The sequence below is a fragment of the Amblyraja radiata genome, chromosome 12 (genome assembly GCF_010909765.2).
Source record: "Amblyraja radiata isolate CabotCenter1 chromosome 12, sAmbRad1.1.pri, whole genome shotgun sequence".
NCBI lineage: Eukaryota > Metazoa > Chordata > Chondrichthyes > Rajiformes > Rajidae > Amblyraja > Amblyraja radiata.
The window spans coordinates 62,111,846-62,183,934 of record NC_045967.1 but is presented as its reverse complement, the minus strand read 5'-3'; the positions used below and the strand labels follow the sequence as shown (position 1 = coordinate 62,183,934).

Genomic DNA, 72,089 nt, shown 5'->3' with positions numbered 1-72,089 from the left:
GCCATGATCACATTGAATGGCGGTGCTGGCTCGAAGGGCCGAATGGCCTACTCCTGCACCTATTGTCTATTGCTGTGAGGGTTCGGTCGGGCTGTTGGGAGGCCGGTTATTTCTACAAGGTATCGGTCAGGCTGTCAGGAGGCCTGTGAGTTCTGCGAAAGGTCGGTCGGGCAGTTGGTAGGCCGTTGTTGCAGCGAGTGAGCGGGTGGACTGACGGAGCCAGTGCTATGGGGGTGCTGAAGGCGTCCCGTCAGCGTGCAGGGCAGTGCTGCTTCCCACCATCATCACCACGATGATCCACATGCTGGCCGAGGTGAACTCGCCGAGCGGCCACGCGTACGGTGCCCGCAGCTGGTTCCAAAGCGGCTTCAGCTCCAACGTGGGCAGCAATGGAAGGGGGCGAGTTAGGGCTAGGGTTAGGCATTTTCCTGTCAGTGGAAGATGCCTTTAACCCCTGTCCCGCTTAGGAAACCTGAACGGAAACCTCTGGAGACTTTGCGCCCCACCCATGCTTTCCGTGCGGTTCCCGGTGGTTGCAGGTTCTTGTCGGAGGTTGCAGGTAGTGGAAGCAGGTAGGGAGACTGACAAATTTATATAGTATAATAATATATGGTTTAAATCAGTGGTTCTTAAACATTTTGGCCCCACAACCACATCAGACATTCTTGCTCAATACCGTGACCGCCAAAACTAAAATTGACAAAAACCCAGCCGGATTTATTAAAACATGTCTGCCAATACTCAGTGAATGGGGTGGCTGCAATTGCTTCGTAGCCATCGGGCGGTCAAAACGAGGACAAATGCTTGACAGGCAGCACCTCATCTCAACATCAATCACAAGCCTATTGCGACCCTTTGTTTTCATAGTTACTCTGGTTGAGAATCCAGCCTCACAGCGATAGGTTGAGGGGGACTGGACCAATTGTGTCAGGGCCCTTCGAAAGAACAGGACTGTCCTTCACTTTCACCCAATACGTGGCGAGCTCTTGTTCCATGAAGTAACTCTTGAGCTGTGCAACTTCACAAATTCGGTAAAATTCAACCTTTGCAGCCACGTCAGTATCGCTGATGGCACCGGCTTCAATGGAAAAGGATGATCCACTCCTCATGAGAGTGGTCGTCCAGTCCGGGGAAGTAACGTTCGATGGCTTCACTAATTGCCAGTAGGTGGGTTGAGATCTCATCGTGGAAGTGGCATTCGGCATCTGGTGTAGCATCCAGGAGAGTCGTCATTTTAGGGAAGATAAATCGCACAGATTAAGTCGCACAGATGAAGAAACTTCACACCATCGGTGAACAGCTTATGAAGCCATGCCTTCTCGAAGCAGGGAAGTTGGTGCTGGGGGAACAGCAGTCAAACAAGTTCAGGGAAGATAGTCGTGTCACCGACCTGGACTCTTCTCTGGTAAAGGTGAATCTTCCTCCTGAACACGGCCACTTTGTCACGAGCCGTGTGTAGCATTGGGACGTTTCCTTGAAGTGACAGGTTCAAGGCATTCACCTCGGCGAGGAAGCCAGCCAAGTAAGCAACCTTCATCACGAACAGATAATCCTGCATCTTTTCATGAAGCTGATTCTCCTTCTCTCCAAGAACAGTGCTATTTCCTCTCGAAGTCGAATCACACAATTGAGAACTTTACCACGCAAAAGCCAACGCACGTCTGTGTGGAATATCAGAACAGTGAAATCGGCGCCCATTTCTTCACACTTCGCTTTGAAGATTTTTGTGTTTGTTGCGCTTCCTCAGATGTGGTTCCCAATCTTCACCACATCTGAAACCACTTCTCGAAGACCAGGAGGGAGAGTCTTCGTCACTAAAGCATGGCGATGTATCTTGCAGTGGGTGAAGGAGACATGGGGAGTGGCATTCTTCAGGAAAGCTTTGAAGCCAGATCTGCATCTGAGCATGGAAGGTGCCCCATCTGTACACACCCCAACTAGGCGTTCCCAGCCAAGCTCATGTTTGATGAGGAAGGCTTCCAGCATTCTGAACACATCTTTTCCCCGAGTGGCCAATGGCTCCGAGAACAGGTACTCCTCCTTCTTGCTTTCTCCATCGAGGTAACAAACATAGACTAGCCGTTGGGAACATGAGTCAACTTCTGTTGACTCATCCAGTTGCAGTCAATACATTGGTCTACTCTTCACAGAGCTCACCACGTGCCTCAGAATATCATTACCCATATGCGAGATTCAACTTTTGGCTGTGTCATTTGAAAGGGAAATCTGCTTGAACTTGTTTGACTGCTGTTCCCCCAGCGCCAACTTCCCTACTTCGAGACGGCATGGCTTCATAAGCTGTTCACCGATGGTGTGAGGTTTCTTAGTCCGTGCGACTCGATAAGGAATCGGTATGAAGCCTCCAGGGCCGCATCATTATGATTAGCGCTGTGACCCGTCGAATTGATGCGGGAGTATTTTATTCACGTATGCCCGTACGTATACACACACGCACTCTGTGTGTTGTGAACCATGTCTGCCAAGAAGCCCACGTATAGTGAAGCATTTCTCAAGTTCGGCTTCACTAGCATTGTTGAATCATCCGTGGTCAAGCCACAAAGTGTTATCTGTGCCAAGGTTTTGAGCCACGAGAGCTTGAAGTCCGGCAAACTGAAGATCCATTTGGAGTCTTGTCACAGCGACCTGGCGGGGAAGGGCGGGGACTATTTCAAAAGAAAAGAAGCCGCACTCAAGGGTTCCCGCATCAACTCGATGGATCACTGCGCTCATCATAATGATTCGGCCCTGGAGGCCTCATACCGATTCCTTATCGAGTCGCACAGATTAAGAAACTTCACACCATCGGTGAACAGCTTATGAAGCCATGCCTTCTCGAAGCAGGGAAGTTGGTGCTGGGGGAACAGCAGTCAAACAAGTTCAGACAGATATCCCTTTCGAATGACGCAGCCAAAAGTTGAATCTCGGTTACGAGTAATGATATGAGCAACAGATGGGATGCGAGGATGGTGTGCTGCCTTCCTGGTGCCAGGATCCAGGATGTCACGGACAGAGTGCAGAACATCCTCAAGGGCGAAGGTGAACTGCCGGAAGTGGTAGTGCATGTCGGCACAAACGATGTCGGAAAGAAGGGGATGAATATTCCACAGCGTGACTTTAGAGAGCTTGGAAAAATGCTAACAAGCAGGACCTCCAGGGTTGTTATCTCCAGTTTGCTTCCAGTTCCTCGTGCTGGCGAGAGCAGGAACAGGGAGATACGGGACCTGAACGTGTGGCTGAGGAACTGGTGCACAGGGCAGGTATTTATATTCTTAGATCACTGGGATCTGTTTTGGCTTAAGGGGGAACTCTACAAGAGGGACGGATTGCATATTAACAGGTGGGGGACCATCATTCTGGCAGGCAGGTTTGCCACTGCTACACGGGTGGTTTTAAACTGAATAAGGGGGGTGCGGTGTCAAATGGGATAGTTGAGGATGGTGTTAAAGGGAAAGGGTTTCGTAATTGTGTGAGCGGAGAGACAGAGGGGTGTAAAATGAGGGTAGAAGCAATAGGTAGCAAGGTGAAAAGTAAAAGTGGCAGGCAGACACATCCAGGGCAAAAATCAAAAAGGACCACTTTTCAACATAATAGTATAAGGGGTAAGAGTGTTGTAAAAACAAGCCCGAAGGCTTTGTGTCACAATACAAGGAGCATTTGTAATAAGGTGGATGAGTTGAATGTGCAGATAGCTATTAATGACTATGATATAGTTGGGATCACAGAGACATGGCTTCAGGGTGACCAAGGCTGGGAGCTGAACATCCAGGGATATTCAATATTCAGGAGGGATAGACAGAAAGGGAAAGGAGGTGGGCTAGCGTTGCTGGTTAGAGAGGAGATTAACGCAATAGAAAGGAAGGACATTAGCTTGGAGGATGTGGAATCGATATGGGTAGAGCTGCGACACACTAAGGGGCAGAAAACGCTAGTGGGAGTTGTGTACAGGCCACCTAACAGTAGTAGTGGAGTTGGGGATGGCATCAAACAGGAAATTAGAAATGCGTGCAACAACGGTAAAACAGTTGTAATGGGTGACTTCTACCTACATATAGATTGGGTGAATCAAATTGGCAACGGTGCTGAGGAAGAGGATTTCCTGGAATGTATGCAGGATAGATTTCTAAACCAACATGTAGAGGAACCAACGAGAGAGCAGGCTATTCTAGACTGGGTATTGAGTAATGAGGAAGGGTTAGTTAGCTGTCTTGTTGTGCGTGGCCCCTTGGGCAAGAGTGACCATAATTTGGTTGAATTCTTCATTAGGTTGGAGAGTGACATTGTTGATTCAGAAACAAGGGTCCTGAACTTAAAGAAAGGTAACTTTGAGGGTATGAGACGTGAATTGGCCAAGATAGACTGGCAATTGATTCTTAATGGGTTGACGGTGGATATGCAATGGAAGGCATTTAAAGACTGCATGGATGAACTACAACAATTGTTCATCCCAGTTTGGCAAAAAAAAAAAATCAGGGAAGGTAGTGCATCTGTGGATAACATGGGAAATCAGGGATAGTTTCAAAACAAAAGATGAAGCATACAAATTAGCCAGACAAAGCAGCCTACCAGAGAACTGGGAGAAATTCAGCGTCCAGCAGAGGAGGACAAAGGGCTTAATTAGGAAAGGGAAAATAGATTATGAAAGAAACCAGGCAGGGAACATAAAAACAGACTGCAAAAGCTTTTATAGATATGTGAAGAGAAAAAGATTAGTTAACACAAATGTAGGTCCCTTGCAGTCAGAAACAGGTGAATTGATCATGGGGAACAAGGACATGGCAGACCAATTGAATAACTACTTTGGTTCTGTCTTCACTAAGGAAGACATAAATAATCTGCCGGAAATAGCAGGGGACCGGGGGTCAAATGAGGGAGGAACTGAGTGAAATCTAGGTTAGCCGGGAAGTGGTGTTAAGTAAATTGAATGGATTAAACATAGAAACATAGAAAATAGGTGCAGGAGTAGGCCATTCGGCCCTTCGAGCCTGCACCACCATTCAATATGATCATGGCTGATCATCCAACTCAGTATCCTGTACCTGCCTTCTCTCCAAACCCCCTGATCCCCTTAGCCACAAGGGCCATATCTAATTCCCTCTTAAATATAGCCAATGAACTGGCCTCAACTACCTTCTGTGGCAGAGAATTCCAAAGATTCACCACTCTCTGTGTGAAAATATTTTTCCTCATCTCAGTCCTAAAATATTTCTCCCTTATCCTTAAACTGTGACCCCTTGTTCTAGACTTCCCCAACATCGGGAACAATCTTCCTGCATCTGGACCAACCCCTTAAGAATTTTGTAAGTTTCTATAAGATCCCCCCTCAATCTTCTAAATTCTAGCGAGTACAAACCGAGTTTATCTAGTCTTTCTTCATATGAAAGTCCTGACATCCCAGGAATCAGTCTGGTGAACCTTCTCTGTACTCCCTCTGTGGCAATAATGTCCTTTCTCAGATTAGGAGACCAAAACTGCACGCAATACTCCAGGTGTGGTCTCACCAAGACCCTGTACAACTGCAGTAGAACCTCCCTGCTCCTATACTCAAATCCTTTTGCTATGAATGCTAACATACCATTCGCCTTCTTCACTGCCTGCTGCACCTGCATGCCTACTTTTAATGACTGGTGTACCATGACACCCATGTCTCGTTGCATCTCCCCCTTTCCTAATCGGCCACCATTCAGATAATAGTCTACTTTTCTGTTTTTGCCACCAAAGTGGATAACCTCACGTTTATCCACATTATACTGCATCTGCCATGCATTTGCCCATTCACCCAGCCTGTCCAAGTCACCTTGCAGCCTCCTAGCATCCTCCTCACAGCTAAAACTGTCCCCCAGCTTCGTGTCACCCGCAAACTTGGAGATGTTGCATTCAATTCCCTCGTCCAAATCGTTAATATATATTGTAAATAGCTGGGGTCCCAGAACTGAGCTTTGCGGTACCCCACTAGTCACTGCTTGCCATTGTGAAAACGACCCGTTTATTCCTACTCTTTGCTTCCTGTCTGCCAGCCAGTTCTCTATCCACATCAATACTGAACCCCCAATACCGTGTGCTTTAAGTTTGTATACTAATCTCTTATGTGGGACCTTGTCGAAAGCCTTCTGAAAGTCCAGATATAACACATCCACAGGTTCACCCTTATCCACTCTACTAGTTACATCCTCAAAAAATTCTATAAGATTCGTCAGACATGATTTCCCTTTCATTAATCCATGCTGACTTTGCCCAATGATTTCACCACTTTCCAAATGTGCTGCTATCCCATCTTTTATAACTAATTCTAGCAGTTTCCCCACTACCGACGTTAGACTAACTGGTCTGTAATTCCCCGTTTTCTCTCTCCCTCCCTTTTTAAAAAGTGGTGTTACATTAACTACCCTCCAATCCTCAGGAACTACTCCAGAATCTAAAAAGTTTTGAAAAATTATCACTAATTCATCCACTATTTCTGGGGCTACTTCCTTAAGTACTCTGGGATGCAGCCTATGGGGATTTATCGGCCTTTAATCCATTCAATTTACCTAACACCACTTCCCGGCTAACCTAGATTTCACTCAGTTCCTCCATCTCATTTGACACCCGGTCCCCTGCTATTTCCGGCAGATTATTTATGTCTTCCTTAGTGAAGACAGAACCAAAGTAGTTATTCAATTGGTCTGCCGTGTCTTTGTTCCCCATGATCAATTCACCTGTTTCTGACTGCAAGGGACCTACATTTGTTTTAACTAATCTTTTTCTCTTCACATATCTATAAAAGCTTTTGCAGTCAGTTTTAATGTTCTCTGCCAGTTTTCTTTCATAATCTATTTTCCCTTTCCTAATTAAGTCCTCCTCTGCTGGTCTCTGAATTTCTCCCAATCCTCTATTAGGCTGCTTTTTCTGGCCGATAAATTCCCAGGGCCAGATAGGCTGCATTCCAGAGTACTTAAGGAAGTAGCCCCAGAAATAGTGGATGCATTAGGGATAATCTTTCAAAACTCTTTTGATTCTGGAGTAGTCCCTGAGGATTGGAGGGTAGCTAATGTAACCCCACTTTTTAAAAAGCGAGGGTGAGAGAAAACGGGGAATTACAGACCAGTTAGTCTAACGTCGGTCGTGGGGAAACTGCTAGAATCAGTTATTAAAGATGGGATAGCAGCACATTTGGAAAGTAGTGAAATCATTGGACAAAGTCAGCATGGATTTATGAAAGTTAAATCATGTCTTACGAATCTTATAGAATATTTCGAGGATGTAACTAGTAATAAGGGATAACCAGAACCAGAGTGGATAAGGGAGAACCAGTGGATGTGTTATATCTGGACTTTCAGAAGGCTTTCGACAAGGTTCCACATAAGAGATTAGTATACAAACTTAAAGCACACGGTATTGGGGGTTCAGTATTGATGTGGATTGAGAACTGGCTGGCAGACAGGAAGCAAAGAGCAGGAGTAAACGGGTCCTTTACACAATGGCAGGCAGTGACTAGTGGTGTACCACAAGGCTCAGTTCTGGGACCCCAGCTGTTTACGATATATTTTAATGATTTGGACGAGGGAATTGAATGCAACATCTCCAAGTTTGTGGATGACACGAAGCTGGGGGGCAGTGTTAGCTGTGAGGAGGATGCTAGGAGGCTGCAAGGTGACTTGGATAGGCTGGGTGAGTGGGCAAATGCATGGCAGATGCAGTATAATGTGGATAAATGTGAGGTTATCCACTTTGGTGGCAAAAACAGGAAAGTAGATTATTATCTGAATGGTGGCCGATTAGGAAAGGGGGAGATGCAGCGAGACCTGGGTGTCATGGTACACCAGTCATTGAAAGTAAGCATGCAGGTTCAGCAGGCAGTGAAGAAGGCGAATGGTATGTTAGCATTCATAGCAAAAGGATTTGAGTATAGGAGCAGGGAAGTTCTACTGCGGTTGTACAGGGTCTTGGTGAGACCACACCTGGAGTATTGTGTACAGTTTTGTCTCCTAATCTGAGGAAGGACATTCTTGCCATAGAGGGAGTACAGAGAAGGTTCACCAGACTGATTCTTGGGATGTCAGGACTTTCATATGAAGAAAGACTGGATAGACTCGGTTTGTACTCGTTAGAATTTGGAACATTGAGGAGGGATCTTATAGAAACTTACCAAATTCTTAAGGGGTTGGACAGGCTAGATGCAGGAAGATTGTTCCCAATGTGGGGGAAGTCCAGAACAAGGGGTCACAGTTTATGGATAAGGGGGAAATCTTTTAGGACCGAGATGAGGAAAACATTTTTCACACAGAGAGTGGTGAATCTCTGGAATTCTCTGCCACAGAACGTAGTTGAGGCCAGTTCATTGGCTATATTTAAGAGGGGGTTAGATGTGGCCCTTGTGGTTAAAGGGATCAGGGGGTATGGAGAGAAGGCAGGTACATGATACTGAGTTGGATGATCAGCCGTGATCATATTGAATGGCGGTGCAGGCTCGAAGGGCCGAATGGCCTACTCCTGCACCTATTTTCTATGTTTCTATGTTTCTATGATATTCTGCTGCATGTGAAGGACTGTCCTGTTCTTTCGAAGAGGGCCCTCACCCTATTGGTCCAGTCCCCCTCAACCTATCGCTGTGAGGTTGGATTCTCAACCATAGTAACTCTGAAGACGAAGGTACGCAATAGGCTTGTGATTGACGCTGACATGAGATGCTGCCTGTTGAGCATTTGTCCTCGTTTTGATCGCCTGGTGGCTACGAAGCGATTTCAGCCACCCCATTGACTGAGTATTGGCAGACATGTTTTAATAAATCCGGCTGGGTTTTTACAATTTTTGTTTCGAGGATCATGGTACTGAGCAAGAATGTCTGATGGGGTCGTGGGGCCAAAAAGGTTACGAACTACTGTATCAAACGGTTTCAACGACAGAAACAGCAAAGAGAGCCGCTCCCAAACCCATCCCTACTACTTGTGCAGTTATTTCTCACGGCAGCGGTTGATTTTAGACAATAGACAATAGACAATAGGTACAGGAGTAGGCCATTCAGCCCTTCGAGCCAGCACGGCCATTCAATGTGATCATGGCTGATCATCCACAATCAGTACCCCGTTCCTGCCTTCTCCTCATATCCCCTGACTATACTATTTTAAGAGCCCTATCTAGCTCTCTCTTGAAAGTATCCAGAGAACCGGCCTCCACCGCCCTCTGAGGCAGAGAATTTCACAGATTCACAACTCTCTGTAATAACTGTGGCCCCTGGTTCTGGACTCCCCCAACATCGGGAACATGTTTCCTGCCTCTAGCGTGTCCAAACACTTAATAATCTTATATGTTTCAATAAGATACCCTCTCATCCTTCTAAATTCCGGAGTATACAAGCCCAACCGCTCCATTCTCTCAGCATATGACAGTCCCGCCATCCCGGGAATTAACCTTGCAAGACTACGATGCACTCCCTTAATAGCAAGAATGTCCTTCCTCAAATTAGGGGACCAAAACTGCACACAATTCTCCAGGTGTAGTCTCACTAGGGCCTTGTACACCTGGAGAAGGACCTGTTTGCTCCTATACTCAACTCCTCTTGTTATAAAGGCCAACATGCCATTCGCTTTCTTCACTGCCTGCTGTACCTGCATGCTTACTTTCATTGACTGATGAACAAGGACCCCCAGATCCCATTGTACTTCCCCCCTTTCCCAACTTGACACCATTCAGATAGTAATCTGTGCCTTTCAGCTTTCCCACGGATGTGTCTGTTCTCTCGGCCAATCTGCGGAGATCAGCATCATTCAGACACTGACATTCACGGAAATCGATTATCGCTCCAATCAATATCGCCATGTCACAGGCGGCAGAGAGACCCGGGACCGGGATCGCTCCCACTCCTCCCGACATGATCGCCAACATCCAGATACGTTTCTTCAATATCTCACCTTTCTTCCGAATGACCTCCACATTGAATTTGTGAAGGGCCAGGACAGAGTTCTTTATATTCCAGTGCTTCCATTAACCGAGGGAAATCATACATATTCTTCTTGAAACTGGATATCAGGAACACAATGGGATCGGGGATCCCGGCCTTTCCCAATTTACTGACGCGGTCACTCCGGTTCTTTCCCATTTCTGCATCTTCATCAAATGTCTTCCGTTGCCGCCGCATTAAATCAAGGTTAGCGTCAATCTGAGAGCGGACAAAATAGAACTTCTTCCCCAGCCGCTTAATCTCCTTGGCAAGATTTGCATCATTCTCTGTGAATCGATGAGCTGCCACTATGATGAAGAAATCGTATTTTTTAAATTGCATTTTCTTCAGGTAGGAACCCGCGGTGAATTGTGGAGTTCCGATCCCCGGCAGGTCCCAGTAGCGGACATTGGGCAGAGTGGGATGTGGGTATCCGGTTGTCTCCATTGTAATTGCAGTCATCCCAGCCGCAGCCGCTCCCTTATCTTCGCTACAAAGCCCTCTCATGGCGTTGATGAGGGTGGATTTTCCTGCACCCGTGTCTCCCGTCACGGCGATGTTCAGCTCGGTGTTGTCCAGTTCTTTCACCTTCTTCTCCAGCAGAGGTTGAACATTTTCCACACCACCAGTTGCGGACTTCAGTTTGTTGAGCTCTTCCTGTGTGAAGAATGTGGGGGTCTCAGACTGAGCCACCTGTTGGCTGAAAGGAAACATGTTCGGTGAAAGTTTCCAGTTGAAATGAAACCAACTGAAATAAAGGACAAGCACCTTCTCTCCCTTTCCCTCTTCTCTTCCCATTGTTCCACCTGGATACACACCATTTATCCCACAATCCCGCCCTTTCCCCCTTCCCCCATCACCTTCACCTATATCCATTACTCCAGCTTCACATCTCACACCTCTTCTCTTGGCCTAGGAGAGGAATTATTACATTCGGCCCAATCCCACGAGTTCTCCTTATCTCAGTTTTTCATCACCGGCCTTCCTTCAATCATCACCCCCCTCCCCCCACCCCCCAACATCTATCAACCTATCACTTGCCTGACTTAGTCCTGCCGCCAATCCTCATCCTACCGCCTCCCTCCAATCACAATCAGAGTGAAGAAGGGTCCCGACCCGAAATGCCACCTGTACCCCAGAGATGCTGCCTGACCCGCTGAGTTACTCCAGCGCTGTGCTTGAGGTGAGGGAGGAGAGGTGGAGAAGTAACATTGTGTCATGTATCCGGACATACCTGGAGCTGGCATTTCCCATTCTCCTTCTCTGTCTGTCCTTGTCTCGCCTGTGTGATGATCCAGTGGTCCGAGCACTGCCCAGGGGAAGGGGGGGGAGAGAGGTCTGGGCACCGGGGCTTCTCCTTGTCTTCAGTTGTGTGTGTTCTCCTAGAGGAAAGCAGAGAGGTTGCTGGTGGTTCTTTCTGTAGCAGAGGTGTATGTAAGGCAACAAAGTATATCCCTCTTAATCAATATACATCATTTGGCCCAACTGGTCCGTGCCAACACAATGCCCCATCTATGCTAGTCCCACTTGTTCACAATTGGCCCATACCTTTATAAACCTTTTCCATCCATGCCACTGTCCAAATGTACTTTAGATGTTGATATAGTACCTGCTTCAATTAGTTCCTCTGGTAGCACGTTGCACAGACCCGCCACCCTCTGAGTAATAAAGTGGCTCCTCATGTTCCAATGGAATCTCTCCTCCTCACTTTAACCCTAAGTCTCTACCACGGGTAAGAGACCGTGGATTCTCCCTCAATTTCCCTCATGATGTTATACGCATCTTTCAGATCACCCCTCATCCTCCTGCGCTCCAAGGAATAAAGTCTTAGCTTGCCCAACCTCTCCCTAGAGCTCAAGTCTTCGAGTCCTGGAAACATTCCCCTAAATCGTCTCTGCGCTCTTTCCAGCTTAATTCAGTTCAGTTCAATTTAGTTTATTATCACGTGTAGCGAGGTACAGTGAAAAGCTTTTGTTGTGTGGCTATCCAGTCAACGGGAAGACAATCCATTATTGTAATTGAACAATTTACAATGTACAGATACACGATAAGGGAATAACGTCTAGTGCAAGGTAAAGCCAGTAAAGTCTGATCAAAGATAGTCAGAGGGCCCCGGGACAGGTAGATAGTAGTTCATTTTCACAATGGCAGGCAGTGACTAGTGGGGTACCGCAAGTCTCAGTGCTGGGACCCCAGCTATTTACAATATATATTAATGATCTGGATGAGGGAATTGAAGGCAATATCTCCAAGTTTGCGGATGACACTAAGCTGGGGGGCAGTGTTAGCTGTGAGGAGGATGCTAGGAGACTGCAAGGTGACTTGGATAGGCTGGGTGAGTGGGCAAATGTTTGGCAGATGCAGTATAATGTGGATAAATGTGAGGTTATCCATTTTGGTGGCAAAAACAGGAAAGCAGACTATTATCTAAATGGTGGCCGACTAGGAAAAGGGGAGATGCAGCGAGACCTGGGTGTCATGGTACACCAGTCATTGAAAGTGGGCATGCAGGTGCAGCAAGCAGTGAAGAAAGCGAATGGTGTGTTAGCTTTCATAGCAAAAGGATTTGAGTATAGGAGCAGGGAGGTTCTACTGCAGTTGTACAGGGTCTTGGTGAGACCACACCTGGAGTATTGCGTACAGTTTTGGTCTCCAAATCTGAGGAAGGACATTATTGCCATAGAGGGAGTGCAGAGAAGGTTCACCAGACTGATTTCTGGGATGTCAGGACTGTCTTATGAAGAAAGACTGGATAGACTTGGTTTATACTCTCTAGAATTTAGGAGATTGAGAGGGGATCTTATAGAAACTTACAAAATTCTTAAGGGGTTGGACAGGCTAGATGCAGGAAGATTGCTCCAGATGTTGGGGAAGTCCAGGACAAGGGGTCACAGCTTAAGGATAAGGGGGAAATCCGTTAAAACCGAGATGAGAAGAACTTTTTTCACACAGAGAGTGGTGAATCTCTGGAACTCCCTGCCACAGAGGGTAGTCGAGGCCAGTTCATTGGCTATATTTAAGAGGGAGTTAGATGTGGCCCTTGTGGCTAAGGGGATCAGAGGGTTTGGAGAGAAGGCAGGTACGGGATACTGAGTTGGATGATCAGCCATGATCATATTGAATGGCGGTGCAGGCTCGAAGGGCCGAATGGCCTGCTCCTGCACCTAATTTCTATGTTTCTATGTTTCAGGACTGCTCTCTAGTTGTGTTGGGATAAAACCCCGTGACAGTAACTTGCTTTGAATCTCCCAGTGATTCTCAGGTACAAGTTGCGTCTGCAGAATAAAGGAATTAGACTTTAAAATTAACCTACGAACATTCCTCTCACCTTCGCTCCCCCCATCCCCCACCCTGGTTGTTTCATCAGCTCCATGGTTCACATTGTTTCCCTTCAGATCACACCTTTCCCGGCACACAATGGGCACTGCCCTGCCTGAGCTCATTTGTTACCAGCCCTGATATGTCCTGGAGAAACTCAGTGGGTGCAGCAGCATCTATGGAGCGAAGGAAATAGGCAACGTTTCGGGCCGAAACCCTTCTTCAGCCTGATGTGAGGGGGGGGGGGGGGGGGGGAGGGGGGAGAAGAAAGACGAAGAGGTGGAGCATGGCCAGAGTGAGGACCACCGTATATTGGAGGAGCAACACCTCATATTTCGCTTGGGCAGTTTGCACCCCAGCGGTATGAACATTGACTTCTCTAATTTCAGGTAGTCCTTACGTTCCCGTAAGAGACCACTATGGGGCAGTTATACCTACAGTGAGAAAACCCATGCAGGTCACAGGGAGAACTCCGTACAGACAGCACCCGTAGTCGGGATCGAACCAGGGCCGGATTTAGATGAGCAGCGAGCGTAGCCCGGCGGCCCGGACACGGATAGCGGGGGGTGATGGAGAGGGAGAGATAGAGAGATAGAGTTGAACGGTAGGTGTCCTGCCTTGAGCCCCCCCCCCCCCCCCCCCCCCCAAGACCTCGAGGCGCTAAGGTTAAGCTTGTCTAGTTTATAGGTAAATCCGATCATCGAACCCAGGTCTCTGGCGCTGCGAGCGGTGTAAGTCAGTAAATCTACCGCTGCCTGCGCCACCGTGCCGCCCAGTCTGGGGTCACCGGCAATGGACTGAATACATCACGGGGGAAAACAAGATAGACACAAAATGCTGGAGTAACTCAGCGGGACAGCGAATATCTCTGGAGAGAAGGAATGAATGGGTAACGTTTCGGGTCGAGTCCCTTCTTCAGACTGAAGTCAGGAGAGACGGAGATGCATAGATATGGGAGTGTGAAAACGGGCCAAAGGCAACAAAGCAAACAGAGGTAAAATGTAGTCGGAGATAGAGACTGGTTGAAGAACTGGGAAAGGGAAAAGATGGAGAGAGAGGAAAAGCAAGGGCTACTTGTAGTTATAAACATAGAAACATAGAAAATAGTTGCAGGAGTAGGCCATTCGGCCCTTCGAGCCTGTACCGCCATTCAATATGATCATGGCTGATCATCCAACTCAGTATCCCGTACCTGCCTTATCTCCATACCCCCTGATCCCTTTAGCCACAAGGGCCACATCTAACTCCCTCTTAAATATAGCCAATGAACTGTGGCCTCAACTACCTTCTGTGGCAGAAAATTCCAGACATTCAACACTCTCTGTGTGAAAAATGTTTTTCTCATCTCGGTCCTAAAGGATTTCCCCTCTATCCTTAAGCTGTGACCCCTTGTCCTGGACTTCCCTAACATCGGGAGCAATCTTCCTGCATCTAGCATGTCCAACCGCTTAAGAATTTTGTAGTTTTCTATAAGATCCCCACTCAATCTCCTAAATTCTAGCGAGTACAAGCCGAGTCTATCCAGTCTTTCTTCATATGAAAGTCCTGACATCCCAGGACTCAGTCTGGTGAACGTTCTCTGCACTCCCTCTACGGCAATAATGTCCTTCCTCAGATTTGGAGACCAAAACTGTACGCAATACTCCAGGTGAGGTCTCACCAAGACCCTGTACAACTGCAGTAGAACCGCCCTGCTCCTACACTCAAATCCTTTTGCAACGAATGCTAACATACCATCCGCTTTCTTCACTGCCTGCTGCATCTACATGCCTACTTTCAATGACTGGTGTACCATGACACCCAGGTCTCGTTGCATCTCCCCTTTTCCTAATCAGTCACCATTTAGATAATAGTCTGCTTTCCTGTTTTTGCCACCAAAGTGGCTAACCTCACATGTATCCACAATATACTGCATCTGCCATGCCCAAGCGAAATATGAGGTGTTATTCCTCCAATTTGCACTGGGTCTCACTCTGACAATGGAGGATGCTCAGGCAGAAAGGTCACTGTGGAATGTGAGGGGGAGTTAAAGTGTTTCGCAACCGGGAGATCAGGTAGGTTAAGGTGGACTGAGCAGTGGTATTCAACAAAATGATCGCCAAGCCTGCGCTTGGTCTCACTGATGTACAGGAGTCCACACCTGGAACAGCAGATACAGTAGATGAGGTTGGAAGGGGTGTGAGTGAACCTCTGCCTCACCTGATAAACCTGTCACGGACCTTGGACGGAGTTGAGGGGGAGGTATATGGACAGGTGTTGCATCTCCTGCGGTTGCAGGGGAAAGTACCTGGGGAGAGGGTGGTTTGGGTGGGAAAGGTGATCAGGGTGTTGCGAAGGGTTGATCAGGGTGTTGCGAAGGGAACGGTCTCTGCTGAACGTCTAAATGGGTGGAGATGGGAAGATGTGGCTAGTAGTGGGATCGCGTTAGTGGTGGTCAAAATGTCAGAGGATTATGTGCTGTATGCAATGGTTGATGGGGTGAAAGTTGAGGACAAGAGGAACTCTGTCCCTGCTGCAACTGGGGGTGGGGAGGGAGGTGGAGCAAGGGCAGAGCTGTAGGGTACCGAGGAGACGCTAGTGAGGGCCTCATCTATGATGGGAGAGGGGAACCCCATTACCTGAAGAATTAGGACATCTCTGATGACCTGGTATGGAGCACTTCATCTTGGGTGCAGATGTGGCGGAGACAGAGGAATCGGGAGTAGGGGATAGAGCAGGGATGGGGAACCTGCAGCTCTTAAGGCCGAATGTGACCTTCTAGGCCATTGAGTGAGGCCTTTTGAATGAATCCAAAATTTGTAGAATTAATATTTTTGGTCATCTTTTATTATATTTATTTTAATCTTAAAATGAATGTATTTAAAATACCAAAGCATAAAAGAAAATTCACCAAAATAATCCTCCCCGACTAGTGAGTGTATGTACAGACGGAGCACCTTCCATGACAGGATAACGTGAAGGGTTTATTGCACAGATAAAAAAGGTATTATCAGATCCTGCTGATCTCATTTCATTGTATCCTACATCAGCAAAATCTCTGTGTTGAATCTACTATTTCAAGTGGCACTTTGCAACAAGTTATGTATTGTTAACTCTATTCATGCAAATGCAACACGGCATGGTCAGTTTCATAATATGCTAAAGTTGGACGATGAGGCATTCAGTGTGGATTTGCCGTATCATTGTAAAGTGCGTTGGATATCGCAGGGACAAGTGTTAGCAAAATGGTTATCTTAGCGAGAACACATAGTTAAATTTTATGGTACAGAAGCAGCAATGTGAATTATTGAATGAAGGTTTCCATAGGAAAACTGCATTTCTGTGTGATATCATGTCACAGCAAAATGACGAATGTTTCTTTGCAAGGTAAAACTAAGTATATATATGATAAGTGGCAAAAAATCCAAGCATTTCCAAATAAACCTATCTTTTTTCAAAACTCTTCTTCAAGATGAAATTTCGGATGAACTTTTATCGCAGTTAGCGAAGGTCATTGATGAGCAGGGGGATTCATGTGAATCATTTGAAGAATATTCAGCTGTTATAGACTTATTAATTAAAGAATACAATGAAAGATTCACTGACTTTGAGAATCATGACATCACACTCAAATTAGCATTTCAACCTCACCTAGTTGATGTCTCCAAGGCTCCTAAAGAACTACAGATGGAATTGATTGAGCTCACTGAAGATGACATTTTCAAGTCCTTATTTGACGCTAAGAAAGATTTAGGAGAAAATTCAATAGAATACCCACGTCTTCGGCAACATGCATGAAAAATGCTTTCTTGCTTTTCAACCATTTATTGCTGCGAATCTACATTCTCCTACCTAACCCAAACCAAGATGCTCTTAAGCTCACAAATGACGGATACCCATCTAGAAGATCAGCTGAAACTGCGTATCTCCATGTTGCAACCAAATATTCAAATCCTTTCCCACAACAAAGTCATTAAAAGGTTAGTTAACTTTAGAATTCACAAAATAGCTTCATTTTCTTCAGTTAGTACATAGTAGTTAGATTTTTACAAAATAATGTACATTTTTTAAGTATATCTAATTTAAGTTTTTTTGATGGGGCCTTATTTGATTACAGCTAACTTAATGCGACATTCCAACATGAAAAGGATCCCCACCGCTGGGATAGAGGCTTTACAGGAAGCAGGGTGGGGAGAAGTGTAGTCTAGATAGTTGTGGGGGTAATATATGTCAGTCATATAACCATATAACAATTACAGCACGGAAACAGGCCATCTCGACCCTACTAGTCCGTGCCGAACACGTATTCTCCCCTAGTCCCATCTACCTGCGCTCAGACCATAACCCTCCATTCCTTTCCCGTCCATATAACTATCCAATTTATTTTTCAATTATAAAATCGAACCTGCCTCCACCACCTTCATTCCACACAGCTACCACTCTCTGAGTAAATAAGTTCCCCCTCATGTTACCCCTAAACTTCTGTCCCTTAATTCTCAAGTCATGTCTCCTTGTTTGAATCTTCTCTACTCTCAGTGGGAAAAGCTTATCCACGTCAACTCTGTCTATCCCTCTCATCATTTTAAAGACCTCTATCAAGTCCCCCTTTAACCTTCTGCGTTCCAAAGAATAAAGCCCTAACTTGTTCAACCTTTCTCTGTAACTTAGTTGGTGAAACCCAGGCAACATTCTAGTAAATCTCCTCTGTGCTCTCTCTATTTTGTTGACATCCTTCCTATAATTAGGTGACCAAAATTGTACACCATACTCCAGAATTGGCCTCACCAATGCCTTGTACAATTTTAACATTACATCCCAACTTCTATACTCTATGCTCTGATTTATAAAGGCCAGCACACCAAAAGCATTCTTTACCACCCTATCTACATGAGATGCCACTTTCAGGGAACTGTGCACAGTTATTCCCAGATCCCTCTGTTCACCTGCATTCTTCAATTCCCTACCATTTACCATGTACGTCCTATTTTGATTTGTCCTGCCAAGATGTAGCACCTCACACTGATCAGCATTAAACTCCATCTGCCATCTTTCAGCCCACTCTTCCAACTGGCATAAATCTCTCTGTAGACTTTGAAAATCTACTTCATTATCCACAACCCCACCTATCTTAGTATCATCTGCATACTTACTAATCCAATTTACCACACCTTCATCCAGATCATTGATGTACATGACAAACAACAGTGGACACAACACAGATCCCTGTGGCTCCCCACTAGTCACTGGCCTCCAACCTGACAAACAACCATCCACCATTACTCCCTGGCATCTCCCATTCAGCCACTGTTGAATCCATCTTGCTACTCCACCATTAATACCCAACAATTAAACATTCTTAACCAACATTCCGTGAGGAACCTTGCCAAAGGCCTTACTGAAGTCCATATAGACAACATCCACTGCTTTACCCTCATCAATTTCCCGAGTAACCTCTTCAAAAAATTCAAGAAGATTAGTCAAACATGACCTTCCAGGCACAAATCCATGTTGACTGTTCTTAATCAGACCCTGTTTATCCAGATGCTTATATATATTATCTCTAAGTATCCTTTCCATTAATTTTCCCACCACTGACGTCAAACTAACAGGTCTATAATTGCTAGGTTTACCCTTAGACCACTTTTTAAACAATGGAACAACATGCACAGTACGCCAATCCTCCGGCAGTATTCCCGTTTCTAATGACATTTGAAATATTTCTGTCATAGCCCCTGCTATTTCTACACTAACTTCCCTCAATGTCCTAGGGAATATCCTATCCGGACCTGGAGACTTATCCACTTTTATATTTCTCAGAAGTGTCAGTACTTCCTCTTCTTTGAATCTCATAGTTTCCATAGCTACTCTACTTGTTTCCCTTACCTCACATAATTCAATATCCTTCTCCTTGGTGAATACCGAAGAAAAGAAATTGTTCAATATCTCCCCCATCTCTTTTGGCTCTGCAGATAGCTGTCCACTCTGACTCTCTAATGGACCAATTCTATCCCTCGTTATCCTTTTGCTATTAATATAGCTGTAGAAACCCTTTGGATTTACTTTCACCTTACTTGCCAAAGCAACCTCATATCTTCTTTTAGCTTTTCTAATTTCTTTCTTAAGATTCTTTTTACATTCGTTATACTCCTCAAGCACCTCATTTACTTCATGCTGCCTATAATTATTGTAGATCTCTCTCTTTTTTCGAACCAAGTGTCCAATTTCCCTTGAAAACCATGGCTCTTTCCAATTTTTACTATTTCCTTTCAACCGAACAGGGACATAAAGATTCTGTACTCTTAAAATGTCACCTTTAAATGTCCTCCATTTCTCTTCCACGTCTTTCCCATAAAACAAAATGTCCCAATTTACTCCTTTTAAATCCTTTCGCATCTCCTCAAAGTTAGCCTTTCTCCAATCAAAAATCTCAACCCTAGGTCCAGTTCTGACCCTCTCCATAATTATATTGAAACTAATGGTATTGTGATCACTGGACCCGAACTGTTCCCCAACGCCACCTGACCCGTCTCATTTCCTAACAGGAGGTCCAGCACCGCCCCTTCTCCAGTAGGTACCTCTATGTATTGCTGCAAAAAACTATCCTGCACACATTTTACAAACTCCAAACCATCCAGCCCATTTACAGAATGTGATTCCCAGTCTAGGTGTGGAAAATTGAAATCTCCCACAATCACTACCGTGATCGATACTCAATCTCCTGTGATGGAGATGGTGTGATCAAGAAACAATATGTGTGTGTGTGTGTGAATGTGTGAAGTGTGTGTTTGTGTGAAGCGTGTCAAGGTCAAAAACTTTATTTGCCATTTGTGCTTACACACATAGGAACTCTTGTGCGGTTATTCAAAGAGTCAAGTCAAGTCAAATTAAAAATTAAAAAGACACACAGAAGACACATAATCTATAAAAACATATACTACTCTAGAAATAAAAAAGAAAATGCCTAAAACCCTATATAAAGGGGAAGGTGAGAGCATTGTAACTTGCACAAACCCTATATCAGGACATCAGTTCATTTTGTTTTGTTTTGGCCAAGAGTCTCACTGTTGCAGGGAAGAAGCTCTTAAAAAAGCGTGTTCTATTTGTGTCGATGCTGTCTGCTCGTCTGTGCCTGAGGTTGTATGTGCAGTTTTTGTGTTTGAGCAGGGAGTGAGCTGGATGTAGTGTGTCTCTGATGATTCTCTCTGCTCTTTTTTGACAGCGCTGTGTGTAGATTGTGTGAAGTGTGCGAGTGTGATATGTGAGTGTGTGTGTGTTTGCGTGAAGTGTGCAATTTGGACACGTTTCAAACTGCGAGATTTGTTTCACATAAACTGCGAATTCGGAGCGGAAACGAAACTGCAGACGAGAAAACAAATATTTCCGAGAAAGAAAATAAGTTTCCTGTTCAGACACGCAAGGTTTAGCTACACACACACACACACGCACGCACGCACGCACGCACGCACGCACACACGCACACACGCACACACGCACACACGCACACGCACACACGCACACACGCACACGCACGCACGCACGCACGCGCACACACACACACACACACACACACACACACACACACACACACACAACTGCTGCTCTGGTCGATCAAATCCAGTGAACACTTTCGCCAACTCTCACTTCAATTCATCCCGTTAATGAAAACCAAGTGTACTGGAGATCTGAAATAAAAATCACATCAAACGCTGGAAACGTTCAGCAGCCCAGGCAGCCAATGGATCCTCGAGCTGAAACACTTCACTCACATTTGATAACTTAGAGATAGACACAAAAAGCTGGAGTAACTCAGCGGGACAGGCAGCATCTCTGGAGAGAGATAACTCAGAAACTGATAACTGATTCTCTCCGCGGCTGCTGCCTGTCTCACTGAGTGTTTTGAATAGTTTCCAGTGCCGCTGCTCCGATTCTGCTCCTTACCTACTTCGGTTCAGGAGGAGACTCCGTCAGTGAACGTCCGCTGTGATCGCTACTCCAGTCCGCTGTGTGTCTGGACTTTCCCTCTCCCCGTGTCAAGTACTTGGATGGATTGCTGCACGTTGTCCAATAAGGTACAAGATGTGTGTGAGCTCACTTGTTGCCGGGTGACTTTACTCTTTACCCGCCGGCGTGATCGCTTGGGAACAGTTATACCTACAATGTGAAAACCCACGCAGGTCACAGGGAGAACTCCGTACAGACAGCACCCGTAGTCGGGATCGAACCCGGGTCTCTGGTGCTGTAAGGCAGTAACTCTACCGCTGCCTGCGCCACCGTGCCGCCCAATGGGGTCACCGGCAATGGACTGAATACATCACGGGGGGAAAAACAAGATAGACACAAAATGCTGGAGTAACTCAGCGGGACAGGGAGTATCTCTGGAGAGAAGGAATGGATGACGAATCGGACGGAGACCGTTCTTCAGACTGAAGTCAGTAGTGAGGGAGATACATAGATAAGGAAGTGTAAGGTGTAAATTCGGGACAAAGGGGATGCGGATCAAATGTAGAAAATAACATTGTTAGCTGGGAGAATAGATCAAAGAAGCAAATAGAGATGAAATGTAGTCTTCCGCTTATCTAGTCCATGCACAAGATTATACGTTGATCAGCCAGAGCTGAACACACTTCTCTGCATCTGCTCAATGGTGCCTGTCTTGTTCTTCTTGTGCATCTTGTGCTGGTGGTGGGAAGTTTGGTGAAAACAGGGCTGCAACCTGAACGCTCTTTCATTGGCCCCATAAACAGTAGTCGGAAATAGACAATAGACAATAGGTACAGGAGTAGGCCATACCGCCCTTCTAGCCAGCACCGCCATTCAATGTGATCATGGCTGATCATTCCCAATCCACAATCCGTACCCCGTTCCTGCCTTCTCCCCATATCCAATGACTCCGCTATCTTTAAATCCCCATCTAGCTCTCTCTTAAAACTATCGGCCCCCACCGCACTCTGTGGCAGCGAATTCCACAGACTTACAACATTCTGTGTGAAAAAGTGTTACCTCATCTCAGTTCTAAATGGCTTACCTCTTATTCTCGTTTCCTGCCTGTAGCATGTCCAAACCCTTTATAATCTTAAATGCCTCAATAAGATACCCTCTCATCCTTCTAAACTCCAGAGTATACAAGTTCAGCTGCTCCATTCTCTCAGCATATGACAGTCCCGCCATCCCGGGAATTAATCTTGTGAACCTACGCTGCACTCCCTCAATAGCAAGAATTAGGGCTCTTAAATGTAGCATAGTCAGGAGATATGCAGAGAAGGCAGGAACGGGGTACTGATTGGGGATGATCAACCATGATCACATTGAATGGTGATGCTGGCTCGAAGGGCCAAATGGCCTCCTCCTGCACCTGTTGTCTATACTCCTTCCTCAAATTTCGACACTAAAACTGCACACAATACTCCAGGTTTGGTCTCATTAGGGCCCTGTACAACTGCAGAAGGACCTCTTTGCTCCTATTCTCAACTCCCCTTGTTATGAACTGATGGAGACTGATAGGAGAAGTGGGAAGGGGAAAGGATGGAGAGAGAGGGAGAGCAAGGGTTACTTGAAGATAGAGAAGTCAATGCCCATTGCACTGGGGTTTAAGCTGCTGAAGCGAAATATGGACATCTAAGATCAAAGCGGACATAGGAACATAGACAATGGGTGCAGGAGGAGGCCATTCGGCCTTTCGAGCCAGCTCCGCCATTCAATATGATCATGGCTGATCATCCACAATCAGTACTCTGTTCCTGCTTTCTCCCCATACCCCTTGATTCCGTTAGCCCCAGGAGCTGTATCTAACATCCCCCTCATCAGATTGGGTTTTGTAAACACAACACTTTAATGATCAAATCCTCTATAAATGTCCACGTGACCAGAATCCCCAAACATGTGGGAACCCCATTTCCCACCTTACTGCTTCAGTACAAACCAAAGACAAGGCCTGTGTGTGGTCTTCCACTTCATGGCGACGGCAGCAGACCCCCCTTGACGTGACACAGAATAGTTATTTAGAGATACAGCATGGAAACAGGCCATTCGGTCCAACTAGTCGAGGGCGACCATCGATCTCACCTTCACACCAGTTCTAAGTTGTCCCACTTTCTCGCCCACTCCCTACGTACTAGGGGTAATTTACAGAGACCAATCAACCTACAAACCCGCACGTCTTTGGGATGTGGGAGGAGACCGGAACACCCAGAGGGAACCCACGCGGTCACGGGGAGACTGTGCTAACTCCACACGGACAAGAACCGATGTCAGGATGGAACTTGTATCACCCGCGCCGTGAATCAGCAGCTCTACCCGCTGCGCCACTGTGCTGCCCCATTCTCAACATCAATGCCCGGGTTATAGAACTGGGTTGAACCACAGTGCCGCACGACCTGGCAGTGATATGTAACCCGTTCCTCCAGGGGAAATATCTGTCTCTATATTCAGCATGTTGAAACACAACCGGATCTCACAGGTTTCACTAACACGGGTCAACTGCAGTCATTTTAGTTAACGGACGAATACTAAGAGTTAGGCTTTATATAGAACTTTTATTGTGTATATTTGTACTGAAGCAAGCTTGTTAATTAACAATAGATACAACTCTACTTGTCTAAACAGTTCACATGTGTTGACCCATCAACAGCAACAGTATTACATATCATGTCAAAGAGTCACCTGTTGCAGTGTGAGACTAATCTGATTACACACATTCCCCATCAACAAGTCAGTTGAAGGGAACAGGGTCCACATTACTACACAAGTACATATTAAACCCCCCAATGTGGCTTATTTTACATCAGCATTTCCTGCCCAATCAACGAGCTGTATGATCAAAGCTGCAATAATAATTGTCGGTTACATTAGAAACAACGTTTTCATATAATAATAGAATGCAAAATAATACCAAAACAGTCGTGGTTACAGTTTAGTTTAGTTTAGAGATACAGCGCGGAAACAGTCCCTTCGGCCCACTGATTACATGCGGCCCATTGATCATCCCGTACACTAGCACTATCCTACACACTAGGGTCAATTTACAATGCTGACAGAAGCCAATTAACATACACACCTGTATGTCTTTGGAGTGTGGGAGGAAACCGTCGCACCCGGTGCAAGCCCATGCACAAACAGACAGCCCCCGTAGTCAGGATTGAACCCGTGTCACTGGCGCTGTGAGGCAGCAGCTCTACCGCTGCGCAACTGTGCCGCCCACATTCCAGTGACGTGCGGTGAGGTCAATGGCTGTGGTGGGGGGGGGGGGGGGGGGGCACTGTCTAGTATGAGTGGACCGGCCCTCACTGTATTGATCACCTCGTCTCCCCGAGGAGAGAGTGGGATGGAGCCGTGGCTGAGGGAGACATAGAGAAGAGAAAGGAGGGAGAGAGAGAGAGAGAGAGAAGAGAGTGAGAGAGAGAGTGAGAGAGAGAGAGTGAGGAGGGAGAGAGAGAGAGAGAGAGAGAGAGAGAGAGAGAGAGAGAGAGAGTGAGAGAGAGAGTGAGAGTGAGGAGGGAGAGAAAGAGAGAAGGGAGAGAGAGAGAATGGAGAGAGAGAATGGAGAGAGAGAAGTGAGTGAGAGAAGGGAGAAAGAAGGGAGAGAGCGAGAATGGGGGCGAGAGAGAGAAGGGAGAGAGAGAAGGTAACGAGAGGGAAGAGAGAGAGAGAAAGAGGGAGAGAGGGAGAAGGGAGAGAGAGAGAGAAGGGGGTGAGGGAAAGGAGAGAGAGAGAATGGGGTGGGGAAAGAGAATGAGTAGAGAATGCATGAGGAGAGAAAGAATGGGGGAGAGAGAGAATGGGGAGAGAGTGAGAATGGGGAGATGAACGATGGCACGTTATAACCCGCAGCCGTCCCATTCTGACCGCCGCCGACCCCCCCCCCCCCCCCCCCCCCCCCCCACCGCACCATTGCACCCTTTTTCACGGCGGCCCAACGATGTCTCGGCTCTGACAATTCGAGGGATCTAACCGGTAACAACAGTGAGAGCAGCTCCGGGTTGCCGCGCTCCCCGACTCGAATCTGAACTTGAAAAAATCAGGTGGTGGGCCTGATGTGTCCCGCGGGCCATATTTTAGAGACCTCTGCCTTACATGAACTAAATAAAAATGTACAATGTACAAAAACTGATGACTTTATTATTGTGATAAGTATAGATCTTTTCATTAAAAAATCGAATAACTTTTTAATGTACCGACAAAGTCTACCATCCCAATGACCGGTTTTTCGCCGAGTGGCGTATCTTGCTCCGCTCTATGATCTTTGGTCAGCGCCGCCAGCGGTAGGATGTAGTACTGCGCCGCCGCTGCTGAAGCGAGCTAACGTGGAGGATGAGGAGCTTTATCCTACTGTGTTTAAGAAGGATCTGCAGATGCTGGAAAATCGAAGTTACACAAAAATGCTGGAGAACCTCAACGGGTGCAACAGCATCTATGGAGCGAAGGAACTAGGCAACGTTTCGGGCCGAACCCCTTCTTCAGACTGCTTTATTCTACTGTTTCGTGACCCAACCCACAGAACTACATGAAATTTTCACATATTGTGTAAAGATATTATATAAATCACCCCTGAAACTCGTCAAGAACAAAACTTGCACATTTTTTATTAAATTTGAGAAAAAAATGAATATTTTCGGGTCTTTTTAGTCCAATCAAAGCACGTTTAACATTGAGTGTTTTTAGGCCAATCATGCACTTTGTTTCAGGCTAGCTAGGCAGGGAGCACACAATATGGCTGAGAGGAATTCACTGATGCCTGTTTTACTGGAGATTCCGATGACGGTTCTTTCTAGTTCTGTGGAATACATGGCGTGGAAATTTGCAGCAGGGTAATTGAATTGAGTGAGAAAAACATTATGAAGTCTGAAGAATGTGCAGCAAAGTGGATAGAAGTGGAAGAAAGCATTGAAAGCAGGTCCCTGCTGAGATGCTGCAACACAACGTTGTGAAACCAGTGAAACTTTGTGAATCAACTCAAACTGAAAGGTACGATCTAAAGTCTGAATTAATGAAAATTAATCTGTATGGACATTAATTAATTTATTTGAACCCTTTTATAATGTGAAAAATGAGACTTGGAGGCTGTTAACTCACTAATTCATGCAATCATTCACTCATTCATTCACTCATTCATTCACTCACTCATTCATTCACCCATTCATTCCCTCATTCACTTATTCATTCATTCATGAAGTTGAGGGCCTGAACTATGTGTATCAATAACACAAGGTAAATTAAACATTTTCACTAATGCCAGCTTGTTGTAGTGTAATAAGTCTTTAACATCTAATCTTGGAACTGCCTGCGATCACTTACCGGGGAAAAGTGCTCCGATCGCGGGGCCTATGTACTTAACATAGTGAAGCCGCGGTCTCAATTAAGAAGCGGCCGATTCGCGAACGCGGAGCCGCGGAGTGTGTTTGGATCATCTCCGCTGGCGGGGGGGGGGGGGGGGGGGGGGGGGGAGGGGAGGCTGTGCATAGTGTCGTCCGTAGCGACTGTTTCCAGGCCCCGACCACGGGAGAAAAACGGAGGAATATTCATTGCACTTTATAGGCTGCCATTGGAGTGAGAAATGGTCAGAAATGGCTGATGTTTATGTAGAAATAAATTGGTGTATGTGAACTTGAACTAATTTATCTCCGGTGTGGATGTGTGTATGTATGCGTGGATAACAGTGTTATTCTCATTAACATTAAGAAGAGGTTGAAATTTTATGAATTGAAGTCCATGCAGACATAATGACTATGAGATGGGGTTTTTTTGTAGTCTCTGCCTGACCCTTCACTTGAACTTGAACTAACGTCAATTGACTTATCAAAAGACTTGGACACTCTCCACACTGGCAGTTAGTGGGGTTCAGTAAAGGGAGGAACCCACAAGAACTACCCTCACTCATTAATTAGGTTGGTTCAGGAGCAGGACATAATATTTTTATATAATATAATTATACTTGATTTTATATGATTACAGTCATATTTACAAGTCATATATATATATTGGGAAATATATATGTATATTGGGAAAATAATATATAGTTTAAATGGACTGCAACACGGAAATATGCTCCCTATGGTGTAATATGGGCATTGACCACTAGACGGCGCTTACTTTCCCGATTTCATTTTCTAATTAGTTTAATTAATTAATGTTTGGCAATGACGAGTTATGAAATCATTCTCAATTATATTTCATCTAAATCTGTGGAAATTTTCATGTAGTTCTGTGACTTGGGTCACGAAAACCGATTTCTAGACACATTTCTGATGCTCGGCCCACAGCCTGTGTTTAGCAAACGGGAGATCACATGGGCCTAGGCGGACTAACGCACAGCTCCAAGCAAACAGCAATCATTTCGAGTAGATTAGCGCATGATTTGGCGTTAGGTTTCTTCAAAGTATGAAGCCCAGCATAACGTGAACTGGCGGGATGTATATTGATGCTGAGCGGTTAATGAACGCCATTGGCAACAGCGAGCACCTTCTCTGCGGTCTCCATCAGATGCTTCAGCGCGTCATTCAGTATCCAGTAGGTCATCACAAATGATGTCCCGGCTCCAAAAACGGAACCAATGATTGGGACAAAGTAAAAAAAGGCTTCGACGGCTGAAACAGCAATGGCGACTGCACCTAAACCCAGCCTTACTATTTCTTTTAGAGTTATTTCTCCCAGCAGGGAAGATTTTACTGCGGCTTTCAACTCTTCCACGGATGTGCCTGTTTTCTCGGCCACTCTGCGGAGGGCAGCATCATCCAGACACAGGCATTTACGGAAATAGATTATGGCTCTAATCAATATCCCCATGTCACAGGCGGCAGAGAGACCTGGGACCGGGATCGCTCCCACTCCTCCCGCGATGATCGCCAACATCCAGATACGTCCCTTCAACACCTCAACTTTCTTCTGAATAATCTCCACATTATCGTTGGGAAGGGACAGGACAAAGACAGATTCCTTTATATTTGGTAAACCAGCTGCAAGTGCTTCCTTTAACCGAGGGAAATCATACCGATCCGGCTCAAAACTGGATATCAGGAACACATTGTGATCAAGGATCCCGGCCTTTCCTAACCCACTGACGCAGTCACTCCGGATCTTTTCCATTTCTGCAACTTCATCAAATTCCTTCCGTTCCTTCCGCATTGAATAAAGGTCAGTGTCAATCTTAGAGCGGACAAAATAGAACTTCTTCCCCAGCCGCTTAATCTCCTTGGCAAGATTTGCATCATTCTCTCTGAATCGAGCAGCTGACACTATGATGAAGAAATCGTAATTTTAAAATTGCATTTTAATCAGGTATGAACCCGCGGTGAATCGTGTAGTTCCGATCCCCGGCAGGTCCCAGTAGCGGACATTGGGCAGATTGGGATGTGGGTATCCGGTTGGCTCCATGTTCCCAACCGCAGCCGCTCCCTCATCTTCGCTACAAAGCCCTCTCATGGCGTTGATGAGGCTGGATTTTCCTGCACTCGTCTCTCCCGTCACGGCGATGTTCAGCTCGGTGTTGTCCAGTTTCACCTTCTTCTCCAGCAGAGATTTAACCTTTTCCACACCTCCCGTTTCCAATTCAGACTTCAGTTTGCTGAGCTCTTTCATTGTGAAGAATGCGGGGGTCTCAGACTGAGCCGCCTGTTGGCTGAAAGGAAAATGTTCGGTGGTAGTTTCCAATTGAAATGAAACCAACTTAAGGACAAGTACCTTCTCTACCTTTCTCACTTCTCTTCCCATAGCTCCACATAGATACACACAATTTATCCCACAATCCCGCCCTTTCCCCCTTCCCCCTTCCCCCATCACCTTCACCTATATCCATTCTTCCGGCTTCCCATTTCACACCATAGTAAAATGGCCGCGCCTCGCGGCAGCAGCCACTGCAGTCCGTCTGTCTTTTTTTTTTAAATTTGTCCCGTTGAGTGTATAGTTTGGTTGTAGTTTATATATTGTTTTTAGCTGTGTATATGTGGGGGACGGAGTGAAACTTTTAAATCTCTTTTCCCTGTCGGGTCTCCGTTGTTGTTGGGGCCTAGCACCGTGGAGCGGCATCCAACCGCAACTACCTGGGGGCTCCGGTCACGGAGCCTGCGGACTCGCCATTCGTGCAGCTGGCCGGCTTCGGAGCGTGGGGAGCGGTGGTGGCGCGCTGCTGCGGCCCGACTCCGGACCTTCGCAGGCTCCGGCCGCAGGCCCGGTGGCCGGTGACATCGGGATCTCGCGGGTCCCTGGTGGGAGACCGCTTTTCGGAGCTCCCGCAACGGCAACTTCTCCCGCCCGAATTGTGGTGTTGAAAACGACCCTGAGCTGGATCTTACATCGCCCGGCGCGGTATTAACGGCCCAGGACTTGCCATCGTCGACCGGGGGCTTTAACATCAGAAGTATGGAAAACAGGGGAGAGTCAATGATTTTGCCTTCCATCACAGTGAGGAGAAGATTCACTGTGATGGATGTTTGTGTAAATGGTGTTAATTGTGTGGCTTGTTAATTGTTTCTTCTTTCTGTATGACTTCATAAACCAAATTCCGTTTTAACTTCATTTGAGGTTCAAATGACAATAAACGGGGTTGTATTCTCATGTCATAGGAGCGGAATTAGGCCATTCGGCCCATCTATCCCGTGAGTTCTCCTTATCTCAGTCTTTTCATCACCGGCCTTCCTTCAATCATCACACCCCTCCCCCACCCCCCAACATCTATCAACCTATCACTTGCCTGACTTAGTCCTGCCCCCAATCCTCATCCAGCCGTCTCCCTCCAATCACAATCAGAGTGAAGAAGGGTCCCGACCCGAAACGCCACCTGCCCCCCCCCCCCCCCTGAGATGCTGCCTGACCCGCTGAGTTACTCCAGCGCTGTGCTTGAGGTGAAGGAGGAGAGGTGGAGAAGTAACATTGTGTGATATATCCGGACATACCTGGAGCTGGCATTTCCCATTCTCCTTCTCTGTCTGTCCTTGTCTCGCCTGTGTGATGATCCAGTGGTCCCAGGACTGCCCGGGGGGGGGGGGGGGAGAGGTCTGGGCACCGGGGCTCCTCCTTGTCTTCAGTTGTGTGTGTTCTCCTTGAGGAAAGCAGAGAGGTTGCTGGCGGTTCTTTCTGTAGCAGAGGTGTATGTAAGGCAGCAAAGTATACCCCTCTTAATCAATATACGTCATTTGGCCCAATTGGTCCGTGCCAACACAATGCCCCATCTATGCTAGTCCCACTTGTTCACAGTTGGCCCATACCTTTATAAACCTTTTCCATCCATGCCATTGTCCATATGTATTTTAGATGTTGATATAGGACTTGCTTCAATTAGTTCCTCTGGCACATACGCCACATAGGCAGTGAATAAATCTATTGGAATGTTGGCCTTCATAACAAGTGGATTTCAGTATAGGAGTAAAGAGGTTCTTCTGCAGTTGTATAGGGCTCTGGTGAGACCACATCTGGAGTATTGTGTACAGTTTCCGTCCCCTAATTTGAGGAAGGACATCCTTGTGATTGAGGCCATGCAGCATAGGTTCACGAGATTGATCCCTGGGATGGCGGGACTGTCATATGAGGAAAGATTGAAAAGACTAGGCTTGTATTGACAGGAGTTTAGAAGGATGAGGGGGTATCTTATAGAAACATATAAAATTATAAAAGGACTGGGCAAGCTAGATGCAGGAAAAATGTTCCCAATGTTGGGCGAGTCCAGAACCAGGGGCCACAGTCTTAGAATAAAGGGGAGGTCATTTAGACTGAGGTGAGAAAAAACGTTTTCACCCAGAGAATTGTGAATTTGTGGAATTCCCTGCCACAGAGGGCAGTGGAGGCCAAATCACTCCACTGGATTTAAGAGAGAGTTAAATAGAGCTCTCGGGGCGAGTGGAGTCAAGGGATATGGGGAGAAGGCAGGCACGGGTTATTGATAGGGGACGATCAGCCATGATCACAATGAATGGCGGTGCTGGCTCGAAGGGCCGAATGGCCTCCACCTATTTTCTATGTGTCTATGTTAACTCACAGGGACAGGCAGCATCTCTGGAGAGAGATAACTCAGAAACTGATAACTGATTCTCTCCGCGGCTGCTGCCTGTCTCACTGAGTGTTTTGAACAGTTTCCAGTGCCGCTGCTCCGATTCTGCTCCTTACCTACTTCGATTCAGGAGGAGACTCCGTCAGTGAACGTCCGCTGTGATCGCTACTCCAGTCCGCTGTGTGTCTGGACTTTCCCTCTCCCCGTGTCAAGTACTTGGATGGGTTGCTGCACGTTATCCAATAAGGTTCAAGATGTGTGTGAGCTCACTTGTTGCCGGGTGACTTTACTCTTTACCCGCCGGCGTGATCGCTGGGGGACAGTTATACCTACAATGTGAAAACCCACGCAGGTCACAGGGAGAACTCCGTACAGACAGCACCCGTAGTCGGGATCGAACCCAGGTATCTGGTGCTGCAAGCGCTGTAAGGCAGCAACTCTACCGCTGCGCCACCGTGCCGCCCAATCTGGGGTCACCGGCAATGGACTGAATACATCACGGGGGAAAACAAGACAGACACAAAATGCTGGAGTAACTCAGCGGGACAGGGAGCATCTCTGGATAGAAGGAATGGGTGGGTGACTTTTCTATTGTAGAATAGAACATTGTTAGCTGGGAGAAGGGAACAACAAAGCAAACAGAGATAAAATGTAGTCAGAGATAGAGACTAGTTGGAGAACTGGGAAGGGGAAAGGATGGAGAGAGTGAGGGAAAGCAAGGGTTACTTGAAGTTAGAGAAGTCAATGTTCATACCGCTGGGGTGCAAGTTGCCCAATCGCAATATCAGGTGCTGTTCGTCGTCTCCAGGACTTCCGCTTTCTAGCCCCCCTCTCCCTCATCTTTACTATGGATGTCCAGTGACCCTACACCTCCATCCCCACCAGGGGGGTCTCAAAGCCCTTCGTTTCTTCCTCAAACGTAGAACCAGCGAATCCCCATCTACCAATACTCTCTTCCGCCTCGCGGAGCTGATCCTTACCCTTAATAACATTTTGTTTGACACCTCCCATTTGCTCTTTTGTCTACCTTTGATTTTCCAGCATCTGCAGTTCCTTCTTATACATGAGGTGCTGTTCCTCAAATTTGCGCTCCGTCTCACGGTGATAATGGAGTAGGCACAGGACAGGAAGGTCAATGTGGGAATGGGAGGGGGAGTTAAAGTGTTTGGCAATCGGGAGATCAGGTAGGTTTAGGCAGACTGAGCGGAGGTGTTCTACAAAACAATCGCCGAGCCTGCGTTTGGTCTCGCCGATATACAGGAGTCCACACCTGGAACAGCGGATACAGTAGATGAGGTGCAAGTGATCCTCTGCCTCACCTGAAAAGACTGTCAGAGTCCTTGGGCAGAGTCGATCGGGAGGTATAGGGATAAGTGTTGCATCTCCTGCGGTTGCAGGGGAAAGTACCTGGGGAGGGGGTGGTTTGGGTGGGAAAGGATGAGTTGACCAAGGAGTAGCGAAGTGAACGGTCTCTGCGGAAAGCGGAAAGCGGTGGAGATGGGAAGATGTGGCCAGTGGTGGGATCCCGTTGGTGGTGGTGAAAATGTTGGAGGATTATGTGCTGTATGTGACGGCTGATGGGGTGAAAGGTGAGGACGGGGGACTCTGTCCCTGTTGCAACTGGAGTGAGTGGGAGCAAGGGCTGAGCTGCAGGGTACCCAGGAGACCCTAGTGAGGGCCTCATCTGTGATGGGAGAGGGGAATCCCCATTCCCTAAAGAATGAGGACATCTCCGATGACGGTATGGAGCACCTCAACTTGGGCGCAGATGCGGCATAGATGGAGGAATTGTGAGTAGGGTATGGAATCCTTACAGGAAGCAGGGTGGGGAGAAGTGTAGTCTAGATAGTTGTGGGGGTAAGTGGGATTATAATAGATGTCAGTCGATAGTCTATCTCCTGTGATGGAGAGAGTGTGATCAAGAAAGTGTGTGTGTGTGTGTGTGTGTGTGTGTGTGTGTGTGTGTGTGTGTGTGTGTGTGTGTGTGTGTGTGTGTGTGTGTGTGTGGGTGTGTGTGTGTGCGTGTGCGTGTGCGTGTGCGTGTGTGTGTGTGTGTGTGTAAGCAGGGCCGGCCGTCGGAGGTGCGGGGTCCAATTGGGAAACGTTTTGGTGACCCCCAGGTCTGTAGAATTATAGAAATATAAATAACCTCGATTAAAAACTTTCTATCTCTATGGTGGAAAGTAATCAAAATGTGCGCTTTAAAAAGTGCATGCGAGCAAACAGATCTAAGCTACATTTTAATATAAAACTGCATACATGTAAGCCTACAAGTAACAAAACAAAATGTGTAGATCACCTCTGAAAAGTACATAGTTACAAAACCACTTGTTTTAGTGACTGCGAAATGAAAAAAAAAGTAATTTAATTAACTAGATCCTGGAAAACCAATAACCATTGGTGAAAAACCAGTCCAGGCATTACATTTTGGGCTTCAGCCCCACCCTACCCTTTCAGGCTTTGATTACTGCAGACATTTTTGAGTGGAAGACTTGCTGTAAAACCACGGATTTTGCGATTTAACTACTTGGTTTCCCTCCCAAGTTGACTCTCTCCAACTTTCCGCACGAGAGATCGTTTAAACCAAATATTTTTAAAAAATCACATTTGGCCGCTTCTCTCCAGAAGGTGGTAAATTCAAATCCAGACATGTATTGAAAGTTGAGTGGTGTTTTCCACATATAGATGTGGTGTCTATACACAAAACATCATTACAACATTATATGTTGCCCAGTTTCAACTGTGTGGTCCCCCCCCCTCCCCATCCTCCCATACTGTGAAATTATTTATTAAAAATATGATTTTTGTTTTCAGAATAAATCATTTCAGAATTTAAGTGCATTGTTGGAAACAAATTATCTTTTTTGGATTTCTATTAACAACCATAATTATAAATGAGTCATATTATTGTTGCCTTTTATTATGAGAAAGTTATCTTTCTTGCTTTTTTCTCTGCAAAGTCTTTTAGAATTTTGTCTCAGTTTAAACTCCAGCTAATTTCAGATTCAATGGACATAATTGCCAAACTGTTCCAACGTTCTTGCTGAATTGATGATCTCAAGTAAGTTTTCATCACTTTTAGCTTGGAAAAAACTCCTTTCTCCAGATGTCACAGTCACTGGGAATGTCATGAAAATCCAAAGAGCAATAAATACATTTGGAAATGTGGTCGGTCTGTTGTTGCAAGCAAGGAATTCAAGCATTTTCAGCAGATAAACTTTGCTGCAGTTCACAACAACTGAGCATAGCTTGCAAATGCTTTTTGGCATTCTCATGCTTAGCTAGTCTTGTATGAATGTTCAGCCAGTTATTTAAACCACAACTTGCAAGTGCATTTGCTGCATTATTATCAGAAAACTTGCGGTAGTAACAGAAGATTTCATCACTTGATACAGAGTATGTTAGCCATGGATCATCCACAATTTCACCATTTGGCAGTTTCCTTTTGCAGTGAAATTTTGAAAAACGTGATCCACTCTTGATAATTCTTGTTGGAAAATTCGACTGATGGTAGGTGCTCCTTTTTTCACTAAATAGTCCCTAACACTCTGACTTATCATTTCTGGCCATTTTGCAGGATCATCTATTAATTCTACAAAACTGGCAGCTTTTGAATTTCTGTTCTCCCTTGCCCCAGAGGCACCAGCAGTCATGTCAACAGGCGAATGTCCTTTTTTGTCAAATGTAACTTTCAAAATGGCCGATCTCACTTTCAGTACATAAATTCCTACTTTGATTGTCTTGCATAATTTCTTCAAACTTTCTTCGTTCGGTGTCATTATCTTCACTGTGTTGTGGCTCCACTTGCTCTTCTGCATTTTCTGAGATAGTTTTGCTGAAATACTTATCTAATGCACCTTTCTCCTTTTCTGCTTTGGCCTTCTTTGCCTTGGCTACATCCCTCTTCTAACCGCCACTCAAATATGTTCTGTCGATGACCCTTAGTCTTTTACTCATGAATACAGAAACCACAGAAATCTCTGTAGAACCTGCAATGTGGTGTTACATATATATTGCAATAAGTTGTTGTGTGTACTTGACCAGCCTAGAGTAGATTACTCTAGCGCGGGGCTCCCTTAGGCGCGGGGCCCAATTGGGAGCAATTGGTACAATTGGCTTCAGGCTGGCTCTGTGTGTGAGTGTGTGAGTGTGAAGTGAGTGTGTGTGTGAATGTGAAGTGTGTCTGTGTTAGTGTGAAGTGAGTGTGATATGTGTGTGTGTGTGTGTGTGTGCGTGTGTGTGTGCGTGCGTGTGTGTGTGCGTGCGTGTGTGTGTGTGCGTGCGTGTGTGTGTGTGTGTGTTGTTATTTTGCTAAACCTTGCTCGTGTATACAGGAAGCACCCTCCCTTTCTCGAAAACTGCCACAGAGAAACCAAATTTCCGAGAAAGGAAGGGTGTTTCCTGCATACACGAGCAAGGTTTAACAAGATAACAACACACACACACACACACACACACACACACACACACACACACACACACACACACACACACACACACATACACACACACACACACACACACACACACAAACACACACACACACACACACACACACACACACACAACTGCTGCCCTGGTCGATCAAACCCAGTGAACACTTTTGCCAACTCTCACTTCAATTCATCCCGTTAATGAAAACCAAGTGCACTGGAGATCTGAAATAAAAATAACATCAAACGCTGGAAACGTTCAGCAGCCCAGGCAGCCAATGGATCCTCGAGCTGAAACACTTCACTCACATTTGATAACTTAGAGATAGACACAAAAAGCTGGAGTAACTCAGCGGGACAGGCAGCATCTCTGGAGAGAGATAACTCAGAAACTGATAACTGATTCTCTCCGCAGCTGCTGCCTGTCTCACTGAGTGTTTTGAACAGTTTCCAGTGTCGCTGCTCCGATTCTGCTCCTTTCCTACTTCGGTTCAGGAGGAGACTCCGTCAGTGAACGTCCGCTGTGATCGCTACTCCAGTCCGCTGTGTGTCTGGACTTTCCCTCTCCCCGTGTCAAGTACTTGGATGGATTGCTGCACGTTATCCAATAATGTTCAAGATGTGTGTCTCACTTGTTGCCGGGTGACTTTACTCTTTACCCGCCGGCGTGATCGCTGGGGGACATTTATACCTACAATGAGAAACCCACGCAGGTCACAGGGAGAACTCCGTGCGGACAGCACCCGTAGCCGGGATCGAACCCAGGTCTCTGGTGCTGCAAGCGCTGTAAGGCAGTAACTCTACCGCTGCGCCACCGTGCCGCCCAATCTGGGGTCACCGGCAATGGACTGAATACATCACGGGGGGGAAACAAGCTAGACACAAAATGCTGGAGTAACTCAGCGGGACAGGCAGCATCTCTAGATAGAAGGAATGGATGACGAATCGGACGGAGACCATTCTTCAGACTGAAGTCAGTAGTGAGGGAGATACATAGATAAAGAAGTGTAAGGTGTAAAATAGGGACAAAGGGGATGCGGATCAAATGTAGAAAAGAACATTGTTAGCTAGGAGAATGGATCAAAGAAGCAAACAGAGATAAAATGTAGTCTTCCGCTTATCTAGTCCATACACAATATTATACCTTGATCAGCCAGAGCTGAACACACTTCTCTGCGCCTGCACAATGGTGCCTGTCAATAGTCGGAAATAGACAATAGACAATAGGTACAGCAGTAGGCAATTCCGCCCTTGTAGCCAGCACCGCCATTCAATGTGATCATGGCTGATCATCCACAATCCACAATCCGTATCCCGTTCCTGCATTCTCCCCATATCCAATGACTCCGCTATCTTTAAAATCCTCGTCTAGCTCCCTCTTGAAACTATGCAGAGAACCGGCCTCCGCCGCACTGTGTGGCAGCGAATTCCACAGACTCACAACTCTCTGTGTGAAAAAGTGTTTCCTCATCTCCGTTCTAAAGGGCTTACCTCTTATTCTTAAACTGTGGCCCCTGGTTCTGGACTCCCCCAACATCGGGAACATGTTTCCTGCCTGTAGCATGTCCAAACACTTACTAATCTTATATGTTTTAATAAGATGCCCTCTCATCTTTCTAAACTCCAGAGTGTACAAGCCCAGCCGCTCCATTCTCTCAGCATATGACAGTCCCGCCATCCCGGGAATTAACCTTGTGAACCTTCGCTGCATTCCCCCAATAGCAATACTCACGGCTCTTAAAGATAGCGGAGTCAGGGGATATGGGGAGAAGGCAGGAACGGAGTACTGATTGGGGATGATCAGCCATGATCACATTAAATGGCGGTGCTGGCTCGAAGGGGCAAATGGCCTACTCCTGCACCTATTGTCTATTGTCCTTCCTCAAATGTCGACCATAATAGCACACAATACTCCAGGTTTGGTCTCACTAGGGCCCTGTACAACTGCAGAAGGACCTTTTTGCTCCTATACTCAACTTCCCTTGTTATTTACTGATAGAGACTGATAGGTGAACTGGGAAGGGGAAAGGATGTAGAGAGAGGGAAAGCAAGGGTTACTTGAAGTTACAGTAGTCAATGTTCATTGCACTGGGGTTTAAGCTGCCCAAACGAAATATGAGGTGTAGGCTGCGGGCCGAACATCAAACATGTCCCATGTTTTAAGGGCTCATGAACCTGCCTAATTAAAGGGTCAGGACAGATCCTCTGCGTTCCCCCCGTTTACTGAAGCCCACTGACTGCCATATTGGGGAGAGTGGGGGTCACGGCCATAATGGGACTGGGGCAGTGTCAAGCTGGGGTACAGACCTGTAAGAGTAAAGTCTTATTTATGATAAGACATGAGAAGATTAGCAATAGATAAGACTGATTGGCTCTAGCCTGAGTGGGAGGAGAGAAGTGAGTCAGTGCAGGGAAACCAGTTGAAAACTGAGGGATTTGGTATGTAAATTGGTAAATTAGGCAATTTATCAATCAATATTAGCAAGACAGCTCTTGGGGAGCGGCAGTGAGGGAGCGCCTTGTGAGGGAAGTGCCCTGTGAGAAAAGTGTAAGTCTTTAGCTCGAGAGTCTTCGGAGAGGAAGCTGAGGAGAGGAGACTACGCAAAACACTGCAGAGGGAGAGACGAAAGAAGGAGATATCAGGCAAGCTGATTCAGTGCGATGCATGCCGTATGTGGGAGGTCAAGGGCACTGCTGGTGCCTCTGGCTGCTACAAATGTGGCAAGTGCATCCAGGTAGAGCTCCTGAAGGACCGTGTTGGGGAACTGGAGAAGCAAGTGGATGACCTCAGGTTCGTCCGAGAAACTGAGTCGTTCCTCGACAAGTCCTACAGGAAGATTGTTGCACCTAAGGTACTGGAAGAGAGAAGGTGGGAGACAGTGAGAAAGGGAGGGAAGCATGGAATGCAAACGTCCCCGGGTGTTGTAACTCTGGTGAACAGGTTCACCCACTTAGAAGCTGTCAGGACAGAAGACGTTTTTACACTGATCGGTGGACTGGCTTGCGATGCGAATAGGGCTGTTGAGCCAAAACCAAAAAGGCCTAAGTCAGCCATTGTAGTGGGAGACTCCATTGTGAGAGGTACGGACAGGGGTTTCTGCGGCAACAGACGGGATGCGAGGATGGTGTGCTGCCTTCCTGGTGCCAGGATCCAGGATGTTACGGACAGAGTGCAGAAAATCTTCAAGGGCGAAGGTGAACAGCCGGAAGTGCATGTTGGCACAAACGATGTCGGAAAGAAAGGGATGAATATTCTGCAGCGTAACATTATAGAGCTCGGAAACATGCTGAAAAGCAGGACGTCCAGGGTTGTTATCTCCAGTTTGCTTCCAGTTCCTCGTGCTGGCGTGAGCAGGAACAGGGAGATACGGGACCTGAATGTGTGGCTGAGGAACTGGTGCACGGGGCAGGGATTTAGATTCTTAGATCACTGGGATCTGTTTTGGGGGAAGGGGGAACTGTACAAAAGGGACGGATTGCATCTTAACAGGTGGGGGACCAGCATTCTGGCAGGCAGGTTTGCCACTGCTACACGGGTGGTTTTCAACTGAATAAGGGGGGTGGGGTGTCGAATGGGATAGTTGAGGATGGAGTTGAGGATGGAGTTAAAGGGGAAAGGTTTCTTAAATGTGTGAGCGTAGAGACAGAGGGGTGTAAAATGAGGGTAGAAGCAATAGGTAGCAAGGTGAAAAGTAAAAGTTGCAGGCAGACAAATCCAGGGCAAAAATCAAAAAGGGCCACTTTTCAACATAATAGTATAAGGGGTAAGTGTTGTAAAAACAAGCCTGAAGGCTTTGTGTCTCAATGCAAGGAGCATTCGTAATGAGGTGGATGATAGCTATTAATGACTATGATATAGTTGGGATCACGGAGACATGGCACCAGGGTGACCAAGGCTGGGAGCTGAACATCCAGGGACATTCAATATTCAGGAGGGATAGACAGAAATGGAAAAGACGTGGAGTAGCGTTGCAGGTTAGAGAGCAGATTAACGCAACAGAAAGGAAGGGCATTATCTTGGAGGATGTGGAATCGATATGGGTAGAGCTGCGAAACATTAAGGGGCAGAAAACTCCAGGGGGAGTTGTGTACAGGCCACCTATCAATAGTAGTGGAGTTGGGGATGGCATCAAACAGGAAATTAGAAATGCGTGCAACAAAGGTAAAACAGTTATAATGGGTGACTTCAATTCACATATAGATTGGGTGAATCAAATTGGCAAGGGTGCGGAAGAAGAGGATTTCGTGGAATATATGCAGGATAGTTTTCTAAACCAACATGTAGAGGAACCAATGAGAGAGCAGGCTATTCTAGATTGGGTATTGAGTAATGAGGAAGGGTTAGTTAGCAGTCTTGTTGTGCGTGGCCCCTTGGGCAAGAGTGACCATAATATGGTTGAGTTCTTCATTAGGATGGAGAACGACATTGTTAATTCAGAAACAAGGGTCCTGAACTTAAAGAAAGGTAATTTGAGGGTATGAGACGTGAATTGGCCAAGATAGACTGGCGATTGATTCTTAATGGGTTGACTGTGGATATGCAATGGAAGGCATTTAAAGACTGCATGGATGAACCACAACAATTCTTCATCCCAGTTTGGCAAAAAAAAAAAAAATCAGGGAAGGTAGTGCATCCATGGATAACAAGGGAAATCAGGGTTAGTATCAAAACAAAAGATGAAGCATACAAATTAGCCAGAAAAAGCAGCCTACCAGAGGACTGGGAGAAATTCAGAGACCAGCAGAGGAGGACAAAGGGCTTACTTAGGAAAGGGAAAATAGATTATGAAAGAAAACTGGCAGGGAACATAAAAACTGACTGCAAAAGCTTTTATAGATATGTGAAGAGAAAATGATTAGTTAAAACAAATGTAGGTCCCTTTCAGTCAAAAGCAGATGAATTGATCCTGGGGAACAAGGACATGGCAGACCAATTGAATAATTACTTTGGTTCTGTCTTCACTAACGAAGACATAAACAATCTGCCGGAAATAGCAGGAGACCGGGGGTCAATTGAGATAGAGGAACTGAGTGAAATCCAGGTTAGCTAGGAAGTGGTGTTAGGTAACTTGAATGGATTAAAGGCCGATAAACCCACAGGGCCAGAGAGGCTGCATCCCAGAGTACTTAAGGAAGTAGCCCCAGAAATAGTGGATGCATTAGTGATAATTTTTCAAAACTCTTTAGATTCTGGAGTAGTTCCTCAGGATTGGAGGGTAGCTAATTTAACCCCATCTTTTAAAAATGGAGAGAGAGAAAAACGGGGAATTACGGACCAATTAGTCTAATGTCGGTAGTGGGGAATCTGCTAGAATCAGTTATTAAAGATGGGATAGCAGCACATTTGGAAAGTGGTGAAATAATTGGACAAAGTCAGCATGGATTTATGAAAGGTAAATCATGTCTGACGAATCTTATAGAATTTTTCGAGGATGTAACTAGTAGAGTGGATAAGGGAGAACCAGTGGATGTGTAATATCTGGACTTTCAGAAGGCTTTCGACAAGGTCCCACATAAGAGATTAGTATACAAACGTAACGCACACGGTATTGGGGGTTCAGTATTGACGTGGATAGAGCACTGGATGGCAGACAGGAAGCAAAGAGTAGGAATAAATGGGTCGTTTTCACAATGGCAGGCAGTGACTAGTGGGGTACCGCAAGGCTCAGTGCTGGGACCCCAGCTATTTACGATATATATTAATGATTTGGACGAGGGAATTGAATGCAACATCTCCAAGTTTGCGGATGACACGAAGGTGGGGGGCAGTGTTAGCTGTGTGGAGGATGCTAGGAGGCGGCAAGGTGACTTGGATAGGTTGGGTGAGTGGGCAAATGCATGGCAGATGCAGTATAATGTGGATAAATGTGAGGTTATGCACTTTGGTGGCAAAAACAGGAAAGCAGACTATTATCTGAATGGTGGCCGATTAGGAAAGGGGGAGATGTAACAAAACCTGGGTGTCATGGTACACCAGTCATTAAAAGAAGGCATGCAGGTGCAGCAGGCAGTGCAGAAGGCGAATGGTATGTTAGCATTCATAGCAAAAGGGATTTGAGTATAGGAGCAGGGAGGTTCTATTGCAGTTGTACAGGGTCTTGGTAAGACCACACCTGGAGTATTGCGTACAGTTTTGTTCTCCTAATCTGAGGAAAGACATGCTTGCCATAGAGGGAGTACAGAGAAGGTTCACCAGACTGATTCCAGGGATGTCAGGACTTTCATATGAAGAAAGACTGGATAGACTCGGTTTGCACTCGCTAGAATTTAGAAGATTGAGGGGGGATCTTATAGAAACTTGCAAAATTCTTAAGGGGTTGGACAGGCTAGATGCAGGAAGATTGTTTCCGATGTTGGGGAAGTCCAGAACAAGGGGTCACAGTTTAAGGATAAGGGGGAAATCTTTTAAGACCGAGATGAGGAAAACTTTTTTCACACAGAGAGTGGTGAATCTCTGGAATTCTCTGCCACAGAAGGTAGTTGAGGCCAGTTCGTTGGCTATATTTAAGAGGGAGTTAGATGTGGCCCTTGTGTCTAAAGGGATGAGGGGGTATGGAGAGAAGGCAGGTACAGGATACTGAGTTGGATGATCAGCCATGATCATATTGAATGGCGGTGCAGTCTCGAAGGGCCGAATGGCCTGCTCTTGCTCCTATTTTCTAAGTTTCTATGTTTCTATGATGTAAATGTCATATCTCTGATGTTTACTCAATGAGTATTCATTTTAAGCTACAATGAGCCTATATTTATGTGAGAGACCCCCCCCCCCCCACTGTGCCTTTGCAAATTAGGGCTATTACCTTTAACCTAACATAACCCTAAAAGTGTTTGAGTATCTGTAGTTTGTGTGTGTGTCTGTGTTTACCTGTCAAACGTGCATCTGGAGATGTGTGGATGTAAATGTATATGGATGTGTGTATGGATGGATGTGTGCATGTATGTGTGTGTGTGTGGATGTGTGCATGTATGTCTGCGTGCGGATGGATGTGTGTGTGTGTGTGTGTGTGTGTGTGTGTGTGTGTGTGTGTGTGTGTGTGTGTGTGTGTGTGTGTGTGTGCGGATGTGTGGATGTATGTGTGCATGTGTGTGTGTGTGCATGCATGGAAGTGTGTGTATGGATGGATGTGTGTATGTATGGATGTGTATGGACTGTCACCCTGTCATTCACCAGCACGCCATTATCATAAGTAATTCACTCATTGTTTAAATCATTTGACCAAATAAACAGTGAAACGATCGACATAAAAATAAAACTTTATACAATCATTTATTTCCCCAATTAATTTGTTTACATTACATGTGATCTTCATCTGAATATTCTTCATCAGATTCCACGTCTTTTGCAGTAATAGAGTTTCTGCAGTCAACACACTGACATAAATCTGTACATGACTCACCATGCTGTTGACATGAGCATCTTCCTTTCCCTGTGCTTGATTTCTCACAGCTTGTTTTCTTGCATGAACAGTATGTTAATTCTAGCAAGGTGCTTGGGGCTGGAGGCAGATCACCCCAGCCAGCTCCGCAATTCAATATGATCATGGCTGATCATTCAGAATCAGTCTCCACCATCGCCTCCAGGTGGCAGGTGTCTCCCACTCAGCTCCACTGGGGCACGTGCCCAGAATGCGAATTGTCCATGTTTGGACATCCAGGAGCAAAGGGAACATAGAAACATAGACAATAGATACAAGAGGTGGCCATTCGGCCCTTTGAACCATCGCCGCCATTCAATATGATCATGGCTGATCATCCACAATCAGTACTCTAGTCCTGCTTTCTCCCCATATCCCTTGATTCCGTTAGCCCCAAGAGCTATATCTAACATCCCCCACATCAGATTGGGTTTTGTAAACACAACACTTTAATGATCCAATCCTCAATAAATGTCAACGTGGCCAGATTCCCCAAACATCCTGGAACCCCATTTCCCACCTTACTGCTTCAGTACAAACCAAAGACAAGGCCTGTGTGTGGTCTTCCACTTCATGGCGATGGCAGCAGATACTGACCCCCTTGACGTGACACAGAATAGTTATTTAGAGACACAGCATGGAAACAGGCCATTCGGCCCAACTAGTCGAGGGCGACCATCGATCTCACCTTCACACTAGTTCTAAGTTGTCCCACTTTCTCGCCCACTCCCTACGTACTATGGGTAATTTACAGAGACCAATCAACCTACAAACCCACACGTCTTTGGGATGTGGGAGGAGACCGGAACACCCAGAGGGGACCCACACGGTCACGGGGAGACTGTGCTAACTCCACACGGACAAGAACCGATGTCAGGATGGAACTTGTATCACCCGCGCCGTGAATCAGCAGCTCTACCCGCTGCGCCACTGTGCTGCCCCATTCTCAACATCAATGCCCGGGTTATAGAACTGGGCTGACCACAGTGCCGCATGACCTGGCAGTGATATGTAACCCGTTCCTCCTGGGGAAATATCTGTCTCTATATTCAGCATGTTGAAACACAACCGGATCTCACAAGTTTCACTAGCACGGGTCAGCTGCAGTCATTTTAATTAACGGACGAATACTAAGAGTTAGGCTTTATATAGAACTTTTATTGTCAATTTTTGTACTGAAGCAAGCTTGTTAATTAACAATAGATACAACTCTACTTGTCTAAACAGTTCACATGTGTTGACCCATCAACATCAACAGTATTACATATCATGTCAAAGAGTCACCTGTTGCTGTGCGAGACTAATCTGATTACACACATTCCCCATCAACAAGTCAGTTGAAGGGAACAGGGTCCACATTACTACACAAGTACATATTAAACCCCCCAATGTGGCTTATTTTACATCAGCATTTCCTGCTCAATCAACGAGCTGTATGATCAAAGCTGCAATAGTAATTGTCGGTTACATTAGAAACAACGTTTTCATATAATAACAGAATGCAAAATAATACCAAAACAGTCGTGGTTACAGTTTAGTTTAGTTTAGAGATACAGCGCGGAAACAGACCCTTCGGCCCATCCAAGTACAAACGGCCCATCGATCATAGAAACATAGAAAATAGGTGCAGGAATAGGCCATTCGGCCCTTCGAGCCTGCACCGTCATTCAATATGATCATGGCTGATCATCTAACTCAGTATCCTGCACCTGCCTTCTCTCCATACCCCCTAATCCTTTTAGCCACAAGGGCCACATCTAACTCCCTCTTAACTGTAGCCAATGAACCGGCCTCAACTACCTGCTGTGGCAGAGAATTCCAGAGATTCACCACTCTCTGTGTGAAAAATATTTTCCTCATCACGGTCCTAAAATATTTCCCCCTTATCCTTAAACTGTGACCCCTTGTTCTGGACTTCCCCAACATCGGGAACAATCTTCCTGCATCTCGCCTGTCCGTCCCCTTAAGAAACTTGTAAGTTTCTATAAGATCCCCCCTCAATCTTCTAAAATCTAGCGAGTACAAACCGAGTCTATCCAGTCTTTCTTCATATGAAAGTTCTGACATCCCAGGAATCAGTCTGGTGAACCTTCTCTGCACTCCCTCTATGGCAATAATGTCTTTCCTCAGATTAGGAGACCAAAACTGTACGCAATACTCCATGTGTGGTCTCACCAAGACCCTGTACAACTGCAGTAGAACCTCCCTGCTCCTATACTCAAATCCTTTTGCTATGAATGCTAACATACCATTCACTTTCTTCACTGCCTGCTGCACCTGCATGCCTACTTTCAATGACTGGTGTACCATGACACCCAGGTCTCGTTGCATCTCCCCCTTCCTAATCGGCCACCATTCAGATAATAGTCTACTTTCCTGTTTTTGCCACCAAAGTGGATAACCTCACATTTATCCACATTATACTGCATCTGCCATGCATTTGCCCACTCACCCAGCCTATCCAAGTCACCTTGCAGCCTCCTAGCATCCTCCACACAGCTAACACTGCCCCCCAGCTTCGTGTCATCTGCAAACTTGGAGATGTTGCATTCAATTCCCTCGTCCAAATCATTAATATATATTGTAAATAGCTGGGGTCCCAGCACTGAGCCTTGCGGTACCCCACTAGTCACTGCCGGCCATTGTGAAAAGGACCAGTTTACTCCTACTCTTTGCTTCCTGTCTGCCAGTCAGTTCTCTATCCACATCAATACTGAACCCCCAATACCGTGTGCTTTAAGTTTGTATACTAATCTCTTATGTGGGACCTTGTCGAAAGCCTTCTGAAAGTCCAGATATAACACATCCACTGGTTCTCCCTTATCCACTCTACTAGTTACATCCTCGAAAAATTCTATAAGATTCGTCAGACATGATTTCCCTTTCATAAATCCATGCTAACTTTGTCCAATGATTTCACCACTTTCCAAATGTGCTGCTATCCCATCTTTAATAACTGATTCTAGCAGTTTCCCCACTACCGACGTTAGACTAACTGGTCTGTAATTCCCCGTTTTCTCTCTCTCTCCCTTTTTAAAAAGTGGGGTTACATTAGCTACCCTCCAATCCTCAGGAACTACTCCAAAAGAGTTTTGAAAAATTATCACTAATGCATCTACTATTTCTGGGGCTACTTCCTTAAGTACTCTGTGATCATCCCGTACACTAGCACTATCCTACACACTAGGGTCAATTTACAATGCTGACAGAAGCCAATTAACATACACACCTGTATATCTTTGGAGTGTGGGAGGAAACCTTCGCACCCGGTGGAAGCCCATGCACAAACAGACAGCCCCTGTAGTCAGGATTGAACACGTGTCTCTGGCGCTGTGAGGCAGCAGCTCCACCGCTGCGCCACTGTGCCACCCACATTCCAGTGGGATGTATTTCAGGCGGGTCATTCTCATCAGTTCTAAACATTCTCCATATCTCTTTGTCTGGAGCTGTAGATGATAGACATGGTCCCAGTTCCCTCACAGAGAGTTGGTCTTCTTGCAGATGTATCTCCGCTCCTTCACCTTGGTGAAGATTACTGGGAATAAGACAAGTGACAGGTTCTCAGATGTGTTCCCACTTTCCCCACACTGGAAGTTTCCCGTCCTGGAGAGAAACGTCCTTCCCAGACACTCGCTGCCAGGCAGAATCTAATGGAGGCGCTGACTTTCCAGTTCACATTGATGCCAAAGTAGATGAATTGGAATGTTTTGCTACTGAATGAGAACTGGTTTATTGTTGCTTGTCGGGAAGTTCTGAGGGACACAAACGGGCTGGTAGAATCATAGACAGACACAAAACGCTGCAGTAACTCAGCGGGACAGGCAACATCCCTATGGAAGGGTAAGGTGTGAGAACAAGAGATCAAAGGGGACGCTGCTGAAGGGAAATGTAGAATGGCATGTGTCGTTGTTAGCCCTGGGGAAGGTGACAAGGAGGCATTCAATCAGTAAACATTAAATCAGGACGTCAGTAAATCCCGTCAGAAAACTAGAATGGGGGAGGGGTGGAGAGAGAGGGATAGCAAGGGCTCCTTGAAATTGGACAAATTAATATTCGTACCGCGGATTTGTGAGCTCCCCAAGCGAAATATGAGATGATGTTCCCCCAATTTGTGGGAGGCCTCACTCTGACAGTGGAGGAGGTCCAGGACAGAAACGTCAGTGGGAATGGGAGGGGGAGTATTTAGCAAACGGGAGATCACGTGGGCCTAGATTCAGATTCAATTTTAATTGTCATTGTCAGTGTACAGTACAGAGACAACGAAATGCATTTAGCATCTCCCTGGAAAAGCGACATAGCAAATGATATGAATAAATAATAATAAGTGTCCGGGGGGGGGGGGGGGGGGGGGTGATTGGCAGTCACCGAGGTACGTTGTTGAGTATAGTGACAGCCGCCGGGAAGAAGCTGTTCCTGGACCTGCTGGTTCGGCAACGGAGAGACCTGTAGCGCCTCCCGGATGGTAGGAGGGTAAACAGTCCATGGTTGGGGTGAGAGCAGTCCTTGGCGATGCTGAGCGCCCTCCGCAGACAACGCTTGCTTTGGACAGACTCAATGGAGGGGAGCGAGGAACCGGTGATGCGTTGGGCAATTTTCACCACCCTCTGCAATGCCTTCCGGTCGGAGACAGAGCAGTTGCCATACCATACTGTGATGCAGTTGGTAAGGATGCTCTCGATGGTGCAGCGGTAGAAGTTCACCAGGATCTGAGGAGACAGATGGACCTTCTTCAGTCTCCTCAGGAAGAAGAGATGCTGGTGAGCTTTCTTGATCAGAGTTGAGGTATTGTGGGTCCAAGAGAGGTCATCGGAGATGTTGACTCCCAGGAACCTGAAGCTAGAAACACGTTCCACCTCCGTCCCGTTAATGTGGATGGGGGTGTGCATGCCGCCCCTGGACTTCCTGAAGTCTACAATGAGCTCCTTGGTCTTCTTGGAATTAAGGGCCAGGTTGTTGTCAGCGCACCATGCTGCTAAGTGCTGGACCTCCTCCCTGTAGGCCGATTCATCGTTGTTGCTGATGAGGCCAATCACCGTTGTATCATCTGCATACTTGATGATGGTGTTAGTACCATGTACAGGTGTGCAGTCATAGGTGAAGAGGGAGTAGAGGAGGGGGCTCAGCACACAGCCCTGTGGAACGCCGGTGTTCAGGGTGAGGGTTGAAGAGGTGTGCTTGTCTAACCTATCAGACTGGGGTCTGTTGGTTAGAAAGTCCAGTATCCAGTTGCAGAGGGAGGGGTCTATGCCCAGGTTACCGAGTTTGGTGATCAGTTTTGATGGTATAATGGTGTTGAATGCTGAGCTGTAATCGATGAACAGCATTCTTACGTAAGTGTCTCTGTTGTCGAGGTGGGAGAGGGCAGAGTGAAGTGCCGTTGCGATGGCATCCTCCGTACCCCTGTTCTTGCGGTAGGCAAACTGATAGGGATCCAGTGTGAGGGGTAGGCAGCTTTTGAGGTGTGCCAGGACCAGCCTCTCGAAGCACTTGGTGATGATGGGGGTAAGTGCAACTGGGCGGAAGTCGTTGAGGCTTGCCACAGTGGAGTGTTTTGGCACTGGCACGATGGAGGTGGTTTTAAGGCACGTGGGGACAACTGTTTGGGCAAGTGACAGGTTGAAGATGTCAGTCCAGACGTCTGTCAGCTGCGCAGCACAGGCCCTGAGCACGCGCCCGGGGATGCCGTCAGGGCCAGCAGCTTTACGTGCATTAGTCCTACTCAGTGCCACATATACGTCGTAGGGGGTGAGTGTGAGGGGTTGGTGATCGGCAGGTAGCACAGCCTTGATGGCTGTCTCTAGATTGTCCCTGTCGAAGCGGCCATAGAAGTGGTTAAGCTCCTCAAGGAAGGAGGCGTCGCTGGATGTGGGGGTGGTGTTGGAGGGTCTGTAGTCCGTGATGGCCTGGATGCCTTGCCACATGCGTCGGGGGTCGGAGTTGTCGTTGAAGTGCTCCTCAATCCTGAGCTTATGGCAGTGCTTGGCCTTCTTGATGCCCCTCTTCAGGTTAGCCCTGGCTGAACTGTAGGCTCGAGCATCGCCTGACCTGAAAGCGGTGTCCCGTGCTTTCAGCAATAGCCTGACCTCGCTGTTCATCCATGGCTTCTGATTCGGGAATATGGTCACCTGTTTGAGGGAGGTGACACTATTGATGGTGGAGTTTATAAAGTCCAGAACAGAGGATGTGTAGGAATCAATGTCCGTGAGGGAGTCAAGGGTGGCCTGGGCTGCAAACGCCTTCCAGTCAGTGTTTCCAAAACACTGCTGAAGTGTGAAGTTCGCTTCCTCTGACCAGACTTTAACTGTCCTCACAGTTGGTTTAACCCGTCTGATGAGTGGGGAGTACTTAGGGAGCAGGAACAATGAGACGTGATCAGATTGACCAAGGTGGGGGAGGGGGATGGCGGACTAACGCACAGCTCCAAGCAAACAGCAATCAGTTCGAGTAGATTTAGCGCATGATTTGGCGTTAGCTTTTTTCAAAGTATGAAGCCCAGAACAACGTGAACTGACGGGATGTATATTGGCGCAGAGCGGTTAATGTGCGCCTTTGGCAACAGCGAGCACCTTCTCCGCGGTCTCCATCAGAAGCTTCAGCGCATCATTCAGTATCATGTAGGTCATCACAAATGATGACCCGGCTCCAAAAAGGGAACCAATGACTGGGACAGAGTAAAGAGCGGCTTCGATGACGGAAACAGCAACGGCGACTACCCCCAAATGCAGCCTTACTATCACTTGTGCAGTTATTTCTTCCAGTAGGCTTGATTGTGCTGCGGCTTTCAGCTCTTCCACGGACTTGCTTGTTTTCTCGGCCAATCTGCGGAGTGCAGCATCATTCAGACACAGGCATTTACGGAAATTGATTATCGCTCCAATCAATATCCCCATGTCACAGGCGGCAGAGAGACCCGGGACCGGGAACGCTCCCACTCCTCCCGATATGATCGCCAACATCCAGATACGTTTCTTCAACACCTCACCTTTCTTCCGAATAATCTCCACACTGAGGTTGGGAAGGGCCAGGATAAAGACAGATTTCTTTATATTTGGTAAGCCAGCTCCAAGTGCTTTCATTAACAGAGAGAAATCATACATCCCATTCTTATAACTGGATATCAGGAACACGGCGGGATCAGGGATCCCGGCCTTTCCCAATTTATTGACGCAGTCAGTCCGGATCTTTCCCATTTCTGATTCAACAGATTCCCTCTGTTCCTGCTTCATTGAATCAAGGTCAGCGTCAATCTTAGAGCGGACAAAATAGAGCTTCTTCCCCAGCCGCTTAATCTCCTTGGCAAGATTTGCATCATTCTCTGTGAATCGACCAGCTGCCACTATGATGAAGAAATCGTATTTTTTAAATTGCATTTTCCTCAAGTAAGAACCCGCGGTGAATCGTGTAGATCCGATCCCCGGCAGGTCCCAGTAGCGGACATTGGGCAGAGTGGGATGTGAGTATCCGGTTGGCTCCATTGTAGTTTCCGTGGACCCAACCGCAGCCGCTCCCTCATCTTTGCTAAGAAGCCCTCTCATGGCGTTGATGAGGGTGGATTTTCCTGCACCCGAGTCTCCCGTCACGGCGATGTTCAGCTCGGTGTTGTCCAGTTCTTTCACCTTCTTCTCCAGCAGAGGTTTAATCTTTTCAACACCACCCGTTTCGAACTCGGACTTCAGTTTGCTGAGCTCTTCCTGTGTGAAGTATGTGGGGGTCTCAGACTGAGCTGCCTGTTGGCTGAAAGGAAACATGTTCGGTGAAAGTTTCCAGTTGAAATGAAACCAACTGAAATAAAGGACAAGCACCTTCTCTCCCTTTCCCTCTTCTCTTCCCATTGTTCCACCTGGATACATACCATTTATCCCACAATCCCGCCCTTTCCCCCTTCCCCCATCACCTTCACCTATATCCATTACTCCAGCTTCCCATCTCACGCCTCTTCTCTTGGCCTGGGAGCAGAATTAGGGTATTCGGCCCATCTATCCCGCGAGTTCTCCTTCTCTCAGTCTTTTCATCACTGGCCTTCCTTCAATCATCACCCCCTCCTCCACCCCCCAACATCTATCAACCTATCACTTGCCTGACTTAGTCCTGCCCCCAATCCTCATCCAGCCGCCTCCCTCCAAACACAATCAGAGTGAAGAAGGGTCCATTGAAGAAGCCAATGGATCCTCGAGCTGAAACAATTCACTCAGATTTGATAATTTAGAGATATAAGCTGTGGGCCGAGGAGCTTTTTCGTTCTGGTTCATGACCCAACTCACAGAACTACCTGAATGTTTTAACATATTGTGTAAAAATATTATATAAATCATTCCTGAAACCCGTCAAGAACAAAACATGCATATTTTGTTGAAATATGAGGAAAATTTCCAATTTTCCGAGTAGTATTTGTCCAATTAATGCACGTTTGACATTGAGGTCGGACGCAAATTGACCAATCCTGCACTTTGTTTTATGGTCTCTAGGCAGCGAGGACCCTTGGATCATGGCTGCCTCCTCATTACATCAATAGCAATAACAAGGTTTCCAAGGAATGAAGGTATTGCTAAATTTGCTGATCATTTTGTTTTTCAATTGATTTATCTTTATAAAGTTTGGATGTCAACTGTTAAATAAAAATGATAAATAACAAATGAGCAGGTGGGGTCAGGGTTAGGGTCAGGGTCAGGGTCAGGGTCAGGGTTAGGGTCAGTATTAGGGTCAGTGTTAGGGTCAGTGTTAGGGTCAGTGTTAGGGTCAGTGTTCGGGACAGTGTTAGGGTTAGGGTCAGTGTTAGGGTCAGGGTCAGTGTTAAGGTCAGGGTTAGGTTCAGGGTCAGGGTTAAGGTCAGGGTCAGGGTCAGGGTTAAGGTCAGGGTCAGGGTCGGTCAGGCTTTTCAGCACGCCGGTGGATGCTGTGGAGGATCGTTCGGGCTGTCAGAGGGCCGGTGAGACCCCCACAGAAGGCCGAGTGGCAGACACGTCGGTGGCTCCAATCCTAGAGATGGGGCTCGACTGGCGAGACTGACATCAGGCAGAGCCCTAGTGGTGGGTGACTCCATTGTCCGAGGAGCGGACAGGAGATTCTGTGGAGGTAGACGAGATGTGAGGATTGCCTGTTGCCCCCCTGGTGCCAGGGTTCAGGATGTCACGAGCCGAATTCTGAACATCCTCGAGAGAGAGAGAAGGTGAACAGCCGGCAGTAATTGTGCACGTGGGCACAAACGACATTGGGAATAAGAGGAAGGAGATTCTCCAACATGACTTCAGAGAGTTGGGAAGAAGACTGAAATGCCGGACTTCTAGAGTGGTTATCACTGGGTGGGGGGGGGGGGGGGGGAGGGATTGACAAATTGGGAGTATAATGATGGAGTTAAAGATGAAGTGGCTACAGGAAAAGTACAAAAGATTCACTCCTATCGAAAAGACAGACAGGTGGGCAGAGGGGGTGGGGTTGCCCTCTTGGTGAGGAATGAAATTCAGTCCCTTGCAAAGGGTGACATTGAAACAGGAGATGTGGAGTCAGTATGGATAGAACTAAGGAATTGTAAAAGTAAAAATACCCTAATGGGACTAATCTACAAGCCCCCAAACAGTAGCCTGGACATAGGGCGCAAGTTGAATCAGGAGTTAAAATTGGCATGTTGCAAATGTAATGCTGTGGTTGTCATGTGAGATTTCAACATGCAGGTAGACTGGGAAAATCAGGTTGGTACTGGACCCCAAGAAAGGGACTTTGTAGAGTGCCTTTGTGATGGATTCTTGGAACAGCTTGTATTGGAGCCGACCAGGGATAAGGCAATTCTGGATTTAGTGTTATGTAATGAACCGGATTTGATAAAGGACCTCGAGGATAATGAGCCATTAGGAGGCAGTGACCATAATGTGGTCAGGTTTAATCTACAATTGCAGAGGGAGAAGAGTAGATCGGAGGTGTCAGTGTTACAGTTGAATAAAGGGGACTATGGGGCCATGAGGGAGGAGCTGGCCAAAGTTGACTGGAAAGATACACTAGCAGGGATGACAGTGGACCAAAAATGGCAGGTATTTCTAGGAATAATACAGAAGGTGCAGGATCAGTTCATTCCTAGGAGGAGGAAAGATTCCAAGGGGACAAAGGGACGACCATGGCTGACAAGGGACGTCAGGGACAGTACGAAGAAGTACAACGTAGCTAAGATGAGCGGTCAGCAAGAGGATTGGGTAATGTTTAAAGAGCAACAGAAGATAACCAAAAAGACAATACAGGGAGAAAAGATGAGGTACGAAGGTAAGCTAGCCAAGAATATAAAGCAGGATAGTAAAAGCGTCTTTAGGTAGGTGAAGAGGAAAAAATTAGTTAAGACAAAAGTTGGACCCTTCAAGACCGAAAAAGGTGAATTTATTATGGGGAACAAGGAAATGGCAGATGAGTTGAACAGGTACTTTGGATCTGTCTTCACTAAGGAGGACACAAACAATCTTCCTGATATAGTGGTGGCCAGAGGATCTGGGTGAAGGAGGAACTGAAGGAAATCCACATTAGGCAGGAAATTGTGTTGGATAGACTGATGGGACTGAAGGCTGATAAATCCCCAGGGCCTGATGGTCTGCATCCCATGGTACTTAAGGAAGTGGCTCTAGAAATCGTGGATGCATTGGTGATCATTTTCCAATGTTCTATAGACTCAGGATCAGTTCCTGTGGATTGAAGGGTAGCTAATGTTATCCCACAATTTAAGAAAGGTGGGAGAGAGATAACAGGAATTATAGAGCAGTTAGCCTGACATCGGTGGTGGGGAAGTTGCTGGAATCAATTATAAAAGATGAGATAGCCGCACATTTGGATATCAGTAACAGGATCGGTCCAAGTCAGCATGGATTTACGAAGGGGAAATCATGCTTGACTATACTTCTGGAATTTTTTGAAGATGTAACTAGGAAAATGGACAATGGAGAGACAGTGGATGTATTGTACCTGGACTTTCAGAAAGCATTTGATAAAGTCCCACATAGGAGATTAGTGGGCAAAATTAGGGCACATGGTATTGTGGGTAGAGTGCTGACATGGATAGAGAAGTGGTTGGCAGACAGGAAACAAAGAGTAGGGATTAACGGGTCCCTTTCAGAATGGCAGGCAGTGACTAGTCGGGTACCGCAAGGCTCGGTGTTGGGACCGCAGCTAGTTACAATATACATCAATAATTTGGATGAAGGGATTCAAAGTAACATTAGCAAATTTGCAGATGACACAAGGCAGGGTGGCAGTGTGAACTGTGAGGAGGATGCTATGAGAATGCAGGGTGACTTGGACAGGTTGCGGGAGTGGGCAGATGCATGGCAGATGAAGTCTAATGTGGATAAATGTGAGGTTATCCACTTTGGTAGCAAAAACAGGAAGGCAGATTACTATCTAAATGCCGTCAAATTGGGAAAAGGGGAAGTACAACGGGATCTGGGGGTCCATGTACATCAGTCTATGAAAGTAAGCATGCAGGTACTGCAGAGAGTGAAGAGATCAAGGAGCAAAGAGGTCCTTCTGCAGTTGTACAGAGCCCTACTGAGACCACACCTGGAGTATTTTGTGCAGTTTTGGTCCCCTAATTTGAGGAAGGACATTCTTGTTATTCAGGGAGTGCAGCGTAGGTTTACTAGGTTAATTCCCGGGTTGGCGGGACTGTGAAATGCTGAGAGAATGGAGCGGCTGGGCTTGTACACTCTGGAGTTTAGAACGATGAGAGGATATCTCATTGAAACATATAAGATTGTTAAGGGTTTGGACATGCTATATGCAGGAAACATGTTCACAAAGTTGGGGGAGTCCGGAATCAGGGGCCACAGTTTAAGAATAAGGGGTAAGCCATTTAGAATAGAGACGCAGAAACACTTTTTCCTCACAGAGAGTGGTGAGTCTGTGGAATTCTCTGACTCAGAGGGCGGTGGAGGCAGTTTCTCTGGATGCTTCCAAGAGAGAGCTAGATAGCGCTCTTTAAATAGCAGAGTCAGGGGATATGGGGAGAAGGCAGGAACGGGGTACTGAATGGGGATGATCAGCCATGATCACATTGAATGGCGGTGCTGGCTCGAAGGGCCGAATGGCCTACTCCTGCACCTATTGTCTATTGCTGTGAGGGGTCGGTCGGGCTGTTGGGAGGCAGATCATTTCTACGAGGTGTCAGTCAGGCTGTCAGGAGGCCTGTGAGTTCTGCGAAGGGTTGGTCGGGCAGTTGGTAGGCCGTTGTTGCAGCGAGTGAGTGGGTGGACTGACGGAGCCAGTGCTATGGGGGTGCTGAAGGCGGCCCGGGCAGCGTGCAGGGCAGTGCTGCTTCCCACCATCATCACCACGATGATCCACATGCTGGCCGAGGTGAACTCGCCGAGCGGCCACACGTACGGAGCCCGCAGCCGGTTCCAAAGCGGCTCCAGCTCCAGCCGTGGGCAGCTCTAGAAGGGGGCGAGTTAGGGCTTGGGTTAGGCATTTTCCTGTCAGTGGAAGATGCCTTTAGCCCCTGTCCCGCTTAGGAAACCTGAACGGAAACCTCTGGAGACTTTGCGCCCCACCCATGGTTTCCGTGCGGTTCCCTGAGGTTGCAGGTTGTTGTCGGAGGTTGCAGGTAGTGGAAGCAGGTAGGGAGACTGACAAAATATATATAGTATAATAATATATGGTTTAAATCAGTGGTTCTTAAACATTTTGGCCCCACAACCCCATCAGACATTCTTGCTCAATTTTGACCCCCAAAACAAAAATTGTCAAAAATCCAGCCGGATTTATTAAAACATGTCTGCCAATACTCAATGAATGGGGTGGCTGCAATTGCTTCGTATCCATCGGGCGGTCAAAACGAGGACAAATGCTTGACAGGCAGCACCTCATCGCAACATCAATCACAAGCCTATTGCGACCCTTTGTTTTCATAGTTACTCTGGTTGAGAATCCAGCCTCACAGCGATAGGTTGAGGGGGACTGGACCAATTGTGTCAGGGCCCTCTTCGAAAGAACAGGACTGTCCTTCACTTTCAGCCAATACGTGGCGAGCTCTTGTTCCATGAAGTAACATGAGCTGCGCATCTTCACAAATTCGGTAAAATTCAACCTTTGCAGCCACGTCAGTATCCCTGATGGCACCGGCTACAATGGAAAAGGATGATCCACTCCTCACGAGAGTGGTCGTCCAGTCCGGGGAAGTAACGTTCGATGGCTTCACTAATTGCCAGAAGGTGGGTTGAGATCTCATCGTGGAAGTGGCATTCGGCATCTGGTGTAGCATCCAGGAGAGTCGTCATCTTGGTGAAGATAAATCGCACAGATTAAGTCGCACGGATTAAGAAACTTCACACCATCGGTGAACAGCTTATGAAGCCATGCCTTCTCGAAGCAGGGAAGTTGGTGCTGGGGGAACAGCAGTCAAACAAGTTCAGGGAAGATAGTCGTGTCACCGTCCTGGACTCTTCTCTGGTAAAGGTGAATCTTCCTCCTGAACGCTGCCACTTTGTCACGAGCCGTGTGTAGCATTGGGACGTTTCCTTGAAGTGACAGGTTGAAGGAATTCACCTCGGCGAGGAAGTCAGCCAAGTAAGCAACCTTCATCATGAACAGATAATCCTGCATCTTTTCATGAAGCTGATTCTCCTTCTCTCCAAGAACAGCGCTATTTCCTCTCGAAGTTGAATCACACGACTGAGAACTTTACCACGTGAAAGCCAACGCACGTCTGTGTGGAATATCAGAACAGTGAAATCGGAGCCCATTTCTTCACACTTCGCTTTGAAGATTTTTGTGTTTGTTGCGCTCCCTCAGATGTGGTTCCCAATCTTCACCACATCGGAAAGCACTTCTCGAAGACCAGGAGGGAGAGTCTTCATCGCTAAAGCATGGCGATGTATCTTGCAGTGGGTGAAGGAGACATGGGGAGTGGCATTCTTCAGGAAAGCTTTGAAGCCAGATCTGCATCTGAGCATGGAAGGTGCCCCATCTGTACACACCCCAACTAGGCGTTCCCAGCCAAGCTCATGTTTGATGAGGAAGGCTTCCAGCATTCTGAACACATCTTTTCCCCGAGTGGCCAATGGCTCCGAGAACAGGTACTCCTCCTTCTTGCTTTCTCCATCGAGGTAACGAACGTAGACTAGCCGTTGGGAACATGAGTCAACTTCTGTTGACTCATCCAGTTGCAGTCAATACATTGGTCTACTCTTCACAGAGCTCACCACGTGCTTCAGAATATCATTACCCATATGCGAGATTCAACTTTTGGCTGTGTCATTTGAAAGGGAAATCTGCTTGAACTTGTTTGACTGCTGTTCCCCCAGCACCAACTTCCCTACTTCGAGACGGCATGGCTTGATAAGCTGTTCACCGATGGTGTGAGGTTTCTTAGTCTGTGCAACTCGATAAGGAATCGGTATGAAGCCTCCAGGGCCGCATCATTATGATGAGCGCTGTGACCCGTCGAATTGATGCGGGAGTATTTTGTTCACGTATGCCCGTACGTATACGCACACGCACTCTGTGTGTTGTGAACCATGTCTGCCAAGAAGCTCACGTATAGTGAAGCATTTCTCAAGTTCGGCTTCACTAGCATTGTTCAATCATCCATGGTCAAGCCGCAAAGTGTTATCTGTGCCAAGTTTTTGAGCCACGAGAGCTTGAAGTCCGGCAAACGGAAGATCCATTTGGAGTCTTGTCACAGCGACCTGGCGGGGAAGGGCGGGGACTATTTCAAAAGAGAAGAAGCCGCACTCAAGGGTTCCCGCATCGATTCGATGGGTCACTGCGCTCATCATAATGATTCGGCCCTGGAGGCTTCATACCGATTCCTTATCGAGTCGCACAGATTAAGAAATTTCACACCATCGGTGAACAGCTTATGAAGCCATGCCTTCTCGAAGCAGGGAAGTTGGTGCTGGGGGAACAGCAGTCAAACAAGTTCAGGCAGATATCCCTTTCGAATGACACAGCCAAATGTTGAATCTCGGTTACGAGTAATGATATGAGCAACAGATGGGATGCGAGGATGGTGTGCTGCCTTCCTAGTGCCAGGATCCAGGATGTCACGGACAGAGTGCAGAAAATCCTCAAGGGCGAAGGTGAACATCCAGAAGTGGTAGTGCATGTCGGCACAAACGATGTCGGAAAGAAGGGGATGAATATTCTGCAGCGTGACTTTAGAGAGCTCGGAAAAATGCTAACAAGCAGGACCTCCAGGGTTGTTATCACCGGTTTGCTTCCAGTTCCTCATGCTGGCGAGAGCAGGAACAGGGAGATACGGGACCTGAATGTGTGGCTGAGGAACTGGTGCGCAGGGCAGGTATTTATATTCTTAGATCACTGAGATCTGTTTTGGCTTAAGGGGGAACTCTACAAAAGGGACGGATTGCATATTAACAGGTGGGGGACCATCATTCTGGCAGGCAGGTTTGCCACTGCTACACGGGTGGTTTTAAACTGAATAAGGGGGGTGCGGTATCAAATAGGATAGTTGAGGATGATGTTAAAGGGAAAGGGTTTCGTAAATGTGTGAGCGGAGAGACAGAGGGGTGTAAAATGAGGGTAGAAGCAATAGGTAGCAAGGTGAAAAGTAAAAGTGGCAGGCAGACACATCCAGGGCAAAAATCAAAAAGGGCCACTTTTCAACATAATAGTATAAGGGGTAAGAGTGTTGTAAAAACAAGCCTGAAGGCTTTGTGTCTTAATGCAAGGAGCATTTGTAATAAGGTGGATGAGTTGAATGTGCAGATAGCTATTAATGACTATGATATAGTTGGGATCACAGAGACATGGCTTCAGAGTGACCAAGGCTGGGAGCTGAACATCCAGGGATATTCAATATTCAGGAGGGATAGACAGAAAGGGAAAGGAGGTGGGCTAGCGTTGCTGGTTAGAGAGGAGATAAATGCAATAGAAAGGAAGGACATTAGCTTGGAGGATGTGGAATCGATATGGGTAGAGCTGCGACACACTAAGGGGCAGAAAACGCTAGTGGGAGTTGTGTACAGGCCACCTAACAGTAGTAGTGGAGTTGGGGATGGCATCAAACAGGAAATTAGAAATGCGTGCAACAAAGGTAAAACAGTTATAATGGGTGACTTCTACCTACATATAGATTGGGTGAATCAAATTGGCAAGGATGCTGAGGAAGAAGATTTCCTGGAATGTATGCAGGATAAATTTCTAAACCAACATGTAGAGGAACCAACGAGAGAGCAGGCTATTCTAGACTGGGTATTGAGTAATGAGGAAGGGTTAGTTAGCTGTCTTGTTGTGCGTGGCCCCTTGGGCAAGAGTGACCATAATATGGTTGAATTCTTCATTAGGATGGAGAGTGACATTGTTGATTCAGAAACAAGGGTCCTGAACTTAAAGAAAGGTAACTTTGAGGGTATGAGACGTGAATTGGCCAAGATAGACTGGCAATTGATTCTTAATGGGTTGACGGTGGATATGCAATGGAAGGCATTTAAAGACTGCATGGATGAACTACAACAATTGTTCATCCCAGTTTGGCAAAAAAAAAAAATCAGGGAAGGTAGTGCATCCGTGGATAACAAGGGAAATCAGGGATAGTATCAAAACAAAAGATGAAGCATACAAATTAGCCAGACAAAGCAGCCTACCAGAGAACTGGGAGAAATTCAGCGTCCAGCAGAGGAGGACAAAGGGCTTAATTAGGAAAGGGTAAATAGATTATGAAAGAAAACAGGCAGGGAACATAAAAACAGACTGCAAAAGCTTTTATAGATATGTGAAGAGAAAAAGATTAGTTAACACAAATGTAGGTCCCTTGCAGTCAGAAACAGGTGAATTGATCATGGGGAACAAGGACATGGCAGACCAATTGAATAACTACTTTGGTTCTGTCTTCACTAAGGAAGACATAAATAATCTGCCGGAAATAGCAGGGGACCGGGGGTCAAATGAGATGGAGGAACTGAGTGAAATCCAGGTTAGCCGGGAAGTGGTGTTAAGTAAATTGAATGGATTAAACATAGAAACACAGAAAATAGGTGCAGGAGTAGGCCATTCGGCCCTTCGAGCCTGCACCACCATCCAATATGATCATGGCTGATCATCCAACTCAGTATCCTGTACCTGCCTTCTCTCCATACCCCCTGATCCCCTTAGCCACAAGGGCCACATCTAATTCCCTCTTAAATATAGCCAATGAACTGGCCTCAACTACCTTCTGTGGCAGAGAATTCCAGAGATTCACCACTCTCTGTGTGAAAATATTTTTCCTCATCTCAGTCCTAAAATATTTCTCCCTTATCCTTAAACTGTGACCCCTTGTTCTAGACTTCCCCAACATCGGGAACAAGCTTCCTGCATCTGGACCAACCCCTTAAGAATTTTGTAAGTTTCTATAAGATCCCCCCTCAATCTTCTAAATTCTAGCGAGTACAAACCGAGTTTATCTAGTCTTTCTTCATATGAAAGTCCTGACATCCCAGGAATCAGTCTGGTGAACCTTCTCTGTACTCCCTCTGTGGCAAGAATGTCCTTTCTCAGATTAGGAGACCAAAACGGTACGCAATACTCCAGGTGTGGTCTCACCAAGACCCTGTACAACTGCAGTAGAACCTCCCTGCTCCTATACTCAAATCCTTTTGCTATGAATGCTAACATACCATTCGCCTTCTTCACTGCCTGCTGCACCTGCATGCCTACTTTTAATGATTGGTGTACCATGACACCCATGTCTCGTTGCATCTCCCCCTTTCCTAATCGGCCACCATTCAGATAATAGTCTACTTTTCTGTTTTTGCCACCAAAGTGGATAACCTCACATTTATCCACATTGTACTGCATCTGCCATTCATTTGCCCACTCACCCAGCCTATCCAAGTCACCTTGCAGCCTCCTAGCATCCTCCTCACAGCTAACACTGCCCCCCAGCTTCGTGTCACCCGCAAACTTGGAGATGTTGCATTCAATTCCCTCGTCCAAATCGTTAATATATATTGTAAATAGCTGGGGTCCCAGCACTGAGCTTTGCGGTACCCCACTAGTCACTGCCTGCCATTGTGAAAACGACCCGTTTACTCCTACTCTTTGCTTCCTGTCTGCCAGCCAGTTCTCTATCCACATCAATACTGAACCCCCAATACCGTGTGCTTTAAGTTTGTATACTAATCTCTTATGTGGGACCTTGTCGAAAGCCTTCTGAAAGTCCAGATATAACACATCCACAGGTTCACCCTTATCCACTCTACTAGTTACATCCTCAAAAAATTCTATAAGATTCGTCAGACATGATTTACCTTTCATTAATCCATGCTGACTTTGCCCAATGATTTCACCACTTTCCAAATGTGCTGCTATCCCATCTTTTATAACTGATTCTAGCAGTTTCCCCACTACCGACGTTAGACTAACTGGTCTGTAATTCCCCGTTTTCTCTCTCCCTCCCTTTTTAAAAAGTGGTGTTACATTAACTACCCTCCAACCCTCAGGAACTACTCGAGAATCTAAAAAGTTTTGAAAAATTATCACTAATGCATCCACTATTTCTGGGGCTACTTCCTTAAGTACTCTGGGATGCAGCCTATCTGGCCCTGGGGATTTATCGGCCTTTAATCCATTCAATTTACCTAACACTACTTCCCGGCTAACCTGGATTTCACTCAGTTCCTCCATCTCATTTGACCCCCGGTCCCCTGCTATTTCCGGCAGATTATTTATGCCTTCCTTAGTGAAGACAGAACCAAAGTAGTTATTCAATTGGTCTGCCGTCTCTTTGTTCCCCATGATCAATTCACCTGTTTCTGACTGCAAGGGACCTACATTTGTTTTAACTAATCTTTTTCTCTTCACATATCTATAAAAGCTTTTGCAGTCAGTTTTTATGTTCTCTGCCAGTTTTCTTTCATAATCTATTTTCCCTTTCCTAATTAAGTCCTCCTCTGCTGGTCTCTGAATTTCTCCCAGTCCTCTGGTAGGCTGCTTTTTCTGGCCGATAAATCCCCAGGGCCAGATAGGCTGCATTCCAGAGTACTTAAGGAAGTAGCCCCAGAAATAGTGGATGCATTAGGGATAATTTTTCAAAACTCTTTTGATTCTGGAGTAGTCCCTGAGGATTGGAGGGTAGCTAATGTAACCCCACTTTTTAAAAAGGGAGGGTGAGAGAAAACAGGGAATTACAGACCAGTTAGTCTAACGTCGGTCGTGGGGAAACTGCTAGAATCAGTTATTAAAGATGGGATAGCAGCACATTTGGAAAGTGGTGAAATCATTGGACAAAGTCAGCATGGATTTATGAAAGTTAAATCATGTCTGACGAATCTTATAGAATATTTCGAGGATGTAACTAGTAGAGTGGATAAGGGAGAACCAGTGGATGTGTTATATCTGGACTTTCAGAAGGCTTTCGACAAGGTTCCACATAAGAGATTAGTATACAAACTTAAAGCACACGGTATTGGGGGTTCAGTATTGATGTGGATAGAGAACTGGCTGGCAGACAGGAAGCAAAGAGCAGGAGTAAATGGGTCCTTTTCACAATGGCAGGCAGTGACTAGTGGTGTACCGCAAGGCTCAGTGCTGGAACCTCAGCTATTTACGATATATATTAATGATTTGGACGAGGGAATTGAATGCAACATCTCCAAGTTTGTGGATGACACGAAGCTGGGGGGAAGTGTTAGCTGTGAGGAGGATGCTAGGAGGCTGCAAGGTGACTTGGATAGGCTGGGTGAGTGGGCAAATGCATGGCAGATGCAGTATAATGTGGATAAATGTGAGGTTATCCACTTTGGTGGCAAAAACAGGAAAGTAGATTATTATCTGAATGGTGGCAGATTAGGAAAGGCGGAGATGCAAAGACACCTGTGTGTCATGGTACACCAGTCAGTGAAAGTAGGCATGCAGCTGCAGCAGGCAGTAAAGAAGGCGAATGGTATGTTAGCATTCATAGCAAAAGGATTTGAGTATAGGAGCAGGGAGGTTCTAATGCAGTTGTACAGGGTCTTGGTGAGACCACACCTGGAGTATTGTGTACAGTTTTTGTCTCCTAATCTGAGGAAGGACATTCTTGCTATAGAGGGAGTACAGAGAAGGTTCACCAGACTGATTTCTGGGATGTCAGGACTTTCATACAAAGAAAGACTGGATAGACTCGGTTTGTACTCGCTAGAATTTAGAAGATTGAGGGGGGATCTTATAGAAACTTACCAAATTCTTAAGTGGTTGGACAGGCTAGATGCAGGAAGATTGTTTCCGATGTTGGGGAAGTCCAGAACAAGGGGTCACAGTTTATGGATAAGGGGGAAATCTTTTAGGACCGAGATGAGGAAAACATTTTTCACAGAGAGTGGTGAATCTCTGGAATTCTCTGCCACAGAACGTAGTTGAGGCCAGTTCATTGGCTATATTTAAGAGGGAGTTAGATGTGGCCCTTGTGGCTAAAGGGATCAGGGGGTATGGAGAGAAGGCAGGTACAGGATACTGAGTTGGATGATCAGCCATGATCATATTGAATGGCGGTGCAGGCTCGAAGGGCCGAATGGCCTACTCCTGCACCTATTTTTTATGTTTCTATGTTTCTATGATATTCTGCTGCATGTGAAGGACTGTCCTGTTCTTTTGAAGAGGGCCCTCACCCTATTGATCCAGTCCCCCTCAACCTATCGCTGTGAGGTTGGATTCTCAACCATAGTAACTCTGAAGACGAAGGTAATAATAATAATAATAATAAATTTTATTTATGGGCGCCTTTCAAGAGTCTCAAGGACACCTTACAGAAATTGAGCATGTAGAGGAAAAACATGTAAGGGGAATGAAATAAATAGTAGAGACATGACTAGTACACAAAGTAAAGACAGAATTCAATACAAAACACAGTATGAGGCAATTAATGCACAGATGAAAAGGGACGGGGACGCGGGGCTAAGGATAGGCAGAGGTGAAGAGATGGGTCTTGATGCGGGACTGGAAGGTGGTGAGGGACACGGAATTGCGGATCAGTTGGGGGAGGGAGTTCCAGAGCCTGGGAGCTGCCCTGGAGAAGGCTCTGTCCCCAAAACTGCGGAGGTTGGACTTGTGGATGGAGAGGAGACCAGCTGATGTGGATCTGAGGGACCGTGAGGGTTGGTAGGGGGAGAGGAGGTCAGTGAGATATGGGGGGGCCAGATGGTGGAGGGCTTTGTAGGTGAGGACCAGGATTTTGTAGGTGACCCGGTGGGAGATGGGAAGCCAGTGAAGTTTTTTGAGGACTGGAGTGATGTGATGCCAGGATTTGGTGTGGGTGATGAGTCGGGCGGCTGCGTTCTGGACCAGTTGGAGTCGGTTGATGTAGGTGGAGCTGATGCCAAGGAGAAGTGAGTTGCAATAGTCCAGTCGGGAGGAGATGAAGGCATGGATGAGTCTTTCAGCAGCAGGCGGTGTGAGAGAGGGTCTGAGTTTGGCGATGTTGCGGAGATGAAAGAAGGAGGTTTTAATGACATGGCGGATGTGAGGCTCAAGGGAGAGGGTGGAATCAAATTACGCCAAGGTTGCGGGCCTGGGGAGACAGTGGTGCCGTCGATGGTGAGAGTGGGGTTATTGATTTTGTCGGGTGTGGCTTTGGAGCCTATGAGGAGGAATTCTGTCTTATCGCTGTTGAAGGTACGTAATAGGCTTGTGATTGACGCTGACATGAGGTGCTGCCTGTCGAGCATTTGTCCTCGTTTTGATCGCCTGGTGGCTACGAAGCGATTTCAGCCACCCCATTGACTGAGTATTGGCAGACATGTTTTAATAAATCCGGTTGGGTTTTTACAATTTTTGTTTCGAGGTTCATGGTACTGAGCAAGAATGTCTGATGGGGTCGTGGGGCCAAAAAGGTTAAGAACTACAGTATTAAACGGTTTCAACGACAGAAACAGCAAAGAGAGCCGCACCCAAACCCATCCCTACTACTTGTGCAGTTATTTCTCACGGCAGCGGTTGATTTTAGACAATAGACAATAGGTATAGGAGTAGGCCATTCAGCCCTTCGAGCCAGCACGGCCATTCAATGTGATCATGGCTGATCATCCACAATCAGTACCCCGTTCCTACCTTCTCCCCATATCCCCTGACTATACTATTTTTAAGAGCCCTATCTAGCTCTCTCTTGAAAGTATCCAGAGAAACGGCCTCCACCGCCCTCTGAGGCAGAGAATTCCACAGACTCACAACTCTCTGTAATAACTGTGGCCCCTGGTTCTAGACTCCCCCAACATCGGGAACATGTTTCCTGCCTCTAGCGTGTCCAAACACTTAATAATCATATGTTTCAATAAGATACCCTCTCATCCTTCTAAATTCCGGAGTATACAAGCCCAACCGCTCCATTCTCTCAGCATATGACAGTCCCACCATCCCGGGAATTAACCTTGCAAGACTACGATGCACTCCCTCAATAGCAAGAATGTCCTTCCTCAAATTAGGGGACCAAAACTGCACACAATTCTCCAGGTGTGGTCTCACTAGGGCCTTGTATACCTGGAGAAGGACCTGTTTGCTCCTATACTCAACTCCTCTTGTGATACAGGCCAACATGCTATTCGCTTTCTTCACTGCCTGCTGTACCTGCATGCTTACTTTCATTGACTGATGAACAAGGACCCCCAGATCCCATTGTACTTCCCCCCTTTCCCAACTTGACACCATTTAGATAGTAATCTGTGACTTTCAGCTTTTCCACGGATGTGCCTGTTCTCTCGGCCAATCTGCGGAGATCAGCATCATTCAGACACTGACATTCAAGGAAATCGATTATCGCTCCAATCAATATCACAGTGTCACAGGCGGCAGAGAGACACGAGACCAGGATCGCTCCCACTCCTCCCGACATGATCGCCGACATCCAGATACGTTTCTTCAATATCTCACCTTTCTTCCGAATAACCTCCACACTGATGTTGAGAAGGGCCAGGACAAAGTTCTTTATATTCCAGTGCTTCCATTAACCGAGGGAAATCATACATATTCTTCTTGAAACTGGAAATCAGGAACACATTGGGATCGGGGATCCCGGCCTTTCCCAATTTACTGACGCAGTCACTCCGGCTCTTTTCCATTTCTGCATCCTCATCAAATGTCTTCCGTTCCTGCCGCATTAAATCAAGGTCAGCGTCAATCTTAGAGCGGACAAAATAGAACTCCTTCCCCAGCCGCTTAATTTCTTGGCAAGATTTGCATAATTCTCTGTGAATCGAGCAGCTGCCACTATGATGAAGAAATCGTATTTTTTAAATTGCATTTTCTTCAGGTAGGAACCCGCAGTGAATTCTGTAGTTCCGATCCCCGGCAGGTCCCAGTAGCGGACATTGGGCAGAGTGGGATGTGGGTATCCGGTTGGCTCCATTGTAGTTGCAGTCATCCCAACCGCAGCCGCTCCCTCATCTTCGCTACGAAGCCCTCTCATGGCGTCGATGAAGGTGGATTTTCCTGCACCCGTGTCTCCCGTCACGGCGATGTTCAGCTCGGTGTTGTCCAGTTCATTCACCTTCTTCTCCAGCAGAGGTTGAACATTTTCCACACCACCAGTTGCGGACTTCAGTTTGTTGAGCTCTTCCTGTGTGAAGAATGTGGGGGTCTCAGACTGAGCCCCCTGTTGGCTGAAAGGAAACATGTTCGGTGAATGTTTCCAGTTGAAATGAAACCAACTGAAATAAAGGACAAGCACCTTCTCTCCCTTTCCCTCTTCTCTTCCCATTGTTCCACCTGGATACACCATTTATCCCACAATCCCGCCCTTTCCCCCTTCCCCCATCACCTTCACCTATATCCATTCCTCCAGCTTCCCATCTCACGCCTCTTCTCTTGGCCTAGGAGAGGAATTATTACATTTGTCCCCAATCCCACGAGTTCTCCTTATCTCAGTTTGTCATCACTGGCCTTCCTTCAATCATCACCCCCCCTCCCCCACCCCCCAACATCTATCAACCTATCACTTGCCTGACTTAGTCCTGCCGCCAATACTCATCCAGCCGCCTCCCTCCAATCACAATCAGAGTGAAGAAGGGTCCTGACCCAAAACGCTACCTGTCCCCCAGAGATGCTGCCTGACCCGCTGAGTTACTCCAGCGCTGTGCTTGAGGTGAGGGAGGAGAGGTGGAGAAGTAACATTGTGTGATGTATCCGGACATACCTGGAGCTGGCATTTCCCATTCTCCTTCTCTGTCTGTCCTTGTCTCGCCTGTGTGATGATCCAGTGGTCCCAGCACTGCCCGGGGGGGAGAGGTCTGGGCACCGGGGCTCTTCCTTGTCTTCAGTTGTGTGTGTTCTCCTAGAGGAAAGCAGAGAGGTTGCTGGTGGTTCTTTCTGTAGCAGAGGTGTATGTAAGGCTGCAAAATATATCCCTCTTAATCAATATACATCATTTGGCCCAACGTCCGTGCCAACACAATGCCCCATCTAAGCTAGTCCCACTTGTTCACAATTGGCCCATACCTTTATAAACCTTTTCCATCCATGCCACTGTCCAAATGTACTTTAGATGTTGATATAGTACCTGCTTCAATTAGTTCCTCTGGTAGCTCGTTGCACAGACCCGCCACCCTCTGAGTAATAATGTGGCTCCTCATGTTCCAATGGAATCTTTCCTCCCTCACTTTAACCCTAAGCCTCTACCACGGGTAAGAGACCGTGAATTCTCCCTCAATTTCCCTCATGATGTTATACGCACCGTACATTGGAGGAGCAGCACCTCATATTTCGCTTGGGCAGTTTGCACCCCAGCGGTATGAACATTGACTTCTCTAATTTCAGGTAGTCCTTATGTTTCGGTAAGACACCACTAGGGGGCAGTTATACCTACAATGAGAAAACCCACGCAGGTCACAGTGAGAACTCTGTACAGACAGCACCCATAGTCGGGATCGAACCAGGGCCGGATTTAGATGAGGAGCAATCGTAGCCCGGCGGCCCGGACACGGATAGCGGGGGGTGATGGAGAGAGAGAGAGATAGAGTTGAACGGTAGGTGTCCTGCCTTGGCCAGAGGCCCCCCTAGACCTCGAGGTCCTAAGCTTAACCTTGTCTAGTTTAGAGGTAAATCCGATCATCGAACCTAGGTCTCTGGCGCTGCAAGCGCTGTAAGGCAGTAACTCTACCGCTGCCTGCGCCACCGTGCCGCCCTGTCTGGGGTCACCGGCAATGGACTGAATACATCACGGGGGGAAAACAAGATAGACACAAAATGCTAGAGTAACTCAGCGGGACAGGGAATATCTCTGGAGAGAAGGAATGAATGGGTAACGTTTCGGGTCGAGTACCTTCTTCAGACTGAAGTCAGGAGAGACGGAGATGCATAGATATGGGAGTGTGAAAACGGGCCAAAGGCAACAAAGCAAGCAGAGATAAAATGTAGTCGGAGATAGAGACTGGTTGAAGAACTGGGAAGGGGAAAAGATGGAGAGAGAGGAAAAGCAAGGGCTACTTGTAGTTAGAAACATAGAAAATAGGTGCAGGAGTAGGCCATTTGGCCCTTCGAGCCTGCACCGCCATTCAATATGATCATGGCTGATCATCCAACTCAGTATCCCACACCTGCCTTCTCTCCATACCCCCTGATCCCTTTAGCCACAAGGGCCACATCTAACTCCCTCTTAAATATAGCCAATGAACTGTGGCCTCAACTACCTTCTGTGGCAGAGAATTCCAGACATTCAACACTCTCTGTGTGAAAAATGTTTTTCTCATCTCGGTCCTAAAGGATTTCCCCTCTATCCTTAATCTGTGACCCCTTGTTCTGGACTTCCCCAACATCGGGAACCATCTTCCTGCATCTAGCCTGTCCAACCGCTTTAGAATTTTGTAGTTTTCTATAAGATCCTCACTCAATCTCCTAAATTCTAGCGAGTACAAGCCGAGTCTATCCAGTCTTTCTTCATATGAAAGCCTGACATCCCAGGACTCAGTCTGGTGAACCTTCTCTGCACTCCCTCTATGGCAATAATGTCCTTCCTCAGATTTGGAGACCAAAACTGTACGCAATACTCCAGGTGAGGTGTCACCAAGACCCTGTACAACTGCAGTAGAACCTCCCTGCTCCTACACTCAAATCCTTTTGCAACGAATGCTACCATACCATCCGCTTTCTTCACAGCCTGCTGCACCTGCATGCCTACTTTCAATAACTGGTGTACCATGACACCCAGGCCTCGTTGCATCGCCCCTTTTCCTAATCAGTCACCATTTAGATAATAGTCTGCTTTCCTGTTTTTGCCACCAAAGTGGCTAACCTCACATGTATCCACAATATACTGCATCTGCCATGCCCAAGCGAAATATGAGGTGCTATTCCTCCAATTTGCACTGGGTCTCACTCTGACAATGGAGGATGCTCAGGCAGAAAGGTCACTGTGGGAATGTGAGGGGGAGTTAAAGTGTTTCGCAACCGGGAGATCAGGTAGGTTAAGGTGGACTGAGCAGAGGTATTCAACAAAATGATCGCCAAGCCTGCGCTTGGTCTCACTGATGTACAGGAGTCCACACCTGGAACAGCAGATACAGTAGATGAGGTAGGAAGGGGTGCGAGTGAACCTCTGCCTCACCTGATAAACCTGTCATGGACCTTGGACGGAGTTGAGGGGGAGGTATAGGGGACAGGTGATGCATCTCCTGCGGTTGCAGGGGAAAGTACCTGGGGAGGGGGTGGTTTGGGTGGGAAAGGGTGAGTTGATCAGGGTGTTGCGAAGGGAACGGTCTCTGCTAAACATCTAAATGGGTGGAGATGGGAAGATGTGGCTAGTAGTGGGATCCCGTTAGTGGTGGTGAAAATGTCAGAGGATTATGTGCTGTATGCAATGGGTGATGGGGTGAAAGTTGAGGACAAGAGGAACTCTGTCCCTGCTGCAACTGGGGGTGGGGGGGGGAGGTGGAGCAAGGGCAGAGCTGTAGGGTACCGAGGAGACGCTAGTGAGGGCCTCATCTATGATGGGAGAGGGGAACCCCATTACCTGAAGAATGAGGACATCTCTGATGACCTGGTATGGAGCACCTCATCTTGGGTGCAGATGTGGCGGAGACAGAGGAATTGGGAGTAGGGGATAGAGCAGGAGTGGGGAACCTGCAGCTCTTAAGGCTGAATGCGGCCTTTTAGGCCTTTAAGTGAGGCCTTTTGAATTAATCCAAAATTTGTAGAACAAATCCTTTTATTTTTATTAATATTTTTGGTCATCTTTTATTATTTTTATTTTAATCTAAAATGAATGTATTTAAAATACCAAAGAATAAAAGAAGATTCACCAAAATAATCCTCCCCGACTAGTGAGTGTATGTACTAGTGAGACGGAGCACCTTCCATGACAGGATAACGTGAAGGGTTTATTGCACAGATAAAAAAGGTGTTATCAGATCCTGCTGATCTCATTTCATTGTATCCTACATCAGCAAAATCTCTGTGTTGAATCTACTATTTCAAGTGGCACTTTGCAACAAGTTATGAGTATTGTTAACTCTATTCGTGCAAATGCAACCCGGCATGGTCAGTTTCATAATATGCTAAAGTTGGACGATGAGGCATTTGTGTGGATTTGTCGTATCATTGTAAAGTGCGTTGGATATCGCAGGGACAGGTGTTAGCAAAATGGTTATCTTAGCGAGAACAGATAGTTAAATTTCATGGTACAGAATCATCAATGTGAATTATTGAATGAAGGTTTCTATAGGAATACTGCATTTCTGTGTGATATCATGTCAAAACAAAATGACTTGAATGTTTCTTTGCAAAATAAAACTAAGTATATATATTAAATGTGGCAAAAAATCCAAGCATTTCCAAATAAACCTATCTTTTTTCAAAACTCTTCTTCAAGATGAAATTTTGGATGAACTTTTTCCGCCGTTAGCGAAGGTTATTGATGAGCAGGAGGATTCATGCGAATCATGTGAAGAATATTCAGCTGTTATAGACTTATTAATTAAAGAAATACAATGAAAGGTTCACTGATTTGAGAATCATGACATCACACTCAAATTAGCATTTCAACCTCACCTAGTTGATGTCTCCAAGGCTCCTAAAGAAATACAGATGGAATTGATTGAGCTCTCTGAAGATGACATTTTCAAGTCCTTATTTGACGCTAAGAAAGATCTAGGAGAAAATGCAATAGAATACCCACGTCTTCAGCAACATGCACGAAAAATGCTTTCTTGCTTTTCAACCATTTATTGCTGCGAATCTACATTCTCCTACCTAACCCAAACCAAGATGCTCTTAAGCTCACAAATGACGGATACCCATCTAGAAGATCAGCTGAAACTGCGTACCTCCATGTTGCAACCAAATATTCAAATCCTTTCCCACAACAAAGTCATTAAAAGGTTAGTTAACTTTAGAATTCATAAAATAGTTTCATTTTCTTCAGTTAGTACATAGTAGTTAGATTTTTACAAAATAATGTACATTTTTAAAGTATATCTAATTGAAGTTTTTTTCATGGGGCCTTATTAGATTACAGCTAACTTAATGCGACATTCCAACATGAAAAGGATCCCCACCGCTGGGATAGAGGCTTTACAGGAAGCAGGGTGGGGAGAAGTGTAGTCTAGATAGTTGTGGGGGTAATATATGTCAGTCATATAACCATATAACAATTACAGCACGGAAACAGGCCATCTCGACCGTTCTAGTCCGTGCCGAACACGTATTCTCCCCTAGTCCCATCTACCTGCGCTCAGACCATAACCCTCCATTCCTTTCCCGTCCATATAACTATCCAATTTATTTTTAAATGATAAAATCGAACCTGCCTCCACCTCCTTCACTGGAAGCTCATTCCACACAGCTACCACTCTCTGAGTAAAGAAGTTCCCCCTCATGTTACCCCTAAACTTCTGTCCCTTAATTCTCAAGTCATGTCCCCTTGTTTGAATCTTCCCTACTCTCAGTGGGAAAAGCTTATCCACGTCAAATCTGTCTAACCCTCTCATCATTTTAAAGACCTCTATCAAGTCTCTAGACACATAGAAACATAGAGAAATAGGTGCAGGAGTAGGCCAATCGGCCCTTCGAGCCAGTAGCAATGATCATGGCTGATCATCTAAAACCAGTACACGGTTCCTGTTTCCCCCCCATATCCCTTGATTCCTCGCATATCCCTTGATCGGCTTGTACTCGCTCGAATTTAG

General features: G+C 46.5%; 1 protein-coding gene and 2 pseudogenes across 1 annotated transcript; all 3 read right to left on the bottom strand.

Moving 5' to 3' along the window:
- Window positions 1-27,637: 27,637 nt before the first annotated feature.
- LOC116979347 lies at window positions 27,638-36,223 on the bottom strand (annotated as a pseudogene).
- A 13,348-nt stretch (window positions 36,224-49,571) lies between these two features.
- LOC116979346 (interferon-inducible GTPase 5-like) lies at window positions 49,572-50,783 on the bottom strand. Its single transcript, XM_033030951.1, has one exon. The coding sequence runs from the start codon at window positions 50,781-50,783 to the stop codon at window positions 49,572-49,574; it is 1,212 nt and encodes a 403-aa protein (XP_032886842.1).
- A 15,057-nt stretch (window positions 50,784-65,840) lies between these two features.
- Window positions 65,841-66,586, bottom strand: LOC116979345 (annotated as a pseudogene).
- Between the last annotated feature and the right edge of the window lie 5,503 nt (window positions 66,587-72,089).

Excerpts from the sequence above, each read along its gene's own strand:
- LOC116979346 (XM_033030951.1), bottom strand. The coding sequence starts at position 50,783 with ATGTTTCCTTTCAGCCAACAGGCAGCTCAGTCTGAGACCCCCACATAC.